At 44.2% G+C, this 61,215-nt stretch overlaps 2 protein-coding genes and 2 non-coding genes across 11 annotated transcripts; all 4 read left to right on the forward strand.

The window, feature by feature from the left end:
* Nucleotides 1–17,544: 17,544 nt before the first annotated feature.
* ATP5F1B (ATP synthase F1 subunit beta) lies at nucleotides 17,545–23,853 on the forward strand. Its single transcript, XM_003772603.3, has 10 exons — nucleotides 17,545–17,671; nucleotides 18,166–18,348; nucleotides 18,593–18,767; nucleotides 19,425–19,546; nucleotides 20,566–20,750; nucleotides 21,166–21,324; nucleotides 21,416–21,538; nucleotides 22,170–22,382; nucleotides 22,540–22,741; nucleotides 23,435–23,853. Exons 1-10 carry the CDS (start codon nucleotides 17,545–17,547, stop codon nucleotides 23,530–23,532), a joined length of 1,587 nt encoding a protein of 528 aa, XP_003772651.1. The 3' UTR covers nucleotides 23,533–23,853.
* Nucleotides 18,407–18,483, forward strand: LOC111721250. Its single transcript, XR_002770545.1, has one exon. It is a non-coding gene; the product is annotated as a small nucleolar RNA SNORD59 (small nucleolar RNA).
* Nucleotides 19,883–19,955, forward strand: LOC111721249. Its single transcript, XR_002770544.1, has one exon. It is a non-coding gene; the product is annotated as a small nucleolar RNA SNORD59 (small nucleolar RNA).
* A 1,567-nt stretch (nucleotides 23,854–25,420) lies between the features above and the next one.
* Nucleotides 25,421–59,647, forward strand: BAZ2A (bromodomain adjacent to zinc finger domain 2A). 8 transcript variants are annotated; one of them, XM_031941152.1, is made up of 30 exons: nucleotides 25,421–25,960; nucleotides 30,551–30,635; nucleotides 40,185–40,322; nucleotides 42,080–42,673; nucleotides 43,573–43,758; nucleotides 44,445–44,663; nucleotides 45,063–45,329; nucleotides 45,684–45,744; nucleotides 46,779–46,887; nucleotides 47,104–47,205; nucleotides 47,373–47,583; nucleotides 48,713–48,774; nucleotides 49,176–49,241; nucleotides 50,340–50,549; nucleotides 51,612–51,866; nucleotides 51,965–52,179; nucleotides 52,483–52,557; nucleotides 52,723–52,915; nucleotides 54,617–54,676; nucleotides 54,797–54,941; nucleotides 55,133–55,761; nucleotides 55,950–56,172; nucleotides 56,258–56,413; nucleotides 56,535–56,689; nucleotides 56,924–57,210; nucleotides 57,437–57,569; nucleotides 57,691–57,837; nucleotides 58,235–58,467; nucleotides 58,597–58,740; nucleotides 58,842–59,647. In XM_031941152.1, the coding sequence occupies exons 3-30, from the start codon at nucleotides 40,187–40,189 to the stop codon at nucleotides 59,005–59,007; spliced, it is 5,439 nt and encodes a 1,812-aa protein (XP_031797012.1). In that variant the 5' UTR covers nucleotides 25,421–25,960; nucleotides 30,551–30,635; nucleotides 40,185–40,186; the 3' UTR covers nucleotides 59,008–59,647. The 8 variants fall into 8 exon arrangements, with proteins under 8 accessions (XP_031797012.1, XP_023361314.1, XP_031797010.1 ...); XM_031941150.1 differs by lacking the exon at nucleotides 25,421–25,960 and adding an exon at nucleotides 26,325–26,730; XM_031941153.1 differs by lacking the exon at nucleotides 25,421–25,960 and adding an exon at nucleotides 26,777–27,618.
* The last annotated feature ends 1,568 nt before the right edge of the window (nucleotides 59,648–61,215 follow it).

A 61,215-nucleotide genomic window follows, 5' to 3' on the forward strand; every position in this document is an offset into this window, starting at 1 on the left:
CAGAAACCATTAGTTACTAGTTACATGCCAGGCTCTGTGCTAAGTGCTGGAAATGGAAAGAACTAGTCCACTCCTAAGGTGGTCATAGTTTCATGGGGAAAAAAAATTTTTTTAAGGATTAGCCAGAGAGGAGAAATGGATCCTATAAAGCCCTGGAGAAAAGAAAAGAGCTGACCTCAACATTTGACTGAAACTCTCCCAAATTACCAGTGATTGATTTGCCAAAGCCAGGGACCTTTTCTCTGTCATTTTTTTTACCCTGTTGAGTACTCGATAGTTTCTCTTGAGCTTTTTGGATGCCTCCTACCTACCTATCTGATCACTCCTCAAGTTTCCTTTGCTGATCCTTATCTAGATCACACCCACTAATTATGGGTGTGCCACCAGGTTTAGTCTTGGAACCTCTCCTCCCTCTATTCTACATGGAATTATCATCACTAGGCCTCTGAATCTGCTCTCTTCAAGTTTGATTTTCCATAACAGCATTTGGGGTTTTTGCCATTTCCTTCAGCCCATTTTACAGAAGAGGAAACTGAGGCAAACAAGATTAAGTGATTTGTCCAAGGTCATACAACTAGTAAAGTAAATCTACTTATCTATAACTAAACTTTCTGCTTGACCTCTAGTCTCATTATCTTGAATTGCCTTTCAGACATCTCAGATTAGAAAAATAGACCTCATAATCTTGTGCAAAACTTGTACTCCTTATTTCTCTCTGAGATCTCCCCACTTTCAAACTTCCCTATTACTGTGGAGGGCAAAACCTAGATGTCATTCTTGATTCTTATTATCTTTCACTTCCTAAATTCAATCTGTTGCTAAGATCTGCCCTTTTGCCACTGCACTCCAATACATCCCCATCTCCCCTATGATACTGCCAGTATCCTGTTGAAGTCTCTCCCACTCATAATACTGCAATAACCAGCTGGGGTCTGCCTGCTTCAAGAGTCCATCTCTCATTCAAACACCAAAGTGATTTTTCCTAAAGCAAAGTTCTAACCATGTCACCTCCATAGTCAGTAAACTCCAGCGGTTCCCAATCCCATACAAAATCAAATACAAAATCCTATTTGACTTCAAAGTCCTTTTTAACCTAGTCTCTCCCTCACCTTTTCAGCTCTTATTCCTTATACCCCCCACCATTGATGAGTGACACTGATCTCTTTGAGGTTCCAAAAGCCAGCCCTCCATCTCAGCTCTTGAGTATTTTCTTTGGTTGTATCCCATACTATCCCAGCTAAAATGTCACCTTCTACAACTTTCTGACCACCTGCGAGTGCTTTCCCTGTGTGAATTCTCCATAAGTCTTTTTGGCAAGAGGATGTTTGGCATTCAAACCATGTGATAGAGTTGGAATGCTTGATGCTTTCAGCCATGTTCAAATGTCTTCAATGAGGACAAACATGGGATTGAAATCAGCTACTGCACTGACGGTAACTTCTTCCACTTGAAAAGGCTACAAGCTAAAACTAAAGCAGAGAGAGCCTCGGTGAGTGATTTTTTGTTTACAGACGATTGTGCTTCCAATCTCCAAAACTGAGATGCAACAAAATATGAATCAATTTTCTGCTGCTGGTGCTCATGTTTTTGTTTGTTTTTAATAGCTTTTTTCCAAAATGCATGCCAAAAAGTCTGATTTTTTTTGTACAGCAAAATAACTGTATGGACATGTATACATATATTGTATTTAACATATGCTTTAACATATTTAACAGGTATTGGTCAATCTGCATCTGGGGGGGAAGGAGGGGAAAAATTGGAACAAAAAGTTTTGCAATTGTCAATGCTGAAAAATCACCCATGCATATATCTTGTAAGTAAAAAGCTATAATAAATAAATAAATAAAACAGGAAAAAAAAAGAACAATACATACAAAATTGGCTTTTAACATTCACCTGTAAAACCTTGTATTCCAAATTTTATTCCCTTTCTCATCCCCTCCTCCCTCCCCTAGACAGCAAGTAATTCAATATACGTTAAACATGAGAGTTTTTCTTAACATGTTTTCACATTTATTATTATGTGCTTGTGCTAATTTTAGCCTAACAATTAACACCAAGAAAACACAGGTCTTCCATCAGCCAGCACCACATCCGTATATGATTTATACTAAAGTACTAGTTGGGGGTAGGGAGGTAGGGAAAGGAAGTCAGGCGCAATTTAGAGGGGGAAATATGAATACACTTTCCTAAATGTTGAGGCATTAATAGGATATCTTGGTGGAGATACACAAGAGTTAACAACAAAAGCAGGGCTGGCTGGATTTGGGAGAGAGAAGAGAGAAAAAAAGAGCAAAAAGGAAACAAGCAGGAAAGGGTTTGGAAGTTTCATATTTAATAATATATTTAATATGAAAACATAAGCCTCTGATAGACAAGTAAAAGCTGTTAAACGGATAAATTAATCAGAAGAGGGTAGGTTTTTGTGTCTCCTTCATGGTGTTGGAATTTGCTGAAATGTTTAAAATCTGTACTACAAAACTTAATGCTTCAATAAAAGATGCTTAACTTTAAAATATATACTTAAAAGGAAAGCATGTTATGAAAATATAACCTTTGTTTCATGTTTCATCTTTTACTCTTGTAAATGAAAATACTAATTGTATTTTGTGCTTGTGTTAAATTCAATTTTTTTTTTAAGTTAGGGCTAGATTTTTGAATTTGGAAGTCCTTTGAAAGCTGTTCACTGAAGTCATGGGAATTTAATAAGATAACCAAAAGAGAATATAGAAAGAAGACTGCTGAGCTTTAGTATACATCCACACCTAGGGATAGTAGGAATCAGCCAAGGACAGTCTAAAAGGAGCAGTCAGAAAATTTGGAGAATCTGGAGAGACTACTTTCATGGAAATGAGGGGAAGAAAATGTTTTGGAAGGGGTGACTCAAGAAATGAAATGTTCCCTAAAAGTCCAGGAGAGTAAAGACTAAGAAAAAATTAATTAGTAATTAGCACATTAGTAGGTCTTTGAGAGAACAATTCTGTAGGACACAAAACCCAATGGAAAGGTGTGGAGGGAAGAATAAATGGGGACCATTTTAAAAAATTATTTATACTATATAAAATTAAGAATTTTTGAACAAAATGCAGCTAGAATAAGACAAGCTATCAGGGGGGAGAAGGATTTTAACAGCATTTTTTCCCAATTATATATAAAGACAATTTTTAGCATTCATCTTTATAAGATTTTGAGTTCCAAATTCTTCTCCCTCCTTTTTTTCCCTCCTCTCTTACTAAGATGATCAGTTTGATATAATTTATATACATATATAAATGAAATCAAGTAAAAAAAATTCCATATTATCCAAAGAAGAAACATCAAAAGGGGAAGAAAAAAAAACATGAAAAAAAAAAATGAAGTGAAAATAGTTTGCCTCAATCTACATTGATAACCCATCAATTCTTTTATCTAGTTGTAGTTAGAATTTCATGCCTTTATATTTGTTTTGAATCCATTGTATTGCTGAGAAGAGAATGGCTTAGGCCATTCATAAGTGATCATAACATTATTGCTGTTTCATGTTTTCCTATTTCTATTCATTTCATTTTGCATCAATTCATACAATTTTTTCCATGTTTCTGAAATCTTCCTGCTCATCATCTTTTTTAATTGAACAATAGTATTCTCTAATAGCATATACCACAGCTTGTTCAATCATTCCCTAACTGATGAGCATCTCCTCAATTTCCAAAAGAGCTGCTATCAATATTTTTGAATATGTATGCCCTTTTCCTTTTTTTAATGATCTCTTTGGGATAGAAGCCTGATAGTGGTATTTTTGGATCAGTCTATACAGTTTGCCCAAGGGGGGAAATCTTTGTTTCAGATTTCTCTGATTTACAAGGTATCCCAAAAATCTTAGTAAAATTTTAGTTGAGTTCCTCATGTCTCACTCCTACTATTGCAGTAGCTTCTTAGCTGGTATCCCTGACTCCAGTTTCTTCCCTTTGCATCTTCCACAAAGTTGCCACATTGATATTTGACTAGCTAGTGCAGTGGAATAGAGTGCTAAACCATCAATCTGGAAGTCCCGAGTTTAAATCCAGCCTCTGAAACTTCCTTGCTTGGTAATCTTGGGCAAGTAAATCACTTAATCTCTGTTTGCTACTAGAGAAAGAAATGGCAAACCACACCACTATGTTTGCCATAGAGAGAGGTCCACAGGGTCACAAAAAAGTCAGACATGACTGAACTGACGGGACAATAGCAAAAAATTAACATGATATAATGCAACTGTACTATAAGAATGAGGAAATAGATGGTTTTTAAAAATATGAATATTTACATGAATTGATACAATGAAGTGAGCAGATCTGGAATTATAATTTATAACATTAAATAAGGAGAAATTATTTTGAAAATTTTCATAAACTGATGAAGAATGAAATGACCAGAACCAAGAATTATGTACAATAGATGATTACAGGAAAGACTTAACATGAACTGATGCTGAGTGAAGTGAGCAGATCCAAGAGGACATTAACAAGAAGATTATGTGATAATCAACTGTCAACAATGAAGTGATTCAAGACAATTGCAGTAGACTTGGGATGGAAAGTGCCTTCTGCATCCACAGAGAGGACTATGAAAACTGAAAGTGAAACACGAATTTTCACTGTTTTTTGTTTGCTTGCTTTTTCTTATGTTTTTTTTCTCTTTTGGACTGATTTTTCTTGCACAACATAACAAATATGGAAACGTGTTTAAAAGGGTTGCACATGTTTAATCTTTATCAGATTGCTTGAAGTCTTGGGGAAGGGGGAGCTAAGATAAGGAAGGAGAAATTTGGGACACAAAATCTTATAAATGTTGAAAACTATATGTGTATTTGGAAATACAATATGCTATTGAAGGCAAAAAAAGAACTATGTACAATATAGTGGTCCTCCATAATTCCAGGGACATGGATAACAATGTCAGTCATGAAAGAGAAAGGATGGATTTAGGGTACAGAACAAAATATAAATATTTTTGTTTGCAGCTACTAAGGGAATTTGTTTTGCTTGACTTCATATTTATTACATTGAACTTTTTTTTCCCCCAATGGGCTAAAAGTGGGAGGAAAAAAATAATTTCTGTTAATTTTTCAGAAAATAGATAAGGGTTACTACAGACAAGGAATATTGCATGCATTATTGGATGAGGTTATTATTATTATTTTTAATTATTTTACTTTTATTACAAGAAACCTCACACAAAGTCATCTGTAAATGTAATATAAAAACATGTCAAATAACTATATCAATAAAACTTAAAAGAAAAAAACATAACCATCCCTGACCTCTAGGAATTTACATTTTACTGGGGGAAACAACACATACACATATAAGCATTTATGTATATAACATACAAGTAAAAAGCAATTTGGGATTTCTAAGACGACACTGATACCTGTGGGAATCAGGACAGGACTCACAGCAGGTGTCAGTGGAGCTGAGCATAGAAGACAACTAGAAATTTTAGGAGCCAAGAGCTGAAGAAAGACTGCATCCCAGTACAGAAAATAAGCCCCTTTCAAGCCATAGAGAAAAGAGAACAACTTGAAGTCTATTTTGGCTAGATTGTATAGAGCAGGTAGGGAAGTAATGTATAATAAGCCTATAAAAATATATAGGCAGGCTTCAATTTGTATTTTATCCTAGAGATAATAGCCACTGGAGCTTTTTGGAAAGGGAAGCAACATAAGTTTATGCTTTGAGAATATTTGGGAGTTTTTGTTTTGATTTTTTTTTTTTAATTTTCAATAGCGTTTTATTTTTCCAAATACATGTAAAGATAGTTTTCAACATTTACTTCTGCAAGACCCATTGTTCCAAATTTTTCTCCTTCCTATCTCTCCCTATCTCCTCCCCAAGAGAGTAAACATTCTGATATAGATTAAATATGTGCAGGAGTGTCATTTTTGTAGCAATGGAGGATATAGTGGAAAAAGAACAGAATTTAGTCAGGAAAACCAATTAGGATACTATTCATAGTAGTATTATGTAAAATAACATCATTATGATAATAAAAACACTTAGATATTTTAGGTTTGCCAAATGCTTTATATATATTATCTTATTTGGTTGTTACAACAACCCTGTGGAACAGGTCTTATAATTTCATTCATTTGTTGTAATTTTATATTTTTATGCAGATTTCAAACACTAAAAAAAGGGCATTTCCATACACAAAACAACACAAAAAGGAGATTCTTGAAAGTGTGAAATCTATCTCATGCTGTTTGCTTTTGTAAAAAGCATATAATAAATTCCAAATTTTCTTTTCAAAACTGTTTTCTTTGTGTTTTCTTCTGAGCTTCCTTCTTTTCTGTTCATTTGAAAAAAATTCTTTTCCTCTTTTTTTGTATCACTATTGCTAAATACCAAACCCTTTCTCATCTATCTTCTTCAAATAAGACCTGAAAGAAGGGGAAAAAAAAAAAAAAAAAAAACTTTGTAAAAAAAATAAACATAGTCAAGCAAAATATCCACATGTCCAAAAATTTGTGTTTTTGTACCTTTTCTGTCAAGTTACTTCATCATTGATTTCTGGGGGTGTGGTTAATTAGAGTTCTTAACATCTTTGACCAGAGAATTCTTAATTCTTTCAGAGTTGTTTTTCGTTAGGAAATGTTGTTGACCTTATATAAACTATTCAGATTCTGCTCAATTTCACCTAACCAATATTCTGTGAAATTGCTTCTTTACTTATTTCTTGTGGTAAATAATATTCTATAGGCACCTAGGTGGTGCAGTGGATAGAGCACCAGCTCTTAAGTCAGGAGGACCTGAGTTCAAATTTCACCTCAAATACTCAACACATCTAGCTGTGTGACCCTGGGCAAGTCACTTAACCCCAATTGCCTCAGCAAAAAATAAAAATAAAAGAACCCATAAAAGAAGCCCAAATAATAAATATTTATTTTTAATAAAAATAATAATCTACAGTTGCAAAAACTACAATTTGTTCATTCATTCCCCAATTCATGGGCACCCTCTTTAGATTCTAGAGCTTTTCTTTTTGTCTTCGCCTTTTAGTTTTTTTTTCAAGTTCATCAGATACCTACCTCTTCTTCCATTGTTTAGTCTTCCTTTAAGTACCCCAATTATGAGAAATATCAAATTCTCCCTTCTTCCTTTCTACAATAATACATTCTTTTTATTCTCTCTTTTCTTCCCCATTTGAAACTCTTAGAACAAACCAGTCCATCCCTATATCCTATGTTTTTCTTAAACCTCTTTGAAGATACTAAGATTTTGAAGGGTTGTTTCTTCTCTCTACTGCCTCCACCCTCCCACTAGAATGTTAGCATTGCATTTTCATATTGTTCCTTCTGTTTAAATAAATTTACTTTTCTGGGTTTCTATGGATTCATGTTTGTATTTCAGTTGTTACTCAAATTGTATTTTCATTAGAAATGCTTGAAAGTCCTCTTTCATTGAAATTCCCATTTTTTTTCCTCTCTAGGATTATACTTAGCTTTGTATGGTAAATTATTTTTAGTCATAAACATCTCTCTTACATTTTGGAATATTTGTAATCCAACTTCTCTTCTCATAGAGAGTAAAAGCTGCTAGGTCTTGTGTGACCCTGACTAGTTCCTGAGGACATAAAACTCCTTTCTTACTACTTATAGCAAAAAAAGCAGAAAAAATTAAAGACAAGTTTTGGATTTTGACTGACATTCCTGGGAAATTTCTTTATAAGATTTCTTTCAAGAAACCTTGTTTGACAAGAGGTTTTTTCCCAAGAAGTTTCTTTCTTTACTTTGTCCTCTGGATCTAAAATATTATTTTATTAAAAATTGGTATTCAGAATTATTTTTAATGATGATTTTCAGGAAGTTCAATGATTATTTTTAAAGATACACTTCTTCAGTGTCATTCTCAGACTATCGTATTAGCAAACAACAGTTAGGGTGCAAGAAAAACCTACAGTGAGACCCTTTATTGGAATGCTTCATCCTTTCCACAAAACAGAAACTAAAATAACCTGTTATACATTTAATCACAAATATAATCTTGATGGTAGTTTTTGTTTTTGTTTTTTGGATTGCTTAAACATAAAATCTTGTCACCACTATACTTGGCTGCTTTCACCAAGCTCTTATGACCTGCAGTTTTTCTGTCATTTTTTAGAGTTCCCCTAACTTTAGCTTACTAACAGTAATTAAAATCTTGTATTGCTTCTATAAAACTACTGCTATTACTGGAGTCCCTGTAGCTACTTTGGTTATGCAGTTGACAAAATACTGGCCTGTACCATGAGGGCTGACAGTCTTTCTAACAAAATTTCCTTCTTTCATAGGACAAGACCTAGGACATAGAACATGGGACCTTTCAAAGATCCCAATGTTATAGTTGCCAAAGTCTTTATAGCTTCCCAAGATATTTCTATCATTGCCAAATCCATCGTAACCAACTCTACTAATGTCACATATTCTTTACTACAATGGCTTCTGAAGTTTCCACCATGGCCAAAGTTATTTCCACCAAAGTTCCCAGAACCCCTTTGAATCTCTTTGACTAGAAGAATCAGGGGCCATTTCTTGCTTAAACAAACTTGGCCTAATTTTGACAGGAGTGGCCACTATTAATTTGGTATTTTTGAAAGACAATTTTATTTAGAGATCATAGATCTATAGAATGTCATAGATATTCATCAAAAGTTATGAAAATAATCCTTTTTTGCTGTTTCAGTCAGTCATGATTTCAATCATTTCAATTTTTCTATATTGTTCAAAGTAGTCTTTTAATAAATAAATAACTTTAAATAGCTTCTCAGTTATTTGTTTATGCCACCCACAAAGTTTTATTCCACAGTTAAGTGGAAATCTGTCTTTGAGGGTCTTTAATGAAAATTATTCCCTTTGGTTCAACAACAATGAATAAAAATTAATTAAACACCTTCTATGTGCCAGACACTGTACTAAGTTCTGGGGATACAAATAAGAAAAAAGAAAATCCCTGTCCTCTAGGAGCTTACAATCTAACTGGAGAAGACAGAACACAAAAGGAAATTGAAAAGGGAAGTTGAGGGAAAGGCACACACCTGATGCAAGGTAGAAGAATCAGAGAAGTTCTAAGGTAAAGCAACCAGGTGAGAGAAGTAAGATGAGCTGAACTCTCTCTCATGGCCCCACTCTCCAAACAGAAAGTAGGAGATAGTAATGAGGTAGGGTACCAAGATTGATGGAATCTTATAGGATGATGAGGTTATCCCAAGAGTGAGCTTCTTAGGAGTGTACAAATAAGTGAGAGAAGTCTTATAGTGACCCATCCAGGTAAGAAATAACTCTGCCACATCTTTGGGAGGTCTGGCATTCATGGGTGCATCTACTTTTTCCACTATAGCACGGGTAATAAAACCAAATATTTGGTGTCTGCATTTTTCGTTGCCATACAACAAGCATGCTCCATCGCTAGATTTTCATCTGTCACCTTGAAACTCAAGACTCCAGTGAAAAGTTTTCACAATTGTTTCTTGAGGAACTTTTAATTTTGACACAAGATATTTCAGCAATCCTTCAATCAGGAGCAGAAAGCTAGTCCAATGATTTTCAATTTTTTTCTACTTTTCTAGATCAGTTGCTTTTATTTAAATATTTTATATCTTATATTTTTCAATCTTTTGATTTTGTTCCAATTCTCACTGTTTCATGAAGTTAGTGACTTTTAATTTTTAATTAGAAATTAAATTCTAATTAGGATATTAATTTTCAAAGGAGTCTGTTATATGAATAAGGTTTGCCACTTTCTATCTAAACTATTTATTCTCCTTTCAATTCTTTCTTCCAGAGTTCTTATTTAATTTTTTATCTCTAGCTTCACTTTTTCTAGGTTTTCACATAGTTTTTATAAAAGATTCATTGTTTTCTATTTAAGTCTCTGCTTGCCTTTGTTATGGTATTATTCTCTTTTTCTAGTTAGATTTTTAAGTATCTTTTTATAATAATTTTAATAATAGAGGTAGCTGGTAGTACTAGATCTGAAATCTGGAAGACCTTAGATTAAATCTGCCTTAGACACTTACTAGTTGGGCAAGTCATTTAAACCTGTTTGCCTCAGTTTCCTCAGCTGTAAAATGGGAATAATATTACCACCTACCTTGCAACACATATGTGAAGATCAGAGATATAATATTTGTAAAGCACTTAGCACAGTTCCTGGTACAGAGTAGCCATCATATAAATGTTTATTTCCTTTCTCCCTCATCAATTTATTTTCCCTTCTCCTTCTTCTTCTGCCTTTCTTCAAGTCCCAACTAAACTACTTTCTTTTTCAGGAAGGCTCTCCCAACTTCTCTTAATTCTAGCGCCTTCCCTTGATGAATTATTTTCTGTTTATCCTGTAAACAGTCTGGTTATATTTGTTTGCATGTCATCTCCTCTCATTAGATTTTGAGTTCTTTGAGAGCAAGGAATGACTTTTGCTCCTCTTTTTATCTCCAAAACTTAGCACAATCCTTTTTACACAGTAAATGCTTAATAAACGTTTGATTTTTTTTTGAATTCTTCGTAATGGTGGGTGTTTTTTTAGTTTATTCTTCTCTCTAGCTTTAGTTACTGAACTGTGTGCTATCTCTAAGTTCTTCCTCTTACTCTTCTTTTGGATGGGGTGATCCTGACTTCCCATTCTGACCTCCCCTCTTAGGGTCAGATCCTCTTGCATTTTTGAGGTTCAGATTGCTGGATTTTCAAGGAGTTTTTCAGATAATTCAGAACAGAAGGCTAGGGAATTTGAATTTCTCGGGTGTCCTAGACCACATATTCTTTTTTTTTTTTATTTTATTTTATTTTATTTTTTTTATTTAATAGCCTTTAATTTACAGGATATATACATGGGTAACTTTACAGCATTAACAATTGCCAAACCTCTTGTTCCAATTTTTCACCTCTTACCCCCCCCACACCCCCTCCCCTAGATGGCAGGATGACCAGTAGATGTTAAATATATTAAAATATAACTTAGATACACAATAAGTATACATGACCAAAACATTATTTTGCTGTACAAAAAGAATCAGACTCTGAATTATTGTACAATTAGCTTGTGAAGGAAATCAAAGATGCAGGTGTGCATAAATATAGGGACTGGGAATTCAATGTAATGGTTTTTAGTCATCCCCCAGAGTTCTTTTTCTGGGCATAGCTGGTTCAGTTCATTACTGCTCCATTAGAAATGATTTGGTTGATCTTGTTGCTGAGGATGGCCTGATCCATCAGGACTAGTCATCATCTAGTATTGTTGTTGAAGTATATAATGATCTCCTGTAGACCACATATTCTTGCATCCATACTGATCACCGCCATCTCCGGTGACTTTTAAGATCCAAATTGTAAATTTCTGACCAGCCTGGGACTTTTCTCAGGGGAGCTCTCTGTTCTTTCTGTCTCTAAACACAGAGCTCTGCAGATCAAATTTATCTTTGGTCTCTTTCTGGTCACTTTGGGAGGGGACTGCCTTGTGTATCTACTAGTGCTCCAATTTTTGGTGACTTCTGTTCTCTTGCTTATTGGTTTCTGGCTGGCTTCTTATGTGGTTCTGGGGTGGAAAAAGTCATTTACTACAATTTTTCATTGGATTTCTTGATCATTATTCAATTTGGTGCAATTTATAGGTTTTTACTGGAACAAAAACCATGGGAGCTCTGTTGTATTTACTTGTTTATGCTGTTTCTTTTGGGCCATAGAATGGAAGTTTCTTGAGGGGAAGGAATTTTCATATTTGTCTTTACAACTCTTAACCTACATAGCAGAGCACATACAGTGCCTGTAATAAGTAGGCACCTAAAAATAGGCTTATCAAATGAATGAATTCTCTAATAGATGAGTAGATATGGATAGTTCCAAAAGAAGAATTTGAAAAGTATCATAATCACATGAAAAATACTCCAAAGCATTAATAATAAAGGAAATGCAAATTTCCTGCTCTAAATTCTTGCTCTCATATCCCTCAAATTGGCAGAGATGATATTTATTTTGCTCCTTTTGTCCCAAATTGTGATTTCATCTCTATTGGGAACTCCTCAAGACTTGCCAGTGGTCACATTGGGCAAAGATGAAAAATCACATATTAAAAAAAAGGAAAAAAAGTGAAGAAGCATGGGAAAACTGGCACAATAATATACTGTTGGTGGGTTGTAAACTGGTCCAACCATTTTAGGAAGCAATTTGGAATTAGTGGAGAAAAGTCTCCAAATTATTCACACCCTTTGACTTCGAGTTCCCACTACTGGGTATATGTTCCAAGGAATTCAAAGGTCAAAAAAGAAAGATCCCATTATATACCAAAAACAGTAGAGGGCACTTCCTTTTGGTAGCCAAAAAAAGAAAAGAAAAGGAACAATGTAGTTGTTCATCAATTGGAGAACAGCCAGATGAATTATGATTATTGTGCTTTAAGAAATGAAAAAATGAGTAATTTAGAGAAGGTAAAACCCATATGTGCTGATTCAGAATGAAGTAAAGTAGAACTAGGAGAAAAATAAATACAAAGATTACAATAAAGTAAATGAAACAACACTGAAAGACAGCAGAATTCTGATTGATTATAATGATCAATCGAGCCCTAAGAATAGAGAATGAAATACATTTCTCTTTTCTTTCATCTCAGTGAAAAAGTGAGAGATTGCATGTGGAAAACATAAGTTTTTATCCTGTTAAATTATGTTGCTTTTGCTAAACTTTTAAAAAATTGTTATAAAGGATGTTTCATTCATTGATAGAATTGATTGTTTCAGGAAAGGACTTTGACATAAAAATAAAAGGTATTAATATAATTTTTTTGTAAGAATGAATGATCAAAGAGGAAGTGAAAGTGGTGAATATAGATGACTTTTTCTCTGAATTTAGTAATGAAGAAAGATATTGGTTGGTAACTTGATGCAAAATCAAGTGAAGGTTTTTGAAAATTGAAACCAGGCACAGGTAGTGGTACATGTCTATTTTCCCTGCTATCAGAGAAATATCAGGTTTATGGATCACTTCAACTTCAGAATTCTCACCTGCAGTAATCTATATTGATTGATTTTGTGATTTTGTTATTTTTGTCAGAAAAAATTAATAGAAGGGGATAGGAATACACTGAGGGTCAGGGAAAGGGAAAGAAAGGTTAGGGGAAATTATTTCACATAATGAGGGTAGACAAGTAAACATCTAAACAAAAAAAAAAGGGGGTGGAAGTGGCTGACCTTTGAACTTCAATTTTCTCTGAGCTGGTCAAAAGGAAGAACATACATACATACAAAGTTTGGTGCAGAAATATATTTCACACAGAAAGGAAATAGGAAAGAAAGGGAAGAAGTAGGGAATGGGGATTTTAGAAGAGGTAGATTAAAGGAGGGATTATCTGTAATCAAAACAAACTGCAAGAATACATATAAATATTTGTAGCTCTATTTTTATTTTTACACATACATGTAAAGGTAATTTGCTATGTTCGTTTTTGTAAAACTGTTTTAAATTTTTCTTCCTCCCTCCCTTACCTCCCTTTCCCCAAGACAGCAAGCAATCTGATAGAAGTTAAACATGTACAAACTTATTTCCATATTTATCATATTATGCAAGAAAAATCAGATCAAAAGGATAGAAACTGCAAAAAAGAAAAAAAAATCCAAGCAAACAATAACAAAGAGGTAAAAATACTATTCACATTCAGTCTCCATAGTTTTCTCTTTGGATGTGGATTAATTAATTAATTCTATTGGAATTAAGAGCCAAGTCCATCACAGTTGATCATCACATTATCTTGTTTCCACGTTTTTCTGAAATCAGCCTGCTAACCATTTGTTATGGAATAATATTCCATTACCTTTAGATGTCATAATGTATTTAGCCATTCCCCACTGACAGGCATCCACCCAGTTTCCAGTTCCTTGTCACTACAAAAAGAGCTGCTACAAACATTTTTTCACATGTGGTTCCTTCTCTTTTTTATTTCTTTGGAATATAGATCCAGTAGACACACTACTGGATCAAAGAATATGAAGTTTTATAGCCCTTTGGGTATAATTGAGTAAATTTGAGTCACTTCCTAACTCCAGCAATGTATTATTGTCCAAGTTTTCCCACATCCCCTCCAACATTCATCATTATCTTTTCCACATCATTTCGATTATCAATTGGGGATTGGTTTGGAACAATTTTTTTGGTTGTCATTGGGTTGTTTCAGTCACATCCAATTTTTTGTGTGTCCTTTTGGGATTTTCTCGGCAAAGATATTGGAATAGTTTGCCATTTCTTTCTCCACTTATTTTACAGATTTGAGGAAACTGAGGCAAAGAGTGTTAAGTAACTTTTCCAGGGTCACACAACTAGTGTCTGAGGCAAGATTTGCATTCATGAAGATGAGTCTTCCTGATTCTTAGCCCAGTATTCTTTCCACTCTACCATCTCTAGAGATTTGTGGACATATATGTATGTACAATGACTTTTGTTTTTCTTGTTTTCTTAGTTGGGAGTAGAGTGAATGGTTGAATGGGTAGGTAAGAAGGCAGATTTTGGTTGATTAATTTTTTTTATCTATATACCTCTTTAACCTTTTGGCCAATTCTGATTTTTAAGGATTTTTTTTTAAAATATTTTTTATTTTTAGTATTTTTGTCCCTCTTACCTGAGCTGTTAATTCCCTATGACTAATTTTTTTGAAGAGCTCTCAATTTTGTCCCTAATTTATCCTTTACCACTCTTACTTGGTTTTTAAAATCATTTTTTTTTTCAGCTTAAAGTTTTAGTCTCCTGCTCTGGTTTATTCCACTGCAGGCTTATGTGTGAGACTAAAGGTTAGAACTCTCATCTACTCATGAGCTCAGTCACACACCTATGTTTTTGGAATTTGTTTCTTTTCAGGAGCAGGGCCCCTGCTTCCTCGTGATTGTGACCACTCCTCTTTGCCCTGGAACTGTGTGTGATCTTGAGGTCCTTAACAGGCAACATAATTGCCATATATTACCTGTTACTGCCCCCAGTGCTTGAACAAGGTCCCCCTAGGATCTCTTTCGGTTCTGGTGTTCAGTCTCCTAACTGTGGATTATTGTCCTGTGGCTACTGCTGCCACAGTCTGGGGCTGCTTTCACTTTGATGGGTATCTGATCATTACCCAGCCCAAAGTCCTAGGACCTCTCTGTCTTCATAATACGGCAAGACTGGTATTTATTGTCTTACTTATGTGTTCACAATTCAATTAATTATAATAGAATTTGTTATCTTATGTCTTGCATTTGATATATGCATATTATTCGTATGATACATGCATTAGATATCATGTTTAATTGGTTATTTTTAACTCATAGGACTCTTTGTTTTGAACCTCTTTAATTTAGTTGGATAAGTAACTCGCAGAGCTCATTCATTTGTAAGCATCATGGACGAATTAGGATCTGGGCCCAGAATGAATAGGGGGAGGAGAGCAAATTGCATTGCCTTTGGGAAATTATGCAATTATTTTAATGTCCTCAATCTTTTCCCCGGAAAAAAAAAAATGTCCATCTTTTTAAAAAAAGGTTTTTATTACTTTTTCAAAAAAATAATTATCACTTTGCTCCTTTCCCCAACAAAGTCCTCCCTCAGAATAAATATACTCAGACAAAATAGCAATGCAAGAAGCCCAAAGGGCAGGAAGCCTTTTTTTAAGATTAGTATTCTTTTGGTGATGTTCTGTGGCTGTCAGTTATGAAATACCACATTCTTTAAAGAATTAATTTGTGGGTCACCCAAAGCTCAATGGAAAGGAATATGATGGGTAAGATTAGGCTGAAATCTATTGCAAAACAAGAATTATGTTGGATAAACAACCCAAAGGATATTATCAAAGTAACAAGACCAGAATAAGGAGGAAAGCCTAAATAATAGACTAAAAGAGAAGGATACTTGATCATCACAGGGGTCCGTCTAAGATTCATGGGGCTTCCTTTGTGTTCTATGAAATTTCAAAAGATTTCGAGGAAGGCCCCTGGAATGGTAAGTGAAGCTCTGTGAAAGATTTTTGGAGTCATGGACAAATCACAGGATAAAAAAGCACAGATAGATTATAATCATTGGAAGGAATTCTTATATGAATGAGATTACAAAAATACTTTTACTTGACATATAATTGTTGTGTAAAGTATTTTACATAGATTATCTCACTTGAGATACTAGTTAATCTATGAAGTAGGGGCTGCATATATTTTTTCTCTATTTTATGGATGAAGAAATTGGGGTTGAGTTCAAGAGTGTATTTGGGAGTCAGATCCAGCAGTGGAGAGCTAATAGTAAAAATGTTAATGAGGGCATTTATGCTTCCCAAATAGGTAAAAAAAAAAACCAAAAAGACACTTTAGAAAGTGATGGAGGGAATGTTAACAATGCAGATTAAATTTAAAGATGTATAATATGCATTTCCCTCCCTCCTCTCCTACTCAGCCAATAATTAAATATTTACTAGCATACCATTTACCCATAGAGAGAATCCGGGCCTTCCTGACTTTCAATCCACTCTGAAAGGGTTAAATAACATTCTATTATTTTATATGGGCATTTTATCTTATTGTCTACACAGGCAGATGGTTTAATGTCGTGTGTAATTTACAAACAATAAGTGGTCTACAAGATGAGGAAATTGTATAATCTGCCACCACAGGTCACGCAGGCCACAAGCCTGGCCTCTCGCAATGGCCTGTGGGTAGGTTCTCTTGGCTTAAGTCCACTCAGCAGCCGAACAAGCTCCCAAGGAGCAGGCCTGACCCTATCACCTCCCTAGCTCAGCAAACTCCGGCGGCTCCCTATTTTCTCCGGGAACAAAAATAAAATCTCATTTGACATTTATTAGTCCTTCATAAGCCTGCAACCGTCCACTTCATTCCCTACGAAGCCTCTAAGATCCTGCTGCATTTGGGGCCCACTCGGCGCGGGGGGCCCCCACAAAGGAAGCGCTTTAATCGGTGTTTACTGATTTGATTTGAAAAAGAGGAGAAACTGAGGCGGAGTGGGGGCGGGGGGGGGGGATTGGAGCCCCTAAAATGGTGCCTCCGTGTGGCCCCAGGGTGAAAGCGGTCTGTCCACTCTTAGAATTGTGGGCCAGGCTCGGTGATGAGGTTGGAGATACAAGGAAGGGCAAATGAGCTGGAATTACTTTTTCCCAACGCCATTATAAAGACAGACGGATACAAGGAAGGCTCAAGGATTTTACCAAGGTCAGCCTGACTAATGTCTCATTCTATTATCTTATTTCAAAGGCCCAGATACCCTCGGAAGGACGCAAGGGCAAATTCAAACCACGTGTTTCCCCGAGTTCTTCCTCTTACTCCAACTGACATTCATCTGAACCAATTGTCTTCTAATTCTCCTAGAGTCCCACCCAATCTCAGGCAGTGGCCAGTGAAAGTTAAGTGCCTGAGAGTGACAACGGCTGTGACCAATGGGAAAAGGACTGATAGAAGCTGCCCTATGGAAGCTCGGCCTAGAGTAAAGAGCAAGGCACTAATCCAATGCTAGCGCCGCAGCCTGCTGGAGTCCCGCCCCTGCTGATGTAGAGACCGCAGCCGGGGAAGGTTGCGGCTCTCAGTCTCCTCCCAGACTCCGCCATGTTGGGGCTGTTGGGCCGCGCTGCCGCTGCATCGGCCTCGGGCGCCCTTCGGGGCCTCGGCGCTTCGGCGCCGGTGCCCCAGGCTCAGACCTTGCTACGAGCGGCCCCGGCCGCGCTCCAGTCGTGTAAGTAAAAACATTTTCGGAGCTCGGGCCAGTCCCCGTCAGGCCGTGACCTTGATGTTCTCCGGGCCCGGCGGCGCCTGAGTCCGAGGGGAAGAAGGGCGGGACGTGAGGGAATAGCTGCGGCACTGGGGCGGTTCATTGCTCCCCCCACTCTAGAGGGCTTTGGGCGAGGGAGGGAAGTAGAGAGGGCACTTGGCCCGGCTCCTGGCTTTAATCCGGGGCCTAGGCCGCGGGCGCCACAGTGACCTTCCCGCTGCACGCTGGCAGCGTGGCCCCCCGGAGAGCGGCTTCCCCGGGTGGGAGTGGGGGGCGTCAGAGGTTCTGGGCCCCGGATGGAGCGCGCTGGCTTGGGAGCCCGCGACTCCCCCTCGCCAAGCTGGAATCCCGTCCCCTTCAGGCCCGGGAGGCTCCGCCCCGCCCCACGGGCCCCGCTAGTTTGGGCTGCGACCGGGACCCTCGCTGACCTCTAAATGTCCTTTCCATCGCTTCCCCAGCCCGGGACTATGCGGCCATGACATCCCCCGCCGCCAAGAGCGGGGCGGCCAGCGGGCGCATCGTGGCTGTCATCGGGGCCGTGGTGGATGTGCAGTTCGACGAGGGCCTTCCTCCCATCCTCAATGCCCTGGAGGTGCAGGACAGGGACACCAGGCTGGTTCTGGAGGTGGCCCAGCATCTGGGTGAGTTGCAAGGTCACTTGGGGGCTTGATGACATTGACGTGATCTAGGTGCAGTCTCTCTTCGGTGATGATTTTTAACCTGATGACTTTCGTTCTTCTGAGTTTGCTGAAGCCACGATTAGAATCTGAGCAAGAGAGTTGTGCCTGGCCTGGTGTTCATTTATTAGTTTTTTGTGTGTGGTCTTAGCAAAATGTTCCTGTGGGCATTTCAGGAGAATTAACTATTTTCTGTCCTCACTAACAGGTGAGAGCACAGTCCGGACCATTGCTATGGATGGTACTGAAGGATTAGTGAGAGGTCAGAAGGTCCTGGATTCTGGTGCCCCTATCAAAATCCCTGTGGGACCTGAGACGTTGGGAAGAATTATGAATGTGATTGGAGAGCCTATTGATGAAAGGGGTCCAATCAAAACCAAACAGTGAGTGCCAAATATGCTCCAGTTTTTCCACCAAGACTTAACTGTCCACACAAAAGATACATTTTACATAAGTTGCATTTTAATGCAAGCTAATATGTGAGGATAATGATGTCCTTCTATATGATAATTAGCAATTGCTCCATGAAGAACGTTGGTTTAAAATGTATATGTTAATGTTAAACTATGTAATTTGCTATTAACCTAACTGCTCATGATAACATTGAGAATTAAGTTATGGGCGTTTTGGTCATGTATACTTATTGTGTATCTAATTTATATTTTAATATATTTAACATCTACTGGTCATCCTGCCATCTAGGGGAGGGGGTGGGGGGGGAGTAAGAGGTGAAAAAGTGGAACAAGAGGTTTGGCAATTGTTAATGCTGTAAAGTTACCCATGTATATATCCTGTAAATAAAAGGCTATTAAATAAAAAAAAAAAGAGAGAGAATTAAGTTATGGGAACCTCAAGAACATGCACCTGAGATGTAATTTTTTTCTCTCTAGGGGCAAAAATATCATGAGATTGTATTACTTATCCCTAAATACTCAGAATTTTTGTCCTTCGCAAATTTTCTTCCACTACTTTGTACTATAGAATATCCCTTAGTTGGAGAATTCACTATAAGGAATTAATTTCCTCTGTCTTTTCTACAGGTTTGCTGCTATTCATGCTGAGGCTCCTGAGTTCGTAGAAATGAGTGTGGAGCAAGAAATCCTGGTCACTGGCATCAAAGTTGTGGATCTTTTGGCTCCCTATGCCAAGGGTGGCAAAATTGGTATGTCATATACATAAGGGAGGCATTTCAGTAGTTTTTATCTGACTTTGTGGCTTGGACAGTGTAGTAGGAGAGAGTTGGGAATCCAGGTTCATATACACATGTGATGTTTGTAAGTCACTTTAATTATCTGAACATTGGGTATTTAAAAAAAATGAAAGGAGTAAGTCTGATAACCAGTTACATTGATGACAATTAAAGGACAATCATTTTCTTAGCTTTGGCTTTTAGGCTCATTATTTAAGCTGTGTTTAATATTACAAAAGATGGGGAGAGCTTTAGGTCACATTCCATTTTGGTGAAATTTCTTGAGGCAAGTTCTGACTTTTTAATCATCCTTCATTGATGAGTAGCTTTCTGACTTTCGTTCTTCTGATTTAGCTGAAGCCAGATGCCACTTCTGAGAAGGAAAATAGGAATAATTAGAGTTGACTGTTTTATCCATCCTTATTATTTATTTATTAATTTTTGCTGAGGCAATTGGGATTAAGTGACTTGCTCAGGGTCACAGAGCTAGAAAGTGTTTTAAGTATGTGAGGTCAAATTTGAACTTGGGTCCTCCTGACTTCAGGCTTGGTACTCTATCCACTGTGCCATCTAACGGTCCCCTCATCCTTTTTAAATTTAAGGTTGTACATGACAAATAAGGAAAAATACTGCACATATTTAACATATAATTGCTTGCTGACTTGGAATGAGGAGAAAAATTAGGAATACAAAAAGTTTTACAAAAATAAATGTTGGAAACTATCTCAACTGGAAAAAATGAAGTAATAATAAAATTTAAAAATAAATGCAAGGTTGTAATACTTGCAATTACCCATAAAGGAAGCTAGGTGGTGAGATGGAGTACCTGCCTGCCCTGGACTCAGGAGGCCCCGAGTTCAAGTTAGCCCTCATACTTGCTTTGTTCTACATATGTGACCTTGGGAAAACTACTTAACTCAAATTGCCTTGTTAAAAAGTCAAATCGGGGAAAGAAATTATAAAAAAAATTGGTGTTTTTCTTCTTTCCACAGGTCTGTTTGGTGGTGCTGGTGTGGGAAAAACTGTATTGATTATGGAGCTAATCAACAATGTTGCCAAGGCTCATGGTGGTTATTCTGTATTTGCTGGTGTTGGTGAAAGAACCCGAGAAGGCAATGATTTGTACCACGAGATGATTGAGTCTGGTGTCATCAATCTGAAGGATACCACTTCCAAGGTGATCCAAATATATAACCCAAGCTAAGAAGCCATTATGGACTTCTGTTTTACTTGGAACTATCTGACTTTTAGAGTCTTATGTTTAGTCTTTATCAAAATTATTGGTACTTAGTTGTGTTGTGCCCATTCTTTTCTTTGATTTCTGACATTGTACAGATCTTTTTCAATTTAGAAGCTTCAGATGACCCATTTTCAAAAGTTTTCTTTGAGTGAGGGATTTGATTTAGGTCACGTAAAAATCACTTTACCAGTCAATATCTTTAGTAGATAGGAGATATGATAGTACCTTATAATTAATACTCGTGAGTCTTGACTTGCTTTTAGGCAGGAAGCCCTGTTTTATCATAAGTTGGCATCTAGAAAGTATTGGGGGTTTTTCTCCTGCTTTTTCTGAGTTTTTATGTCCACTACAGGTAGCGTTGGTATATGGTCAAATGAATGAACCACCTGGTGCTCGGGCTCGAGTAGCCTTGACCGGCCTTACTGTGGCTGAGTACTTCAGAGACCAAGAGGGTCAAGATGTACTGCTTTTCATTGATAATATCTTCCGATTCACTCAGGCTGGCTCAGAGGTAAGATGAAAGATTGAGGTTGGGAAAGGGGACACTAAGTGAGACTATAGATAATTAAAAATCTTTGGTTCTTTCCCTTCTGTTTTTCCAGGTGTCTGCTTTACTAGGCAGAATCCCCTCTGCTGTTGGGTACCAGCCCACATTGGCCACTGATATGGGTACCATGCAGGAAAGAATTACCACAACTAAGAAGGGTTCTATCACCTCTGTGCAAGTAAGAGAATTTTAAAAGTTATTTAACATGATATTTTAACTCCCACCCCTCTATGAGAACATTAGAAATGAAAAGAAGTATTTTTAAGTTAACATAAACATCTAATTACATTTTAGAGTGCTTTGAGCCTGGAAGAAACCTTAAAGTATCTAATCCACCCTTAGCCTCATAGATGAGAAAATAGGCCAAGACTTAACACCAGAACCTGTAGTACCAAATCCAGTGCTCCTCCATGACACTATGCTTCCTCCACAAACTTTTGGACATCTGCAAATCTGGCTCCATACCTAGGATTTTATAATCCAAAGCATAACAGGAAAAGTACATACAGTACCTGGCCAGGCCACAAATTCCGTGGTGCATAAAAGTGAATAGAGAAGCAAAGGGAATAGGGTAGCCATTACTTCACTATCAGATAAGTAATGGGTAAGGTGCCATTAGATGGGCTTTCTGAAGACTTAGGTTCCAGCTCTGCCACAATTGGGTGTGTGCCTTTTAAGCAAATTTTCTTTGAAGTATTATCTAGAAAATAAAGGAGGTAACTAGATGTCTATCTTTAGTGAAGTAAAAGAACCTGAAGTTTTCTTGAGTTTGAATGTATCTTGCTTTTTTAATGTTTGCTCCAAATTAGGCTATCTATGTGCCTGCTGATGACTTGACTGATCCAGCTCCTGCCACCACCTTTGCTCACTTGGATGCTACCACTGTGCTATCCCGGGCCATTGCTGAGCTGGGCATTTACCCTGCAGTGGATCCTCTGGACTCCACCTCACGAATCATGGATCCCAACATTGTTGGCAATGAGCACTATGATGTTGCCCGAGGTGTGCAAAAGATTCTGCAGGTGAGGATCCCTCAAAGGGAGGAAAGGGCAAAAACTAGTAGTAGAAATGGGATTGAGTACTTTGAAGTTATGGTATTCTTGAAGGTCCTTTCTAAACAAAAGGAATTTGTTTGGGCCCCTTTGCTGGACCAACCTTAATTTAACATTTCTTTCCTAGGATTATAAATCCCTTCAGGACATCATTGCTATCCTTGGTATGGATGAGTTATCTGAAGAAGACAAGTTGACAGTGTCTCGGGCCCGAAAAATCCAGCGATTCTTGTCACAGCCATTCCAGGTTGCTGAGGTATTCACAGGACATATGGGGAAGTTGGTGCCCCTGAAAGAAACCATTAAGGGATTCCAACAGATCTTGGCAGGTAAGAAAATTATGGAACTGAATGTTCTTTTGTAAACTGAAGCAGCTTACAAGTACGTCTGGCTTTTTCTAGAAGAGGTATACACAATTTTCCCATTTAACCATGATTTGTGAGGTGTTCCTTTCACTTTTGACTTCTAATGACTCCTAGTACTTTGATTTAATTTGGACTTCTTTCACACCCTCTTTGTTCTTGATATCTCTAGCCTCTATGAGATCTAGGATAACAAATCATCCTGAGCTGCCTGTCTTCCTCCAGTGCCTCTCCTTTTTTGTTACATTTCTTTACAGGCAACTTTCCCATTCTTCTCCCCCCCCAAAACTACTCAGAATTTCTAAAGTTCAGAAATGATCAGCTCTTGCCCATCAACTTTTCGTATCTTAATATCGGTGGCTCTCATTGACAGTCAAACCTATCCTTTGGGGCTTTATTCTACATTATTTACAATGTTCCCTTATCTTGTCCCGTTTCTTACCACCATGTACAACACAAAAGTTGAGGCAGTACTTTCTTTATTACCTGAATGTGTTTCATTTCTACTCCTCCCCCTCCCTACCTCTTTGATTACATGTCATTTTTCATCTCCATGTACCTAGCATAATTGCTTCTACTTAGTGGATGCTCTCATAAAGGTTTCAATTGTTTTAAGATGAGAATCTTTTTCTTACTTTTTTTTTTTTTTCCCACATACAGGTCAGTATGACCATCTTCCAGAGCAGGCCTTCTATATGGTAGGACCCATTGAAGAGGCTGTGACGAAAGCTGAAAAACTGGCTGAAGAGCACTCGTGAGGAGACAGCTTCATCTGCCACACACATCCTTCAATTTCAGTTGTTTGAGCAAACTACACAAAGAACTTTCATTGGAAAAGCTGTGTTAATGTCTGAAGACTGTTTGAACTTTTGAATAAAATGTACATCTCAACAGCCCATTTTATGTGTCTGGGGAAAATCTAAAAGGGTAGAATGGATATTAGAAATGTATGAGACAAGTTGATTATCACGTTCGTTTTTCCGATTTCCATATCCTTACTCTTAAGGCAAAGTATCAAAACAAGGTTTTCAGTGCACAGTGTCCATAAACAAAAGCATTAAAGTAAGGTGGGTCACTGATTTCTCTGCTCGGCTCAGATTCTTTCTTAGTTTGGGATGAAGGGTGGATCCTGTGAAATGTAGGATGTTTGGCCTCTTAATTTCTGCTGTGCTGAGGGGGGATCCCTGAACCTATATCTTGGTACTAGACCCAATTGGTCCTGGAGGATCAAGTGAGGCTGAGGAGTAAGTAAATGCAATTCATTGGCAAGTCCTGGCATCAATTCACAGATCTCTTCAGAATGAAGGATAGACTACAATGACGGCTAAGACAACGACACTCAGTGGTAGGGTGACATCCAAGTGATAAAGGATGGTAATGTGATCCTGGAACCTCTGTTAACCATGATACCCTTTGATAAATAATAATTCTTTTAATAAATCCCTCCAAAAACTTAACTAATCAAAATTTTAGTCCTAACGCCCCATAGCTTATTGATACATTTTCACTTTTTAGACCAAGTTTGAATCCTGTTTCACTTAGGTGTATGACTGGGTTTGACCTTGCTCAGCCTCAGATGAGCAAGAATGAGGTTTACATGGGAACACAAAATCGCTTGACACACAAAGCACTATGTAAATGATCTGTATTTTCTAAGGGATTTCTTTTCAATTCTGGACCCTGCATAAATGTACTGGAAAAGAACTTTGGGACTGTTAAACCTTTTATGTCCCTCTATGGTAGGAATATTGCACAGTTGCCTTTTGTTCCCCTGGTGGTTGGTTTTTTGATGTGCCCACAGGTTCGGGGAAAGGTGAACTGTAAGTGCACCAATGATGTCACATCTATAAGCCTCATCCTCTCCCTGAGGACCGATGTAACTACTTTGTAATGAAAACCAAAGGAGAGGCTCACAGCTGCTCAGGCTGCAGTCTGTCAGCTCCACAGTTCACCATTTTGAAATCCTGAAAGAGCCATTTGCTGGGCTCAGGCTAATGATTGTTTACAAACCAGATGGGGCTTTTGTCCCGAGGAGGAGCCTGGTGGTTGCAGGCTCCGCCCCCTGAGGCGGATGGTTGGGAAAGGGAGGAAGTGAGGAAGAAGGGGCTGGGCTGACGTTAACTCCTTTGGAGTCCTTCGGGCCAAGGATGGGATGGAATGGAAAGGGGCGCCAAGGAGACAAGACGAGTGCGGTGGGGATCCTGCGAGGTTCCTTTCCTATGCTCCGTCGACACACTCCCAGTCTAAGGATCTGGTGCCTTTGTATTTAGAACTGAGGGTGGTGCCCCAGAACTGTGCGAGCCTGTCTGCTCCCAGAAAATGTGAATTTGGGGAGTTAGTGGGAGGATCTTATTTCCCTAATCTGCCTCCTCCAGAGGGGGCAACTTTCTTAGGTCTCCAGGTTTTGTTATTCCAGAATGTTGAGCTGGTCCCTTAAAATTCTACAAGCATGCCCCTGCCCACCCCCACCCTCATTTTCTGGCTTCCAAGTTACTCTCTTTTCCATAACAAACTTTCCCATCCGCTACGTCACAAGCGTTTCACCACAAATCTGCTTACGCCAGCCTCCGTTCCAGCCAGAACAAACCCCTCCCTCAACATGTCATTGAGAGACATCGCCCTCCATGAGTTCCTTCTGAAAAACGTTCTCTGCTACTGACTTTGAACCTCACTTGTTAGCTCCAAGTCCCGGCATCGCCCCCCCCCTCCCCGCCCCCCTGTATACGGGGAGGAAACCCAGCCGCGGGAGCTCAGACTCCCAATCCTGACACCCCCCTGGGGGGGATGAGCTTACGGGATAAGCCCCGGGGCAGGATTTCAGGATGCCTGAAGGGATAGGACCAGGGCTTTTAACCGACTAGGCTGACTCAGCAGGGGTGGGGCCCAACCTTTGCTCGTTATGGGAATTGTGGAAGGTGAAGAAATGGATCCCAGCATGGCTGGGCCAATGCGATCCAAGGGCCCGAAGTAGATCCTTCCTGAAGCACGCTTGTTACCGAAAGGACTAGAAGGTGCTGCTTCTGGGATGTTTTCTTTAGACACGCCTCTCTGAGGTGAATGCATTCAGGATCTGAGAAATGGTTCATCTTTGCTTCCTTGGCCAGCCTGCTCTCTAAAGAGGACCTTACTCTTGGTTAAATTTCTGCAAGGGTCCTTTACAGTTCGGCAGCTTCCGTGCCCCTGCAGGTAAGCTGCAAAAGGGCAGCCCGTGGTTAGGGGGAAACCGAGAGCTGGTCAGAAGCCCTTTCTCAAGGTCCCCCGGCTCTGCCCCATTCGCCCTCTTCCTCCCCTGAGGGCTCTGAGGTCACTGGGTGAGAGGTAGCGTTGTGGCGGGGAGTGCTGAGAGAACTTTGACCTTTCGGGTTTCCCGATCCCAGCCTGTTTTAGCCGCGGTTTTGTTAGCGGGGTTCGGAAAAGAGGCAAGGGGGAGAGGGTGCTCTGGCTCCTCCAGCGAACGCCCCAAGTTGTTAATGGCCCTCCTCCAGGCCCTCGCTCAGACTTTACCCTTTGCCAAAGCTCTCACATTTTCCCAGGACTTTGGGCTCTACTGGGTTCCCCAAAGCACTCCTTCCCCCCTTGTCCAGCCCGGGGGAGGGGGGAGCAGAGGATCCGAGGCCCTCAAGCGGCTCCAGGCTCGTTTCTCGGCTTCTCCTCTTCCCCGCCCAGGAATCCCTCTCCCTTTGCACTGTTGGCGTCCATCCCTGCCCCATCTTCGTTCCCCGGCTCTTCCATCTTCCGAGTCCTCCCCCCACTGGGCACTTTCCCCGCTGCCCCCTCCCCCCACCGGCCCCCGCCACGAGGCTCCTGCCCCTTTAAGCGCCACCCCCCATCCCCTGTTCCCTCTCTCCTCGCTGCTACCGCCGCCGCCGCCGCCGGCCCGGGGCTCAGGGAGGAGGAGGCGCCGCCGCCGCCGCCCGGCTCCGCTCGGCACCTGCGCCTACCCGGGCCCGTTCTAGGTGAGACCCCGGACCTGCCCCCCGCCCTCCCCGGCCCGTGCTCAAAGGCCGGCGCGCCCCTTGGCTAACTTGGGGATTCCCCGCTGCGGGATCTCCTCGGAGCCGCCGGAAATCTAGAGCCTACCTCCGCTCCCGGGGGCCGGCCCCCCCCCCCCCCCCCCGGAGTCTGTTCCCAGTGCGTGGCCCGGGACGCTTCCTCCCCCACCCCCAGGCACGCACTCGCGCACGCACTCGGACTTTCCCCACTCCCGGCCCGAGACCTCCGGGGCTGGGGGCCTCGCCTCCCTTCCCCCTCTGCCCTGGCCGGGATCATCGCCTCCGCGCTTGCCAGCTCCCTTCCCCGCGAACCCGCCCCCTGCCCCCTGCCCTCCGCGTGTGCGGGGGATAACGCGCATCCCCCGGCTCCCGGCCGGCTCCCGCCCTTCCCCCTCCGCCGCCTCCTCTCCTCCCCCGGCCTTTCTTCCTGGGACTGGGTCCCCCCCCTCCCCCTCCCCGTGCCACGGTCAAGTCCCTTTGTGAATGGGAGGTTCCGAACTCAGCACCTGCCGTGGACCCGAACTCTGCGAGAGCTGGTCAGCTGCCCCTTCCTAAAGGGAAAGGCCCGAAAGCCCGCCTGATCGCCCTCAGGCGCCGAGGCTTTCGGGACCGTGGGGGCTGCTGGCGGCTGTCAGTTCCCGGGGGGTGGAAGTTGGGCGCCCGACGCTCTGGCAGAGGATGGGAGGGGAAGGTAGCTTCCCCCGTAACTTTAGGGGCTTGGCAGCCCAATGATTCTGAAGCAAAAGGGAGACCTCTCGCCTCCCCTAACCCCCTTCCCCGCCGGCCGTCGTGTCCCTGTCAAGCCTGGGGCAGCGGAGGAAGGGGAAGAGTTCTAGGTCTCCGGACGGACTGGTGAGTCGGACAGCCCTTTCTCCTCCACTTTCCCCTTCTCCCCCCCAAATTAAACAAAACGTCCGGGACTTTCGGAGACCGGAGGCGATCTTGGCTTGGTAAATGAGCCTTTGGAGAGAGGTTTAAGAAAGGACACTTTTCTTCCCTGTCTGGCAGAACCCCCAGGCAAAGCCAGAACGATTCTCCCCGGACCTAGGGAGGGAGGGAGAAGGTGGGAGGTGGTCTTTTAGAAATCATGTGACCTGGATTGGAGACCCCCCCCAACCCCCACGCTCCGCGGTTCTCCAGCTCAGGCCTCCACTTTTTCTCCCCCCTCCCCCTCCGAGGTTGGGAGTGGGGGTGCTGGGAGCAGGCTTCAGCCTGCTCTTCTGAGTCATGAACTATCAGCAGGCAGGGAGCTGAGCCCGGCTGGGCGGGGGCAGGGGTGTCTGCTGCCGGGTTCGGGGCTGGGTGCCAGAGGAACCTCCACAATGATGGTGGTGGACAAAGGGGGAGGCAAGAGGGTTTGGGGATGGGGGAAGCTGCGCCTCTCTCCCAGCCCCAGCCATCTGGCTCTGAACTGGAGCCATTTCACAATGGCAGCTGACCCCAGAGTTGGGTGATGCAGCAATAACATGGTGGCAGGGCTGGGGCTGGAAGGAAAGAGCAGGTGCTAATCTTCTCCCATGCCTTCCCCTTCTCCCCCCCCCCCTCCCATCAGTCCTTACCGGCCCAACCCAGGTCTCCTCACTACCTACTACAACCTCCTTTCCCCATTTGCTCCCCAATTTTCTGGCTTCTTAGGCAACACTTTAGTTGCTTAAATAGAGAAGGAATGGAGGGGGGGTGGAAGGTGGGGATTACTGGCTGGCTGCTAACCTTGGGGGAAGGGAGCGTCTGGGAAATCTGGGGTTTCTATCCCAACCTAGACGGAGGGGGAGGCAAAACTGCTGTCCTGATTAGCTAGTGACAGGTAGGAATGAGACACCCAGTTGTGAGCTGGGCGGACGGCTGTGCTTCCCCCCCACGTCCACATCCATCCTTCTTCAAAAAGAAAGGAGGTAGGTATGATTCCCAGTGAGAATCCCCTGTGGGTGGGTGTGAGGATGGTGGCAGGTCTCTATCGATCTTTGGAAGATCCCTTTGATCGGATCCGGCCCCATTTTCTTGGCTGACCTATGAGGATCTCATCAACAATAGACAAACAGCCCCACGCGACTTCCAGTCCGCGTACTTGATGGTGTGGGCTATAGTCAGTGAAGAGGATAGAGGTGAGGGGGTCTGTCTGGAGACAAAGCCAGGACCTGAAAGGGGTGGAGGCTGCCCGCTTTCTGGGGCTCTCTCTGTCAGACTTAGGCACTAACCTGCTTTGCCTGCATTCAGGTAGGTGTGTATGTCTGGTGGGTGGTTGTGGTAAAAGGGGTGTGGCTATGCCCAGCCTAGTGGTTGAAACTTCCATCCGGTGTTCCCTGAGCCTGTCGGGAGTTCTGCCCCCACAAGCCGGGAGTCGGATCCTTGTGTCTTGTCCTGGATGGAAGGGGTTTGAAGAGCAATTTCTCCTTAGCCCTACCTTGTATCCCAGTGAGGGTAAGGTGGAGAGGAGTAAGTGTCGATGGCCTGGAGAAATGGGTAAAGAGGCTGAGAGAAGTTTCCCTTTCTCTCCCCCTGTTTTCCATGTTTAGGATATTAGCTCTCTAGTCTTCCATCTGCCTTCTTTTTCCCCCTCTAGCCTTGGGGGAGAAGGGGTGGAGGCAGGTTGTTGGGGTTGGACTATGATCATACCCAACTAGGAGCAGAAGGTCCTGAAAAGCTTTTTCTAGAGCAGGTTTTTTTTTTAAATTTATTTTTATTTAAACATTATTTTGAGCCCAAATTCTCTCCCTTCTTCCCTGTGCTGTCCAATTGAGGGGCAGCAATATGATACCAATTTTACATGCAAAATCACAGAAAGGACTTTTTTTGTGTGTCATGAATATTTGATAGCCTGATTAAGCCTATGGAGTCCTCGGAATCGTGTCTGTAAATGAATAAGTATGACATTTAAGATTGCAATGGAAATACATTAAAAAAATATTTTTTCCCCCCAAAAAATTCACAAACCAGGTTAAGAAAACTCAGGATGAGAGAGGTGCCCTTTACCCCTAGATAGGCCCCAAGCAGAGGGTCAGAAAAATATCAATCAGCTTTGGGATGGCCCTACAGATTTACCTGAGAAGGGAGAAAATTAAATATTCTTTTCTTAGTGTCTTTCTCGCTCTTCCCCTCCCCCAACACGGGCCTTCCTCAAGTTCCCAGAGGAGTTGAGGTGGGTGAGGAGTATGTTGCTCCCGAGGGCCCTTGTGCAGTCTCTTGCACAGTGTGGGAAAGAGGAAGGTAAAGGGGTGGGGGACGCCGGCCACTCGCGCCCGTCTCCTCCCTGAGCCGCTACTGCCTTTCCCCTTGCCCGGGGGGGGGGGGGGTAGGTTAGGGCTGTAAGGGGCAAAGGGTCGGGAGGGGGACCCCGCGGCTCCGGCGCTGGCCGCTGTGCGGGCTCGCCACGTCGCTGGGCCTTTTGGGGGACTGGGATGTGGCCAGACGACGAGTTCGCTGGAGCGCTCGGGCTCTGCGATAGCGTACCTGCGCGGGAGTTTAAGGAAGAGAAGCAAGCTCGGCCCTCCTCAAGCCTGGCCAGTTTGTGTCGTTGTGTGTGTAGGTGTTGGCTCGGGGGGGGGGAGGGGAGATGAACTCGCACAGTTCCATAACCTTGTTAGAGAAGGCTCCAGAACCCTTTGACGCCCAAAGGAAGGATGGGTCTGTGGGAGTTTGCGTTATTTTGTGTGTGTGTGGGGGGGGGTCTCGCCTGCAAACGCGGAGATACACCCAAGTTTCCCTCGCCGCTTTCCCAGTGACAGCCCCGAATAGGTCGGAGGCCGAGCTCAGGCGCTACAAGCAAACCTCCTCTCCCCGCACACAGGAAGCATCTCGCGTCCCGAGGTTCTGCTGATGTCATCCGGACAGTGGTTAGCCAGGAAGGGCTAGCCTGCCCACGCTGGACCTAGGTAAGCGCGCCAGGCAGACCTCTTCCCTTCTTTCCCTTCCCCCACCTGGCCAGCAGACCCGCTCCCCTCGTACCCCTCCTTCCCGCCCCCCGCCCCCCTGCCCTTCCAAAAACTTAGTCGGAGCCCTGTGCGGGGCGGAGAGGCTGCCTCTCGGTTTTCCGGAGTCGGGGGTAAGAGACTGGCCTCAGGCGGATGGGCTCCGCCGCGTTCCCACTTTGGAGGACACCGGGTAGGGCAGGGCGGGGACTGGAAGCGGTTGGCGGCGCTAGGACCCAGCGGCCAGGCGGAGGGGGCGGAAGCCGGTGCTCCGCGGTTAGATGGGCGGCGCTAGGACCCGGGGTGAATTGAGGCCCTGGCGGCGGGCGGTCCCCTCCTAGACGCTGCGCGGTCGGCGGCTCCTCCCCGCCCCCGCCTTCTCCCTCTTTTCTTCCCCCCCTTCCCTCCGCCTCCTGCTCCGGCGGCGTCTCCGGCTCCTCGGGCTCTCCCCGCCGGCCATGTTGGCTCCGCTCGGGCCCCGCGGTTAAGCCGCGTCCCCGCCCCTGCCGTCCCTTCCCCTTCGGAGCGGCCCCGAAGCCCGACGCTCGGCCATGTGAACCCCCGCCCCCGGCCCTCCGGGGAGACGCGAGCCGGGCGACCGGCCCGAGGACCCCGCCGCCCGCCGCCTTAGGTATGGGGTGGGGGGAGGAGCGCTCGGGGCGGAGGGGCACGGCCGCGCGCTCCTGGGCCCCGAGCTGCGGGCGGGAGGGGGCTCTCCCGGCCGCCCCCTGCACGAGGAGCCCCGCCGCCGGGGGGGTTCCGGGGGGTTCCACCCGGTTCTCAGGGATCCAAGTGGGTTTTCCGCCCCGCCCCCCGTGGGGAATCCCTGAGTCTTTGGATGGGGAGCGCGGGTGAGGGGATTCCCAGAGAGGGGGGAGGCCAGACTCGTCTGAGGGTGTTCCCTGAGTGGGGGAGGTAGCGACCCTCTCCGGAACAGAGCGGGGCTGGGAGGGGACCACTCTTACCTTGGATCGGCGGGGAGGGCCTTTGTGTGCGGGTTATCGTCAGCCGGGAATCCCCTGCCCTGGGACGGGGGCGGGCGAAGTTGAGGGGGGTGGGGAGGGCTCCCAGAGAGAAACAGTGATCCTCTAACGTTGCGGGCGTCCCCAGTTACCTGCCAGCCGGGGGGGGCTGTTTCTTGAAGTCTAGGTTCCCAGAGAGTTAGTTCTGCCGAGGCCCGGGGTGTATTTTGGATGCGGATCCCCTTTTCACTCGGCATTTTTTGAGATGGGGGGGGTAATGAGTTGCGGCTGCCTCCCTCTGTATACAAACAGCCCCTCCCCCAGCCTCCTAGCAGGAAGTGCTCGGGAAATGGCAGCTGTGCGTTGGGTTGCTTCGTCTCTTGTTTTGAAATGTCCTTTTTAATCAGATTTGGTTTCATTTTCTGGGGCCGCCTAGGCAGGCCATCCCACCATGTGGCCTAGGTCCTTGCCACTGACTTTTGTCTTCCCCCCTCCCCGCCCCCGCCCGCCTCCCTCGGAACCCCCCCCCCCCCCTTGATTCACTACTTGGCTGAAATCTCTGCTTTCCCCTCCCCCCAACATTTATGTTATTGCCTTTATTTATTTATTTTTCTCTTTTTGTTTTGGATGAGCTGAGGATAGAAGAAAAGCCGACTCGGCCATCCCCCTGATGGGAGCTTCCTGTGCTTTCATCATGACTGATAATAGTCTTCATATTTAGGGCATTTGAGCGACTTCCCGGGTTCCCTTTTTTCTCTTTTGATCTTATAGCCCCTAAGGGGGAGAGGGGCCAGACTCCCCGCTGGGAGGGGGGGGGGGCGGCAGAAGTAGTTTCTGCTGGAGTTAGAAATTTAGGAACTTAATTTTGAATGGGATTCATTTCCTTAGAATAAGGAGCGTTTAAGAATCTTGGAGAGCCAGACTTAAGTCTTCCTAGTTTTCATCCAAACCTGAGATCAGCTTTTGTTAGTGCTGGTTAGATATGTTAGATGAGTGGACAGAAGGGAGCCATTTTCACCCTTCTGGAAACCTAACTAATTAGGATTACAAAGGCGAGTGTCATATGACACTCCTCATAAAGGACATCTTTCCTTGTGTCTCTGTTGGATTGCAGTGAGTTGTTGCCCTTGGATCTTGGCAAGCCATGTGCCCTGGTCCCTTTGCTTAGTCAGGAAATGGCTAAAAAATAGGTTGGCTCCCAGATTCGCAGATGGGAAGGATCTGGAGATGGGTTGAATTAGGCTTGAAAAATAGTGAATCGTGCAGTCTGCTGCTTTTTTCTGGTATTTAAGGCATCGTGCCAGTGTTGGCTTCCCCAGATAAAGACAGGTACCCAGCTCAGAAGTCCAGGAGATGATAATGAATGAAAAGAAAAATATTGGCCCAGAGGAAGGATGGGCTGGGTATATGTTTGTCTGGCAAACAGCAGAACCCCTCTTAAAAAACATCATTCCTCTTGACATTAAGCTGCTCCAATTCCTGATGCTTAGTTTTTCTCCAATGATTTTCTTCTTTCTTCAGATACCTGTGCTTTTGATTGGCCGGCATTTCTTCCTTACCCCGTTTTTAATGGGTCTAACGGCAATTTCTTCTTATTGTTTTTATTTTGACTATTACCTTTTTCAGTATTATTATTTCCCCCTTTTTGGTCATAAGCTCTTCTCCCCTCAGCCTATGCTAGAATTATAGACTGGTAATTATTTAGGAATCTGAGTGAGGGCTTTTTTGGGAAGAGGGAAATTTGTGATGGATTTCTGAGGTTTTTCTGTAGCAGTAGAAATGGAAATGAAATATATTTTTTTTTCTATGAACTTTTTAGAAAAGCTAAGAGCTGACGCTAAAATACTGACGACATGAATTTATATTAACCAAGAGTGAAACAGAAAGAGGATCAGTCTCCATGTACAGACATTCTGAGTCTTGGTATATATGGGGAACAATCCATTTGCCTTTATTATGAGAGACATTTCTTCATCCTATTAGTGCCTTTCTTAATGTTCCAAAGATCTTAGAATTGGATCTCAGAACTCCTTTATTCCAACCCAGAGATGAACAGGAGTTCCCTCTGTAATCATGCCCGTCATCATCCAGTAAAGACTGAATGTTCCCTCACATATGAAAGGCCTGCATCTGGAAGTAGTCCCTTTCCATTTGGCCTAGCCCTCATGGTTGGTAAATGTTGAGGCCTTGTGTTATAGGGAAAGCGATGCTGGATATGGAGTGGATCAGGCAGGCAGATGTTCAAATCCCATCTGCTTCTTTACTATGGGTCATTTTGGGTAAATCATTCAACCTCTTTGGGCCTCAGTTTCCTTTGTAAAATAATAAGGATGGCTCTTCTAGCCCTGATTATATAATCTAATGATCCTAAGTAAACTATCTATCTCTGGCTCACACCCATTGTTTCTAGCTCTGCCTAAATAGAACAGACCTTATTCCTTTCATAAATATTTGGTGAAATTATTTATTTACTATTATATTTACTCTTAAGATTTCTCTTCTCCATTCTAAATATGTGTTGTTGAGTCTTGTCAGTTGTGCCTGACTTTCGGTGATCCCATTTGGGGTTTTCTTGATGAAGATATTGAAGGAGTTTTCCATCCCTTTATCAATTCATTTTAAGATGAGAAACTGAGGCAAACAGGGGTAAGTGACTCACCCAGGATCACTCATATAATAAATGTCTGAAACTAGATTTGAACTCGGGTCCTCCTGACTCCAGGGCTGGTACTTTATTATTGCATCATCTTTACTGTCCCTATCCTACAATTGGCTAATTACCTTCATGCTATGATCCTGATTCTCTGTTTAACTCATCATTTTAAATTATTTTAACCTCTCCCCAAGGGAAAGGTTGAAATTGAGGCACAAAGGAACTCAAACACCCATGGAGTTAGGTAGGTGGTTTGTTTGTCGTTAGGTCCCATGGTGACTTTGGAGATGTAGGGATACAAAAAGCACTGATGTCTTGGTTTTGTGTTTGCTTTTTAATTTTTTTCTTGTGACTTTTGATGAGAAAATATCGCCACTTGTCCCTCGGCCCTTTTCTATCATCAGTTAGTCTTGTAACTTGGTTCAGACCATTTAACCTTCTATAGTTTCTTGCCCAGTCAATGGCTCTATGACTTGGAGATGGAATCTCCATTTCCAAGTTGTTCTCCCCGGCTGCCACATGTGTGTGACATTGGGCAGGTTATTTAACTTAACCTTTTTGGACCTTGATTTTTTTGTCTGTAAAATGAAAGTGTTGCCCTCAGACTTGCTTTTAGCTTTTAATTTGGTCCTTTATTTTTATGTCCTTGGTTCATAGCCTAGGATATTGTAAAAGGGCTTTTAAGAAAAATTTCATCAGTATATAAATAGTTGCAATTCTTTGTTTTATGTTTTTGTCTACGCATCAGAAGTTATAGGAGACAAGATACTAAAACAATAGCAACCTTTTCCTAAAAGATGATAGCCAAAGTTTGGTTTAATCATTTGACGGTTAAAAACCTGCATTGGTTAGGGCTTTTTCATCCTCATGAAGTTTGGGGGAATATTGACTAGAAATGTTTTTTTTTTTAGTCAAAAGATAGTTTGACCTTAACCCCAAACTTGCTAGAAGACATCAGTGGGATCTAAATTGTGCGGTTCTGGCAGTGGAAAGCCGAAAGGGAGAGGCAGAAGCATGGGTCTAAATCTCAGCTCCTGTACATTTTGGGCATCTGTAAACGAGGGCTTGGTTGAGCAGTTTTATAACCCAAATGTTAGGAGCTTAAGTTAGAAGTGTTCAGCTTGGATTAGCCAGGTTCCTTTCATAAACCATGGTATTAAGTGGTGTGCTTAGTGGGGAGTCTCCAAAGCTTGGACAGCCCTATTCCAGGCTTACCCTGCTGACCAGGACTGTGGGAGGTCGAAGAGTTTTAGTCATTCATCTTGCACAGTAGTGAAGTCCAGGTTAAGCTCTGAATTCATAGTTAGAAGTTGTTTTGATTCTGATTTCCCCTAGGAATCAGGATTGCTGCTTATTTGGTCAGTACTTTTTTTGTTTGTTTGTTTCCAGCATATATTTTCAGACTACCTGGTTTTTAATGTCATATGCTAGATTCCTGCTAGCTTGCTTAGAGACTTGATAATGTTGTTTGCTTTTCTTTTTCAAAGACTCTTCATCTTTGAAGAGTTTGATTTGAATTTTGGAAGGTTTGGGTATAACTGGAAAAAATCCACACTTAAAGTAGATAAGAAGGTATGTAGGTTAGAGGTAAATTACTTTTTTGTCTGTGCTTGTACAGTCACCTGGCCTTGACACATTGCTTGTAAGTTCGTTTAATACAAACTACTTCTCCTTCTCATCTTCTTTGAAAACAAAAGTTTTCATTCAACCATAGCACTCATTCTGTGCCTGGCACTGTGTTAAGTGATGGGGAAACTAAGGCAAAAGATGGTCTCTGATTTCAAGGAATCTTTATAACTTAATGGTGGACACACTAAGGAAACAGTACTATATACACAGGATAAAAAATAGAAGGAAGACTTTCTGTAATAGAGGGGATTTTAGTTGGGATTTGCTGGGAGTGGGGTGGGAAGGAGGGAGTTGAGAGAACACATTTACATGAAATTGGCACACACCTAGCACTACAGCCTGGTTACAAGGAGAGAGCAGGCCTTTTCTGCTGGGGCCCAGAACTGAGGGCCTTCAGTAGTCTGTCTCCTAGAGGAGAGCATCTTGGGAGTCTATAAAGGCAGATCCTGCATCTATGAGAAAAAGAGCCCAGCATGGAAGGAGTTTCTAGATAGTCTTTAATACCTTAGGAACTCTTGAGTCTAAGCTCTACATCTTTAGGGATTTCACGAGGAATGTGGGACAGTTGTTTTGTACCAGACTCTTGATAGGTCCATGAACTGCCATTTTGGGGATTAGGATGTGGCAACTGAAGCAGGAGAATGCAGAGGCACATAGTATTGGCCAAGGTAGTTTCAAATCTTTGTTACAGACTCAACAAATGAATTTTCCTTTTACTGTGAGAGGAAGAAGGAAAACTCTCCTAACCTCTGTAACTAGTGAAGATGACCCCACCCATATAACTTGAGGAATTATTAAAAGGAAAGCATTTTAAGTTGAGAATATAAGGAATATGTGGCTTTCAATTGCAATTAAGGAGAGGAAAGAATTCTCAAGCCAGCAAATGGATATAGAGTACCACGTCTGGAGGTAACAAGATTTGAGATCCAATCAATCCTCTTAGACCCTGGCTTGATCCTAGACAGGATCACTTAAACTGTTTACCTCAGTTTCTTCAACTATAAAATGGGAATAATTAAAGCACCTCCCTCTCAGTGTTATGAGGATCAATGAGAAACAATGAGATATTTCTTAAAGTACCAAACAGTGCTTGGCCATTATATAAATGTTGCTGCTGCAGCTGTTATTAGAAGGGCCCTAGGAGACCTGAGTTTCAGATTGGTTATGATAGTTGTATTGAAGTCTGTCATTTTTTTTTTTTTTTTTTTCAGTATTTTCACCTTAATATTCTAATATTGGCCATCTGAGCAGTGAGAAGAAAGTTAGGCTTCCCTTTTGAGAAGAAGGCCGGCTTTTCAGGGCTTTTCTGCTTTGTGTTTTAGGAGGCAGTGTTCTTTACCTCTTGGAAATGAAACTTTTTGCCTTCTTAAACAACCCATTTGCATAGGACTAAACACTGACTGAGCTCTTACCTAGTTTCACTTCCTGGTCATGAGGACTTTTCTTTCTGCAGGAAAAAAGTTGGGCATTGATTTCTGCATTCAGTTGGCTGTGATCCCAATTGTACAAAGGGAGATGTCCTCCCTGCTTTATTTTCTTCTCTCTTCGTTTCTCAACACTCCTGTTCTTAGCCCTCTCTTTCCCCTCATTTTCTCTCAATTACTTAACTGATTCTTGAGAGCAAGGCAGAAATCATTTTCAGGCTTTTGTTGTGAAAATCATTTTGGTTGGAAGTTGTTAAGTAGCCTTTATATCCCTATACTCTGGATACCATTAGTATCATCTGAAACCTGAAGTATGTGCTAAAGGACTCGTAAGTAAGGAGGGTCTTGACCTAAGGGAAACCCCTGGGTTCTCTACCCTACTTTAGTTGGGAGGTCTATTTACAGTCACATGGGTTGGTTTTTCAAAGTAGGAGATTGCCCTTCAGACCTGACGGCGTCTGTCCTTTGTCTATACAGCGAGATATAGAAGTGGTCAGTATATTGTTAAGAGACTTTTATGTCCCTAAAAAAACACCTCCTAAATGAAATAACATTGGTCATAATGGGCTGTCCAGGAAAGCTGAGGACTGGGCCAGCTCCAGGCCTTCAGATAATTTCCTATCCTTTCTTTTTATCTGATTTCTATAAGCAACTGCTTACAATGTCTTTTAAATGTTTAATTTATGTAACAGGAAATGTTATGCCTCCTAGAGCAGCACAGGGAAGGTCACTAGTTTCTTGGGGATTTGGATGGGGGAAATGGCAAATCGAAAAGGAGGAACATGGAGCCTAGTGAGAGCAAAGATGGGTGTGAGAACCAGAGAAATATGGCTTATAAAGGTGGATTTAAAAAAGTTGTTGGGCTGTGTTGTCAGCATTTAGCATCTCTAGCTCCTGAATTCTGTAGCTGAATGGTTCAGGCTTTGGGGAAGCAGCCCTATTCAGGAGCTTGGGGTATAATAAAACAAGAGCAAAATAAAGTTCCATCCAGCTTTTAAGTTTCTTCTGCTGCTTAGGTTGTCTACTGAGGATCAAGGAGCATAGGAATAATAAAGGGTTATAAGGAATATTGAAAGAATCAGTAATCTTAGTGACACTTTTGGGAGCTTGACAGGAGGAACATGTGCCTTCATTATTCTGGGCTTCTTTGCTTTAGTTGTGGTTTAAGTTTGTTGAGTCTTGAGGACTCTTTTACTTACATTATTAGTAGGATGAGTTCTATTCTCCATTCAATAGGTTCTGGCTCAATGTGTCTGAGTGAGATGGCTTTTACCAGCAGCTGCTTTCAGCCCTTCACTGAATATCTGACCTGATCCCCTCTCTCCTTCGTTTTTTTCTAACCTTTAAATCTTTCTCACTCCTTTCCTTCCTATTTCCTTTCTCTGTTTCTTCCGAATTTCTATTAGAATTAAACTTATTTTTTAAAATTTTCACTAAACCCCTTTTCGAAAGTCTTGACCAATAAGGGGAGGTAATTTTGAGTTCCCACAGACTTTACTAGTAGGATCAAAGTTGTGGCACTTTCTCCCATTGAAGCAAGCTGGAGTGAGCCTGTAGTTTGGCCATTTCATGGGAGGCACTAGAGGCCGACTTGGGGAAGTGCGTTGTTATCAGGCCGTAGGAATTTAGGAATGTCATGGTGGAGAAGAGCTTTTTTTGCTGGTATCTGTAGAGAGCAAATGGACACCAATGAAATAGTAGATCATTGAAGATTTTTAAAAACACTTTCAGACTCCTTGATTTTCCATGTTCTCTGCCTCATTTTGTTTTGCTTTAATATAGAGTTTCGAATTAAGATGATTTCCCTACCACAAACTTAGAATACTCTAAAAAATTTTAAGGTATAACTCTCTGTGCCACCAAAGCTACTGTAGATTGTAGACATATAAGAATGGTGTTCTTCATTATGTCTTTTCATTTAACTTTTTCCTACTTCTAGCATTCTTCTCCATCATGGTCTTGGCAAATAGACCATTTTCCTAGGATAAAGGAGTCTTCAGGTGAGAAGGGAGTTTGAGTCCATTTAGTCATGGCAAGTCTAGACTTCTGTGAGTCTTAGGTAAATGAGAGATTAAACTAGATAATATCTAAAGTTTCTTCCAAGTATAAAAATGCTCATCGATTTAGAATTGGCTTTTCCCACATTATTCATGTCTTCTGAAATGCTGGCAAATTAGTCAATCATTCCTTTCTCATATTTCTCATCCAACAATTTGGCAGAATTGGTTTCTCGCCTAGAATATATGGAGTTGTGGATAAGATAACCAAGAAAGCTCTGTTTTAGTGAAAGTTCGTACTCTAACATACATCATGATTATGCCTGTGATTATCTGATCTTTTTTGATATCCAATTGACCCCTCACCCACATCTCCTTTCTGCTTACTTACCCCCTTCCTCCCTCCCACAAAAATTAGCTTTGCCATCATCTTCTCAGGTTATGCCTATGACTCCGGTCTTTATCCTTGAACTGAAAAGGAAGTGGGGTGGACCAAAATATTGTGCCTGAAGCAGATCCCTGAGATGGGGAATTCGAGTTGGGCTTGGAGCTAATGAGAGGGTCTTCCCCCACTCTCTGGCATCATGATTTCTCTTGCTTGCTTTTTCTGTTCCATCCACAAGCAGAGCTGGCTTTTGGAGATTGTTTCTAACAGGGGTTTACACTGGTGATGATAATGGGGGAAGGTAGATTTGTTCCTCCTCTCTCCTGGCTGTGCTGAAGTGGGAGGCAAGTGAGTACACTGTAGATGGAGGGAGGTTTCCTCCCCAGGAAGTACGTAGGTGGTAGATTCCAGGTGACATGACTTTGTTTAACCTCCAGTATTTTTTTTCTTTCCCCTCCCACAGAAATGGAGGCAAACGACCATTTTAATTTTACTGGCCTTCCCCCTGCACCTGCTGCCTCAGGACTGAAACCCTCCCCCCCCTCAGGGGAGGGCCTCTACACTAACGGGTCTCCCATGAACTTCTCTCAGCAAGGGAAAAGTGAGTGTGAGGGCAAGATTGTTTGGGCAGGGGAGGGACTTCATTCCTTTGGATCAAATTATGGGAGATTTGGCTCCTCTCAGATACTAGTGTGCGCTTATGAGCCCATTCCTGCCAGGGGCAAAGGACTACAAAAGTAGAGCTCTAGCTGATTAACCTAGCATCTGAGAAGGGCAGGAGGGGGGCGGGGGGGGGGGGGCAGGAGAAGCAGCAGGATCCCATTTATGTTCAATCTGGCCCTCAACTTGGTTTGAGGCAATAGGGTCCGGCCCTGTGATTTGGGTTCAGCAGGAAGGAAGCTAGAGAAGGCTTCCTGGTTTTTCCATATCAAGCTGTTCTTGTGGTAGCTTTGTTCCTTTGCTTCTTCCCAGAAGCTGGGAGGGTGAGCAGTGCCACTTTGGGTTGAGTGGACAGAGCAGAAGTCTGCCCAGGACTGGGAATAACTCACTTCGCTTTTTGTACCTCAGTTTCTTCTTCTCGGTCCTGCGGGGAGTTGAATTTATCCTCTTAAGGATTCTGAGCTCTGATTGAATGATATGATAGCCAGTTGGGGAAGGTGGGGTAGAGAGAAAATAGAGTTGGGCTTTGGATATTAAGTAGGAGTAGAAGAGATGAGTTTCTTGATTCTCCCCAGTTTGCTGATGCATATGGAGAGAGAGGAGAAACTGTGAGCTCTTGTGTCCATCCTGATCCCTGGGAGGGTTTCAGTATTCCCTGGTGCCTCTTTAGGGAGTCTATACTTATGAATGGAAGTCTTGCTGCTAAGATCAGGTCTTTGCCTGGATTTGACTGATCAGCTGCTCTGCACCACAGCCCTGCCAAGTGTCTTTATCCTCCTCGGATCCAGGCACTTATACTTGGAGGCAAAGAGAAGCCTGATGCTTCTGGAAGTAAAGAGATCCTAGTTTCCATCTTTTCCTCTGCATGGGTGAGGAATCTTTGAGCAGAATTTACTGCAGAGATGGCATATCCTTTAGTCTCTTGTGTCATTGTAGAAGGCCCTCTCACCTGCCTGTCTAAGTGCCTCTGCTCTCCCTCCCTCTTAGTTCATGGGCTGCCAACTCTCCTGCCTGTTGGCAGTGAGGACTAGAGTCTACATCATTGGTCACGCAGATTCCCTCCTCCTCCCCCTCCATATTCCTCTCCAGTGGCTGTGAGGAGGGGCTAAGCCCGGCCCCCTGAGCTGGGATCTTGTCGCTGGGGTGACTGAAAAAGCTATTCTTAGCCTGGATCTGCATGTGCTGCTGAGGTGGAGCCTGTCCCTACTGTTGGCTCGGTTGCTCCTGCCAGGAGGGGGAGGGATGAACAATCCAGGAGGAGAGAAGGGAGCTCAGCAGTAACTCTTAGGGCCTGCAGTGGACTCCACATGTCCCCGTGGTGACTGCTGACTTCTTCTGGGGATGAGGAGAAATAGAGGTTGCTGTTGGGAGTCTTATATATTCATTTAAAAAAATAGAGTGCTGAGCACGTAGAGCAGCCAGCTTCTTCTGATGGCTCCTCTGGGAAGCCGAGAGCTCCCCAACCCCCCACTTCCCAGTGCTTCCCGGACATGGCACCCTGAGCAGTAGTTGCTATGCTTACGGCCAGGAGTATCTGACTGTGGCGTTCCCTGGAGACAAGAGGCCAAATATAGCTGAGGGGAAATCCCCCCTTCCTGCCTCCCTTCCCCATAGGCAGTGCACTCAGTGTGGGGCTCTTTTGGCAGGCACATCTTGTGAGAGATAACTGATGCCTTTTCTTTTCCTTCCCTCTCACAGGTTTGAATGGTGATGTGAATGTTAATGGCTTATCTACTGTATCTCACACTACTTCAGGGATTTTGAACTCTGCTCCCCATTCCTCTGGCACTTCACACCTCCATCATCCCAACGTGGCCTATGACTGTCTCTGGAACTATCCGCAATATCCACCTGCCAATACAGGCAGCAACCTTAAAGATCCACCCCTTCTCTCCCAGTTCTCAGGCCACAGACAATATCCACTCAACGGCACCATTGGGGGCAGCCGGCAAGGCTCACCTCCAAGTCAAAACACTAACCTGCGGGCTGGTAACCAAGAGTTCTGGGCCAACGGCACCCAGAGTCCCATGGGACTCAATTTTGACTCACAGGAACTATATGACTCTTTCCCTGATCAGAATTTTGAGGTGATGTCCAATGGACCCTCTAGCTTCTTCACCTCCTCACCACCCTCTCCTATGCTGGGCTCCAGCGTCCAGACCTTTGCACCTTCCCAGGATCCTGAGCATGGTGGACACCCTAGTGAGGCAGCAGATAAGGAGCTAGCCCCCATTGTGGCAGAGAACGGCACTGGTTTGGTGGGTAGCCTGGAGCTGGAAGGAGAACAGCCAGGTATGGGGATGGGCTGGGAGGGTCAGGGAGGGGAGGGAGAGAAGCAGGGCTTTGGGGCTCTGGCCTGTTCCTGAGGCAAGAAGAACCCGTCTTTCCCGCTCTGCAGTGGAGGCTGATTTGCATGTTGGTGATCAGCAGAGCCAAGCGGCTGGTGTTCTTATGGCAGTAGCGGCTGCTCAAGAGTAGGAGGTCGAATTATTTCAAGCTCACGAGGAGCCGGCAGCCTGGGCAGGGCAGGTGGGCAAGCCAGGAACCACCACTCCCTTCCCCCACCCCTTCTTCCCCAAGAATCCTTGCAAGTGCCTTCATCAGAAAGCCAAGGAGGGGGTTTGGCATGTGGCACTGCAGAGGGTGAGACAGTCCCAGGAGCACAGGTCCTAGGGCCAAGCACACCAGCCAGCCAGCCAGGCAGTCCTGAAGGAGAGTGTCAGCTTGCCTTCCCAGTTTCTGCCAAGCCTCTGATCAGTTGGTATTCAGGGGAGAGAAAGGAGCAGTCCAGAGCTCAGTGTCTCCATACCATCTGTCATTTTTCACTGGGTATATGTGTACATAGGAGGTAGCCCCTCCTTCCTGCCGTGTCCCACGCTCTCCCCACACCAATAACCTGGCTTACCCTGGGCTCTTCCTGGCTGCTAAAAGTCCAAAGTGATTCTCTTCAGAACCGAGTCGTTGCTTTCTCTGTCTCTTGTTCCCTCTAGATGAAAAACTCTTCTGAGAACATGAGAGTGAGGTCTGTCTGTGACCTCATTCTGCCTGCCCTAGGTGACCCTGCGGTTGGGCACCTCTGCTTGCCCAGAGTTAGTGACCTTTTGCTAATGCTGTTCTGCCTGCTTCAGCTTGAGTGAGCTCAGCCAGGGCGGTCTAACTTGGCTTCTCTACCTTCTTGTGAACTTTCCTAGAATTGAAGCTGTGTGACTATGACAGCTCAGCCCCTTCTGTGGAATCACTGCGTCGGGAGGTCTCAGTTCTGGTGCCTGACCCTACAGTGAGCTGCCTGGATGACCCCTCACAGCTTCCCGAACAACTGGAAGGCTCTTCTATCCTTGGCGAGGATCCCTTGGAGCCTTTCGACTCCCTGGCTCCAGGTGGGCTTGTAGACTTGAGCCATTCTTCAGCCACCTATCTGTTGAGAGGGGGGAATTTATATTTTGGGGGAAGCTGGTACAAGGAGCTTTGAGGCTCCCAATCTCAGGAATATTGCTGAATTATGCAGCAATCTAAAAATTGACAAAATAGAAATATTTGGTAGACTAAGCTTGAGCCGGCTTTGTTTATTTCCCAAAGGACTTTTTGCCATTCTTGGCCAAGGATACCGAGATAGAAGAGTCTGTTGGACAGGGACCTTTTAACTTTGCTGGAAACAATAGGAAGCTTGCTGAATTCTTCTGCTTAATAGAAGGGGGAAGCATTCTAAACTTCAAGGATAGAGTTCTTTCTCCATAAACCCAAGGCTCATTTTAACTTTGTCTGGACCACTCTTTCCTATGCCACCCCTTGATGTGTGAGAACAGTTTATTGGAATAGACAACAGTTAAATACTACTTTTTAGGTTGGTGCCAAGTTGCTAGCTCTCTGGCCTCCCTCTGCCCACACTGGTTTGGTGGGTAGCCTGGAGCTGGAAGAAGCTCCTGAACATCTAGTTAGACTTGTCATTTTGTTTGATGTCAGAATCTTTATGGCTATGGTAGTTGGGATAGAAAGGAACAATCCTAGGACCCAGAGGAGTTACATTTAAATATCTCGCTTTTCTCCCTCCCTTTTCTATCAACAGAGCCAGGGAGCGGTGGGCTCTATGGGATGGATGACTCGGAGCTGGTGGGTGAAGAGGACAAGCTGCCCCTTGGAGACAGTCCTGACATCTCAGCCCTTGAATGTCCTTCCCTCACCAATTCTGCTGCCTTCAGTCTCCTAGCAGATGACAGCCAGACTTCAACCTCAATTTTTGCCAATCCCCCCTCACCCCCTGTCCTAGGGGAGTCTGTATTACAAGGTGTGTGTCTGGGAATAAGGACTGATAAAGGCTGTGAGAAAATATTGAGGTTTCCATAAGGCTGCTTATTGGAAGGTAGAAACAGGGTTTGGAGGCAGTTATGGAAGTTGGATCTTCAGTCCTCCTTGCTTTGCTCAGGAGAAGCTATAAGGTTAGCAAGAAGGAGAGGGATTCCAAGGGCCTGATAGCTCTAAGTTAAATGAGTCTGATAGTCAAGTCAGCAAGAAGTTCACTAAGTACTACTTATGGTCCAGGCACTGAACTAAGCAGTGGCCCTGCAGGAGCCATCCCCCTTCATCCCCAGAAATGAAAGAGGAAGTGGTTAGGGGTGAAAAGGCGGGGGATTGAGGACATTTCTCCCTTATTACCAGAGTCTTTGTCTGGCCTTTCTGATTCTAGATGGCAGCTTTGAGCTGAATAATGGAAGTGATCCAGAACAGGAAGAAGTGGAGACGAGCGTGACAGCTGCGTCCCCGGGCCTTGCACCGTCAGCCCCAGCTGAGCTGTCCCCAGAGGAAACGGACACAGACGGGAGCAGTGGTCCCGGGTGCACCCCTGACCTTGAAGAGCAGCTTGCTGGTGGAGACGCTGCTTCTAGCAGTGGTGAGCAGGTGGAAGCGCACCATGCCAGTCCTCCTCTGGCCTTGGCTGCCAGTCCGGGCACAGGTAACAGTCCTTTCTCCCCAGCGCGGTTGGTTAGCTGCTTACCCCTTCTTCCGTCCATGCTTTGGATGAGAGTTAGAGTGCACTTCACCATCCTGCCCCAAGGGAGCCTTTCCTTGTAACAGAATCAGCCTTCATGGCCCAGCCCTGCCCCCCCAGACCCCTCCTTCTGCGCTAATCTGCTCAGTTTCTCAGGTGAGGAAAGGAGGGGGGAGAAGACTCGCCCACTACCTTACAAGAAGCGGCAGAGGACTGGGACTCAGATCAGCATTCCTGATGTCTTGAGTTCTGCATTCTGTCCGATGCACTTGTCTTACCAGCTTCCTCCCCTTGGCTCTCGCCCACTTTTCTCCTCAGGAGATGTCCTTCGGAGACGGATTGCCACTCCCGAGGAAGTCCGGTTCCCTCTGCAGCATGGGTAAGTACTCCAGACTTTAATTGTGAGAAGCCCAGAAGGAGGGGTATTCTTTAAACCTGGGAACTCCAGGTCACATAGGTTGGCTGAAGCTAAGGCAAGGGTCCACAACATTTTACTTTCTGTCATTAGAGACCAGGTTTTCTGCACTTTTTTTTGCCCTTCTTCCTTCCTAATTATGTGGAACCTGTCCTCTTCCTCCTCCCTCCCAGTGCCAGCTCTGCCCCAGGGGCTCCTCCCTCAGACCCAGCAGGTAGCCTTAGATCTTTGAGTCATCCAACAAGACTGGGCTGGGGCAGGCTTTGTGGGTGGAGTGGCAGTAGATTTGGATTTGGGTGGCTTGTTATAGAGTTTTGTGGAGGAGTAGGGGAAGGGAACAGGATGAGCTTGAAGGGAGTGAACTAGCTGACCCACCTTGGGTCTGGTGGTACTGCCTCTCGGCTTCTGGAACACCGTTACTATACTGAGGTTAGAAGTTGGTTTGGAAGGTGTATGTTTCTCAGAATACAGATGTCCCCTGAGTCATTGCCTGGAGTCAGCAGTGAGCTTTCCCTCCTGCCTTATTATGTCAACACCCCTTTCCCGTTCTCCTTTCTTGATCCTGCCTCCAACTTCCTTTTAAAATCCCAGTAACTCTGACTTGTAAGACACCAGGATGGGGTGACCATGGAGAAGGAGTCGTAGAGTCCCTTTTGGCTTGTGTGGTTTGATTAATCTCTTCTTGAGCTAACAGTAGCATGTCCTGCAGGCACCTGGATATTGCCATAGTGGGATGCTGGTTGTGAGGTCAGGAAGACTACTTCCTGACTCCATATTGTACTTCTGACACTAGTATGTTTTGGTCAGTTACTGAACTTTTCTGACTCAGTTTACTTTCCTCAGCTGTAAAATGAGTGGGTTAAACAGTGATCTCTCAGGCTCTGCTCCCCATTGCTATTGGACAAAGGGTCAGGAAAAGCTTGCAGCTTAGTGATGGTTAGGTGGGGCTGGTGCAGCAGGTAGGTGACTTGGTAAGGGGCTGTGTGCTTCTGTGACAGATGGCGGAGAGAGGTGCGAATCAAGAAGGGCAGCCACCGGTGGCAGGGGGAGACTTGGTACTATGGTCCCTGTGGAAAGAGGATGAAACAGTTTCCAGAAGTGATTAAGGTAACATAACAGTCACAGGGCTATTTTTTGGACAGGGATAACTTACCTAGGTTGGTTATGGGGAAGACTTCTCTCCTGCTCTTATTTCTCCCCCAAATCCCCAAATACACACATTCCTTTACCTCATATGCCCCAGGGAATTTGGTAGAGAGTCTCTCCCTGGGGGCCAGAGGAGGCCTGCTTGCTGTCTTTAGAAATGATGTCTTCTCTTCTCAGTACCTGAGTCGAAATGTGGTACACCATGTCCGCCGGGAGCATTTCAGTTTCAGCCCTAGGATGCCTGTTGGAGATTTCTATGAAGAGCGGGACACCCCTGAGGTAGAGTCTTAGTGGATTTAGTTTGGCCTCTAACCTTGTTCAGTCCAGCTTGGATGATCTGTGGACTTGGGATAGTGCTGAGATCAAAGGGCCACCTCACTGGCATGAAGGTCCTGCCTGGACTTTGTCTTCCTTTCCCTTGAGTACAGTTCTTCTTCCCACTCCAGGGCTTGAAATGGGTACAGCTTTCAGTGGAGGAAATCCCTTCCCGCATTGAGGCCATCACTGGCAAACGAGGTCGTCCCCGAAATACAGAGAAGACCAAAGTCAAGGAGATGCCCAAAATAAAGCGAGGGCGTGGGCGGCCGCCCAAAGTCAAAATCACGGAGCTTTTGAGCAAGACAGATGCCAGATTTCTGAAGAGGCTTGAAGCTTCAGGTAGAATGGTTCCCCAAAGAGTCATGGAACAAATGTTTCTACCTTCTCCCCCTCCCTATGATGTGGTTGCAAAAGCCTTTAGCCCAGCTAGTTTCCTTCCTTAATCCTAAATTTTTCCTTTAAACTGTTGATGAAAAGGTGCCTACTTCCCTACCTCATCTGTCCTCAAAATCCAGGAGTTGATGTTTTTCTGGGTTGCTAACTTACACTTTACCCTACTCATGCATACTGGCCTTCCCAAAGAAAACTCATCAAAACTCTTGCAATAAATGATGGTTTTAATGAGGCTTTGAGAGATAGTAACTGGATTTTTATTAAATATTTTATGTAAATTTTTAATTTGGGCCAGAAAGGAAACTTTTTTTCAAAAGCATATCTTCTGAGAGACTGCATATGTGGTCTAGAAGAATTACTGTTTTAGAAAGTGGCACATCTTTGGGGGGAAATTCAGGACAACCAGTGGAGAAAATCCAGCTGACACCCAGCCAAAGAATCTGCAGTTGCCCCTTTGGATAAAGGGTATAGCATGACTTTAGTTAAGACTTGATGCATATCAAGGTCACCTAAATCAAAGAGGGCAGAGGGCTCATCCTCTTCTAACCAACTCACCCTGCATGTTTCCAGCTCACTCTGGAAATGCTTTCTTTGTGTTGGCTTTCTGCTGCCCCCTTTCTTCCACATGTTGTCCTATTTTAAGAGTCTGTCTTGCTAGATAGATAAAATACCTGGGCCTAGAGTCAGGAAGATCCAACTTCAAAACCAGCCTCCAACACTTGCTAGCCATGTGACCCCGGGCAAGTCACATTGCCTCATTTTCCCCACTTACCTCCCAGGCTTGTGAGAATCAAATGAGATGATATTTTGTGAAGGGATTAGCATAGTACCTTTTTACATAGTAGGTGCTACGTAAGTGCTTGTTCCCTTCCTCCAGCTTCCCTTTTCTTCCCAAAGAAACACCAAACTGATCACACTGATTACAAAGATGGCTACAGTCACCTCTGAACTACATAGTTCTGCATGTGGCTTCTTTGGCTCTGGGGACTATTTGGATTGTGGAAAAACTCATCTTCAGGATTAGGTCATTTGTTCTTAAAGGACCTTACCATGTTTTCTTCCTATATTCTCACAGATGCCCCAAGTGATGGAGAAAAGGCTAAGATGAGTAAGATCAAGAAGAAGATAAGAAGGAAGGTATATTTCAGGGAAGGGAAAGGCATAAGCCAGCCATCTTTAGACATGCCTCATCCTTCTTTGCAACCCCTTCCTCCCAGCACCCACTAGTATCAAACATAAGTAATAAATAAACCTCCTTTGTTGTTTCGATGTCCATAAAACCCAAGAATGTTATGCCAAGAGATATCCAGGGATTTCCTATTCGGTGCTCCTCTTGATGTTAACTATTGCTAAAGTGAAGCCCCTGCTGCTTATCTACGCCCCATGCCAGGGAGTGACCATGATGTGTGTGGCACTCTAGATGGGAGACTTTGGTTCCCTGTCCTTTGCTCCTACTGCAGCTCAAGTGTTTGGGGTCTGTAGCTCTAGAAGAAATGCCAGAGGCTTGACAAGGGACTCTGTTTTTTTATGGTTTGCAGGCCAAAAACCAACGGAAACAGGAAGCCAAAAGCTCCAAGCAGAAGGAAATTAAAAAGAAATCCAAGGTGAGTATGAGACTGTGTGTAAAAAAGGAAGGAGACAGGAGGCCAGAAGGGGATGTGATGGGGAAAAGCCTCTGTCACCAAGCCATTTTGCTTCACCACCTCCTGTCACCATCCTCATTTTCTACTCATCTCCTAGCCAAGCTCTTACTGGCTTCTGACACCATCCCCACTCTGCTGCACTAGTTTGCTGGGGAAGGGTCTCTACCTCAAGTCTATCTTCCTTCCAGTCTGTCCTTAACTCAGCTGCCAAAAGGATCTTCCTAAGGTGCAGGTCTTTCTATGTGACTTCTCCCATTCACTCCACTCCATGGGCTCCTTCTCATCTCTAAGGTCAAATATAACACCTTCTGTTTGGCTTCAAAAGGCTTTCATAACCTGACCCCTTTCCTACTGTTCCAGTCTTCTTTATGCCCTACACCCCCATGCACTCCATGATCCAATGACACTGAGCTTGTTTTCCTCATACAAGAAATTCCCATCTCCTTATAGAGAGTTTTTCCGGCTCTCCTCCACATTTGGAATGCTTTTCTCACCTCTGTCTTCTGACTCTCCACAAGTCTCGACCGATATCCTGCCTTATAAATTTCCCAATCTTCCTTATTGCTAAATTCTACCTTTCCCTGTCTTCTGTATCCAGTGTATTTCTCTTTATCATACCTTACTTTTTACGTCATTCCCTCAAATTCACCTTAAGCCTTTACCCTTTTTGTCTATGTATGTAGAAGTTCCCTGTGCTATGGGGGGTGCTATAAATTCCTATGATTTATCATATATACACATGTATATATATATGCACACAAACAAGATACATGTATAGATGCACGTTCTTAATGTATATAATCTTGCTTGTACAGAGCTGTTTGCCTCTTGATTCCCACATTATACTATGAGCTCCTTGAAGGCAGGGACCATCTTTTACCTCCTTTTGTATCCCTAGCACTTAGCACAATGCCTTGGCACAGAAGAGGAGCTCGACAAATGTTTTTAGACAACTGGGTCTCATTCCTTTTTATCATTACCAACCCTGGGATAGCAGAACTAGGCCAAGGTACCAACATCATCTGTACATGTCTTTCTCTTTTTCCCTTGAATAAATAGACTGAGAAAGAGAAAGTAAAAGCAAAGACCGATAAACTGAAAGTCAGGAAAGAGAAGATTAGACCAAAGGAGAAGGAGGAGTCCAGACCTGTCCTAAAGGCTGAACGAGTATCTGCTCCCCAGCGGCGCCTGGAGGAGCGTGAGAGACAGCAGATGATCCTGGAAGAGATGAAGAAGCCCACGGAGGACATGTGCTTGGCTGACCACCAGGTGACTTGGAGGTTGGGGGTCCAGGTGGGAGAAGCAACAGCGGTGGAGACACTTTTTTTTAAAACAAATTTTTACTGATACCTTTTGTGTTTACACAACTTTTCATTTCTCAGTATGTTCCTCCTTCCTCATATATCTTCTTTAAGACTAAGCTTGATTGTCATGATTTCCATGTATTCCATTTCAATGGTCTTTGTTACTTGTTTACATTGTTATAGTCAATGTATGTGTTGGTTTTCTGGTCCTCTTGTCTTTTTATCAGTTCACGTAGGTGGGTCTTCTGTTTTCATCATATTCTTCATTTCTTACATTTGTGTTTGTTTAGCTGTTCCCCAATCAATGTGCAATTTCTTTGTTTCTGGTTCTTTGCTACCACAAAAAGTACTACTATAGATATTTTAGTGTAATATATGGCTTATCTTATTGTCTTCTATTTCCTTGTGATACATGATTAGCATTGGAGTTTCTGGGTGAAAGGTTATGGACATTTTATTGACTTTCTTGGCACAATTCCAGATTAATTTCTAGAATGGTTGGGCCAATTTGCAATATGACCAGCTCATGTTAGGATATGCTTTTTACCACAATTCCTTAAAGAGACATTAAGGAGTGTGTGTGTACACACATACACATGCTCATAGCTTGAAAATCCCTAACAAACATGACTGTATATACAGAGGGTCAGAAAAATAGGATTGTCTATAAAGAAAAAGGTGAAGCTCTTTTCTTATCTTTATGTATTCTGACATAGTAGTGCCAACATTCCCCTGCTTTATGTCCCCTTCTGACCTTGTCATTTCCTGTGCATTTCTGTTAATTTTGTCATTGATGCTCTTCTTTTCCCCCTCACTATTACCATTCTGCTTCTCTTTTCTGTTTCTCCATCCCACAAGAAAAGCCTTCTCTTATAACAAGGGAAAATAAGTTGTTTTGGCGGTATCTGAAAGTGAATGTGGCAATATTTTTGGTGAAGGATGGTTGGAAGGAAATCTCTTGGCTCTTACCTTCCTGCTTTCTTTAACAGTGGTCCTTTGCCTTTTTCTTTCCTTCTCACTTTCACAGCCCCTGCCTGACTTCTCCAGAATTCCTGGTCTGGTATTACCTAGCAGTGCTTTCTCAGACTGCCTGACTATTGTGGAGTTCCTGCACAGCTTCGGCAAAGTGCTGGGCTTGGATCCGGCCAAGGATGTGCCCAGCCTGGGAGCTCTGCAGGAGGGGCTGCTGTGCCAAGGCGAGGCCTTGGATGAGGTGCAGGATCTGTTGGTGAAGCTGCTTCAAGCTGCTCTCTGTGATCCTGGCCTGCCAGCTTACTGCCAGGTGAGGGCCTGTCAGGTTAGGAAGGGAGGGATTGAGAGTAGGAGTTGTTGGCTTCTTCCTTGTTCACATTTCTTTTTGTCCCATTTCCTTTTTCCTAGTCACTAAAGATTCTAGGAGAAAAAGTGTCTGAGATCCCACTGACGAGGGACAATGTGTCAGAGATCCTCCGTTGCTTCCTCATGGCCTATGGGGCAGAACCAGCCGTCTGTGACAGTCTTCGCACCAAACCTTTCCAGGCGCAAACACCCCAACAAAAGGCTGCAGTGTTGGCCTTCCTTGTACATGAGCTCAATGGCTCCAACATCATCATCAGGTAAGGAATCTTCCGGAGGTGGAAGCTTTTGGGCACGCCCAGCCATGGGCCAGTCCAGAACAGATGAATTGTTTCAGATGGGGGGAGGGAGGGAGATAGTGAGCTCATCGGGGGCCTGTAGGGGCTCTAGGGCCATCTTAGCAAACTGAGATCTTCGTATCCTCCCCTAAGAGTAATTGCCTCCACAGTTTGTTTTCTAGTCCACGTCTTATGTGGATAGCCAGATTTAATTTGTCTGACATGGGTGTGGATGAAAGCTTTCCCATGAGCCCTTCCTCAGACCTCATCTCTGTTCCCCTACAGTGAGATTGATAAGACCCTTGAGAACATGTCCAGCTACAGGAGAAACAAATGGATTGTTGAAGGCCGGCTCCGGAGGTAGGGGCAGAGCAGGGGGTGGGTCCTAGTAAGTGTCCTTTGGTTCCTGGGAGCCCATAAGCTCTCCCCCATTGGGCCGAGTTGGGTTAGGGAGGAGGGGGTGAGCGCTGCTTCTCATACTGTAAGGGTCAGTTTTCTTTATTACTTTTTCCCTTTCTCTTTCTGCACCCCAACTTCGACTCCCAGGCTGAAAACAGCTCTGGCGAAGCGAACTGGGCGGTCTGAGGCAGAGCTCCTTGGCTTGGAGGAGAGCTTAGGCCGGAGGCGGAGCTCCCGGATCCCAGAGGAGACAAGTGGGATGGAAGAAGAGGAAGAAGAAGATACTGCCCAAGGCCGGTGGGGTCGCCGAGATGAGGAGGTGCCATTCTAGAATGGGGGTTAAAGGGGAAGGAGGGTGGGAAGGGCATTTACCTTTTTTGGTGTAGAGACCATTCTAGGTGCTCTTTTCAACTAATTTCTTTTTCTTCTTTTTTTTTTTTTTTTTTTTTGATTTGGTTTATGACTTGTTAGCTATGGAATCCCAGCAGGAGCATTCTGATAAATATTTAACATTTATCACATTTACTGCTTCCCCCCCAAAAATGTTCACATAACACAGTTTTAAGTTTATCTGCATATTATTGGCATTTTCTCTATTCTTAAAATCTAGATAATGAACCAAACAACATATCAGAACCTGATTTGTAGTGTGTTGATATCTGAGATGTAGATTTTTCACTGAAAATCTGACTAAAGCATGCTACTGGACTACAGACATGTCACCTAATTCTTGTGGATTTTAGAGAATTCCTAAGGACTAATCTACTAAGTCATAGACGGCAAAGAAGTTGTTACTGTGATTTAAAGATGAATTAAACCAAGAGTTTGTCATCCTAGTGAAATCATAGATCCTTTCACACATTTACAACTAAACCAAATCTGCAGTTAATTCACTCTACTCAAGGACATTCAGATCTTATGGGTCATAATATTTTTTTAAGTATTTAATCAAGCCCTTGAATAATGACTCAAATAGGAATTTAGATTTCATAAATGAAACTAAGAATCCTTCAATTCTTAGCAAACTATTTAGATTTTTTATTGAAACCTCAAATTCTGAAGAACTCCATTTTATTGCATGTTTCTTCAAATTTGTTGAAGTTGTTTTCATTAGATCCAAGAACTTAAAAGTCAGCTCACCTTTTTTTTTTTTTTTTAATTTAGAAAGCAATGCATTATGCATGGGTAATTTTTCCAACATTGACCCTTGCAAAACCTTTTGTTCCAAAATTTCCCCTCCTTCCCCCCCATCCCCTCCCCTAACTGGCAGGTAGTCCAATACATGTTAAATATGTTGAAATACATGTTAAACCCAACATGTGTATATATATTTATACAGTTATCTTGCTGCACAAGAAAAATCAGATCAAGAAGGAAGGAAAAGAAAAGCTGAGAAAGAAAATAAAACGCAAGCAAATAACAACAGAGGGAGTGAGAATGCTGTGTTGTGTTCTACCCTCTGTTCCCATGATCCTCTCTCTCTGAGTGTAGATGGCTCTCTTCATCACTGAACAAGTAGAACTGATTTGAATCCTCTCATTGTTGAAGAGAGCCATGTCCATCAGAATTGATCGTCGTATAGTCTTGTTGTTGCCGTGTATAATGGTCTCCTGGTTCTGCTCATTTTATTTAGCATCAGTTTATGTAAGTGTCTACAGGTCTCTCTGAAATCATCCTGCTGATCATTTCTTACAGAACAATAATATTCCATAACATTTATATAGCACAATTTACCCAACCATTCTCCAATTGATGGGCATCCCTTCAGTTTCCAGTTCTTGCCACTACAAACGGCTGCCCCAAGCATCTTTGCACGTGTTGGGTCCCTTTCCCTCCTTTATATCCCCTTTGGGATATAATCCCAGCCCTTTGGGATATAATCCCAGTAGAAACACTGCTGGATCAAAGGGTATGCACAGTTTGATAACTTTTTGAGCATAATTCCAAACTGCTCTCCAGAATGGTTGGGAAAATCTGCTCATTCTTAACCTGCATCTTGTCTTTGCCTTTCTCTCTCTAGGGTGATGCCCTACCATTCAGTATTCCTGAGCTAGAGCGACAGATAGAGAAGCTCACCAAGGTAATGATATTCTTTACCCCAAATTCCCAGCTTGGGTGAAAGTATTGGCAGCTCCTTTGTGGGTATGCTCAAGGAATCCTGTGCACAGCTGGCTCTAGCTTTGGGTTCATTCTTCTCTAGCGTCAGCTGTTTTTCCGCAAGAAGTTACTCCAGTCATCCCAAATGTTGAGGGCCGTTTCTCTGGGCCAGGATCGATACAAGCGGCGATACTGGGTGCTGCCATATTTGTCTGGGATCTTTGTGGAAGGGGCTGAGGAAACCACAGGTTGGTGATTCCAGCTTCCTTATAATTGGTCTCTGGGCAGTCTGGGGTCTGGGTTTTAAACATCCTCTCCCATCTTAAAGGGTTTATATGGGGGTGAGGGGAAGTGCACACATGTTCTGTCTAAACTACTATAACTTATATGAAAGACATGTTTGTTTTATGTTTTTTGAACCTCTCATTTCTCTCCATAGCCTTGGAGGATGTGATAAAACAGGAAGCTGACTCTTCAAAGGGGGTAGCTGTTCCAGCCCCTTCCATCACTTCTTTCTCTACAGTGAAGAAGGAATTAACTGAAGGAAATGTTAAGACTTGGTCTCCCTGTGTTCGGGCCAGGGGTAGGCCCAGAAAGACCAAGCCTGTCCCTGAGCAGCCTGAGATTTCTGTATTACCTCTAGTGAAAGAGGAGCACAAGTTTGTGCAGGCCCAGGTCCAGGAGCAGGCACAGGAGCAGGAACAGACCCAGACACAAGTCCTCAATGGGCTTCTAGAGCCAGAGGACTCCCCCATGTCCTTGGGTCAGAGCCAGCATGACCTCAGCCAGTCAGCCTTCCTCTCCTGGCTGAGTCAAACCCAGAGCCATGGATCCTTGCTGAGCAGCTCTGTCCTCACACCTGATAGCAGCCCTGGCAAGCTGGAGCCTGGACCTGCAATGTACCCTGAAGAACCTGAAACCAGCCAGCCTGATCTCCCGCCCCCCCGGGGCCCATGGTTCAACCTGCTTCCTCGAACACCTTGTGATGCTGCTCCCTCAACATCCCCTTGTGCCTCAGAGGATGGCCCCTCCCCTGATCCACCAACACCGCCTGCTTCTTCTCAGCCTGTAAGAGCCACACTTGAATCTCTCACTCAGACTTGGGGGGCAATCCATAAGTAGGTGGATAGGTGGTCTTAGCTTAGGACTAGATTTCTTTTCTGTTCCTCCTTCACACTCCCCTTTTTCCCTTTGCCCCTCCTCTCTCCCATTTTTTACCCCCTTTATATCTTAATCTTCCAAATTTCTCCAAACAGGTGAATGGACCTAGTGCTGCCAAACCTTGTTCCCCAAAGCCATTCTCTTCCACCCCCTTGTCTATGTCAGCTCCCAAAAGATGGGCAGGTGTCTCTGGGAAAGGGACCCGAAGCCCAGCAGGGCCCGGACAGCCCAAACGGAGGGGTCGACCCCCTAGCAAGTTCTTCAAGCAGATGGAGCAGCGATACCTGACTCAGCTGACAGCCCAGCCCGTGCCTGCAGGTGAGCATCCTGGTGAAGAAGCCAGTCAGATGGGGTGTCTGCCTTCTGTTGGCCAGTGCCCTCATGCTCCTGGCTCTCCCTGCAGAAATGCGCAGGGGCTGGTGGTGGATCCGGGATCCGGAGGAGCTGGAGGCCACCCTGCGGGCCCTGCACCCCCGGGGCATCCGTGAGAAGGCTCTGCACAAGCACCTCAGCAAGCACAGGGACTTCCTGAAGGAGGTCTGCCTGAGGCCGCCTACAGGTAAGTGATGGAAGCCCAGCTCCCTGCCGGGGGCCCTGGGACCAGTTGTTCAGCAGAGGGAGGACAAATGACATTAAGATGGAAACATGATGGTGGTAGCTGACCTGTGCTCTCCTTTTAGACCCCATTCTCAAGCCGAGCCGGTGCCCCACAGTGTCTCAGAAAGAGCTTGTGTGCTGGTCTCCAGCCGAGAGAGCCTTTGAGGCAGATCTGGTGATGCTGCAATGCGTAGAGGAGCTGGAACGGCGGGTACTACTGGCCGATCTGCAGATCAGGGTATGATGGGGAACCTTGGACCTTTGTTGGGGGGAGGGACAAGAAACTAAGCAGGGATTGCCAGTCACTTAAATAATGAGGAAAATAATCTTTCTCCTGTCTTGGGAAATATAAAGATGAAGTCAGATTAAATCTGAAGGTCTGATTCTGACTTTTGATACAGTTTGAAGTCCACCTCTGGCAGGAGAGCCTCCTCTTCTCCCTTTCAGCTAACCTGCCTTCTGTTGCCCCCAGGGCTGGACCTGTCCCAGCCTGGACTCTGCCAGAGAGGACCTGGCATACTATGAGCACCTGCCTGAGCCGCTCGAGGACATCACTGCACGAGGCCGAGGGCGGGAAGGCCTGGTACCTCAGAGGGAGGACACCAACCCCCTGGATTTGGCCGTTCTTCGGCTAGCGGCGCTGGAGCAAAATGTTGAGCGAAGGTATCTTCGAGAGCCCCTTTGGCCGGCCCATGAAGTTGTCCTGGAGAAAGCCCTGCTGAGCCCTCCTGACTCCACTGCTCTGGGGACCACAGAGATGTAAGTAACACTATTAGATTGAAGGAAAAAGGTTAGGGGAGCTGCCTCTCCCAGTGGACCCTTACCCTGTTTTTCCTTCTCCTGGGGAAAAATATTTCCTATTCCTCTCTCTTCTCCCTGCAAAGAGCCAAATGGCTCTTGCCCCTTTTCTATGGGGAGGAGGGAAGCCGGGAGCCCTCTTCACCACCCAAGGCTATTCCCTGTTTCTCTCACCTTTTCACCCCAGAGCATATGAGATCACTCCTCGGGTCCGGACTTGGCGGCAGACCTTGGAGAGGTGCCGGAGTGCTGCCCAGGTGTGTCTCTGCCTGGGTCAACTGGAGAGATCCATTGCCTGGGAGAAATCCGTCAACAAAGTGGTGAGATGCTAGAAGAGAGGCCTGGGGAATCTGGGGTGGGTTTGAGGGCCACGAAGATAGGTTCAAGGAGCAGCAGCAGGCAGAGGTATGGGGCTCACTGTTTTCCCGCGGTGTTCTACAGACCTGCCTGGTGTGCCGGAAGGGTGATAACGATGAGTTTTTGCTGCTCTGTGATGGTTGTGACCGTGGCTGCCACATTTATTGCCACCGACCCAAGATGGACACTGTTCCTGAAGGGGACTGGTTTTGCGCTGTCTGTCTGGCCCAGGTGAGGCCCTTGTCCCTTGCCTCTGTCCCTCTCAAACAGAAGTTATGGGATCAGCCATTTCCCACAAGGGGGTGCTGCCTCCTCTTGGATCCCCCAGCCTGGCTACTCAGGCCTTCCATCTTATAAGTAGAGCCTTTTTTCAAAGGGAAAAAAAGCATGTGGATTTGGGTCTTGGGTAGAGACCTAAGGCAAGTGAAAACTAGTTTAAAGTCCTTTTGTACCTTCATTTTACTCATCTGTCGGTGAATAGTACCATCCGCTTTTTAACCTATCTTATTGGCCGGCTAGGTAAGTAAGTTATGTTGAATTGAAACTTTGAAAAGTTAAATCTGAATCCAGGAATTGTGAGAGGTTAGGGTTAGAATCCACAAATAGTGGTGCTTCTTCCCTCCCTCAGCAGGCAGAGGGAGAATTCCCTCAGAAGCCAGGCTTCCCAAAACGAGGCCAGAAGCGGAAAGGAGGCCCACTGGGCTTCTCCGAGCCCGAGAGTCGGCGTCGGCGTCGTCCTCGGGCTGTATCCCGGGGCCAGGATGCTGCAGCTGTGTCCCGGTGCTCTGGGGAGGGGCTGTCTTCCTCCAAACGTCGCCGCCTTTCCATGAGGCACCACCATAGTGACCTCACTTTCTGCGAGTGAGTGACCCCTCGTGCTAGTGATGGGGTGGAGTAGAGGGAGGATGGGCTGTTTGGAGCCAGCTCCTGCCAGAGGGCCTGGGCTGCCAGGCTGCATCCTCCACTGGGCCTGCATCTCTCTGCCTGTAGGATCATCTTGATGGAGATGGAGTCTCATGACTCAGCTTGGCCCTTCTTGGAACCCGTGAATCCTCGTCTAGTTAGTGGCTACAGACGTATCATCAAAAACCCCATGGACTTCTCCACCATGAGGGAAAGGCTCCTTCGGGGCGGGTGAGTGGTTCTGAGGATTTTTCCTACTCTCCCTGCTCCGTGTCCCGTCCCCCCCAAATTTCAGCCCCACTCCCTCTGACAATTTCTCCGCCCCCATCCAGGTATTCTAACTCTGAGGAGTTTGCTGCTGATGCCCTTTTGGTCTTTGACAACTGCCAGACCTTCAATGAGGATGATTCCGAGGTGGGCAAGGCTGGGCACATCATGCGCCGCTTCTTTGAAAGCCGATGGGAGGAGTTTTATCAGGGAAAACAGGCCAATCTGTAAGGCGAAGTGGGAGGACAGGGGCAGGACACAACATGTCTACCCCCTTCTCCCATTATTCCCACCTCCAAAACCCTGCCATTCTCGCCTGCTGATGCTGCCTCGGGTCTACGCTCAAGAATCAGACATGCCCTGATCTTGGACTCCACCTTTGGGCAGCTTCCTAGATCCTCGTTCCTTAAATTTGCCCTTTTCCTCTTCCTTTCCCCTTCGGATAAAGGGGATAGGGAAAGGGGTCTTCCTGGACTGAAAGCCAAAAAGAGAAAGAGAATTTTTTTCCTTTCTGTTTTATTTTCTAAATACGAAAGGGAGGGTAGCAACACCTTCCTTGCCCTTCCCCACCTTTTCCTGCCCCAGCACTTTGGGGCTATTTAATGATAGCAATAGTTCTAGTGAATGTGTGAAACCGAGAAACACTCTGTACTGTGTGAGGACCCGTAGTAACGGCCAGTAAAGTGGACTTAACTCCCAAGTGTGTCAAGCCGGATACGGGGCCCTGGACATGCTGCTTCCACGTCCAGTCCTTCCCCCAGTCCTTTGCCCACTTCAACACTTTTTCTTCCAATTTCTGCCTTCTTTCCCACATCCAATAATATAAAACTATTGTGTACGGGTTCCTCCCTTCCTTCCCTCAAAACCTTCAAAAAAAAAAAAAAAAGATCTTTCAGAGGTTTTTTTCTCTTTAGTCTAGCCTCACCTATACTAGTGGATGCTTCTCTATCCTTTCCCTCCAAATCTCCAGCCTTCTCTGGGGCTAGATAGCTGTGAGGAGAGGAGGAAGGATTTGGCTCCATCGGCCCTGTTTTTCTCCCCCACTTCCCCTAAACCTAATCCTCCCTCTTGGGAGCTCCTCAGGGACAATTACTGCTGAGTTTGGCCAGGATAACTTTGGGCCCATTCCTTCCTGCCTAGAAGATGGACTGACTGGCCTTCCCTCCTTGTATGTGTTGCTGCATTTTGTGTTTTAGCCTTTCCTTCCTTCACCCCTATTTCTCCTTCATTACTTTGGAAATCTTCAAGAAACATTTTTACCCAATGGGCATTTTTTATGCCTTTCTTCTGATGTCTGTGATTCCTCCTTCCCTAATCCCAGGGCAATTGTTCAGGTTTCAAACTGTTGTTCTTTTCCAGGATCTTTAATCCTGTTACTGTTGTGTCTCTTGCCCCTTACGCACAGGAAGGACCTAAAGCTTTCTGTGGCTTCCTGGCCTGTTCTCCTCCTTAGCCCTAGGTGGGTTACCAGGAAAGCAGGATGGGTGAGGGGCAGATTGTGTACACACCACCATCTGACACGTGATCCCGCTCTGTAAGAGGAAAGCTGCCATCCATCCCAGCCATAAACCCTGGGGTCCTGGCCCTCTGTTCCCTTGCCCAGCCTTGGTTCCTCCCATCAGAGATTACGGGTACTTGCACTGGGGAGGAGGCCCTGGGCTCAAGCAGAGAGCCAAGACACCCATATCCCCCAAGGAACTTTGCTACTGGTAGGGAGGAGCCAGTTGAGGTAGAGAGCCATAATCCTGGCTTTGCTCCACCAGCTGCACTGAGGGATAGTAAAAGGGAGAACAGGCCTGTGTTCTCCCTACCCTTTTGCTTCTCTTTCCATCTCATTTCTCAAGTCGCCTTTTCTGTCAGATAAACCTCAGAAATTATTTTGAGATTTTTTTTTTTATTTTAAATAAGAGGTGAATTGAAGACTATTTGAATTGACTATATTATGCATAAATATTTATATTTTATCTAAACTGCGCTGTAACAAACTTTGTGTTAAATGTTAATGTTATTAATTTATAATAATGTATATTATTATGTATATTAATTTATAATAATATGTGTTAAATGTTTGGAATTCTAGATGAGGGCTCTCCCCTGCCTTCAGTCACACAACTCATCCTCCCTTTACAGGGTAATGTTTTTCCTGGTATAAAAGCCCCTAATTAATTTTGAATTTATTGGGAGAGAAGAGTGGCAGGAAGAAAATGATGGTCAGGAATCTCGTGTTCCACTTTGTATTCTCTTTCCTCCACTCACACATTCCCACCCCCTTGTGGTAGGCTGGCTTGAAATTTTCAGGGCCGATCTGGGGAAGAGGGGGATGTAAAGTGGTCAACTTCCCACTTTTCCTTCTGCCTTCATTCTTAATAATTTCAAGTATTTGGGGTAGGCATATTAAAAATCAGCTTAACTCCCACCCTTGAAAAAAACAAAAACAAA

This window comes from Sarcophilus harrisii, chromosome 5 (genome assembly GCF_902635505.1).
Source record: "Sarcophilus harrisii chromosome 5, mSarHar1.11, whole genome shotgun sequence".
In the NCBI taxonomy this organism is placed as follows: Eukaryota; Metazoa; Chordata; class Mammalia; order Dasyuromorphia; family Dasyuridae; genus Sarcophilus; species Sarcophilus harrisii.

Coding starts and splice junctions, on each gene's coding strand:
- ATP5F1B (XM_003772603.3), top strand. CDS start 17,545: ATGTTGGGGCTGTTGGGCCGCGCTGCCGCTGCATCGGCCTCGGGCGCC. Junction 19,547..20,565: donor TGCCAAGGGTGGCAAAATTG/GTATGTCATATA, acceptor TTCTTTCCACAG/GTCTGTTTGGTGGTGCTGGT. Junction 22,742..23,434: donor ATTCCAACAGATCTTGGCAG/GTAAGAAAATTA, acceptor TCCCACATACAG/GTCAGTATGACCATCTTCCA.
- BAZ2A (XM_031941152.1), top strand. CDS start 40,187: ATGGAGGCAAACGACCATTTTAATTTTACTGGCCTTCCCCCTGCACCT. Junction 40,323..42,079: donor CTTCTCTCAGCAAGGGAAAA/GTGAGTGTGAGG, acceptor TCCCTCTCACAG/GTTTGAATGGTGATGTGAAT. Junction 43,759..44,444: donor TTTCGACTCCCTGGCTCCAG/GTGGGCTTGTAG, acceptor TTCTATCAACAG/AGCCAGGGAGCGGTGGGCTC.